The sequence below is a fragment of the Homalodisca vitripennis genome, chromosome 5 (genome assembly GCF_021130785.1).
Source record: "Homalodisca vitripennis isolate AUS2020 chromosome 5, UT_GWSS_2.1, whole genome shotgun sequence".
Lineage (NCBI taxonomy): Eukaryota > Metazoa > Arthropoda > Insecta > Hemiptera > Cicadellidae > Homalodisca > Homalodisca vitripennis.
Window position 1 is genome coordinate 18,961,347 of NC_060211.1, and position 72,089 is coordinate 19,033,435.

The window sequence follows — 72,089 nt, forward strand, 5'->3', positions numbered from 1 at the left end:
CATCAAATATCTTAAAGCGGATATTTAGCCTGCAAAGGCCTTCAATGGATACTAAGCAATATTTTAGTAACAATAGATGAAGGATTGCTGTAGGCGGTAAGTGCCAACGTTATACTCTAAATTAGCTCAGTTTACTCCGACAAAGACCTAGGGCTGGGTTACAGCCTTTCTTTCTTTTCGTTTAGTTCAAAGTTACTGCAAACGTTGCAATTTAAAGGCGAAATTGTAAGTATAGGTGCTTGAAGTAGTCTGACTTGTAAGAAATCCTTTGGATAAATATTATTGTATCCATCAAGTGCATGATACCCATTAATTTGCTATAATAAGAATGCTCGAGCTAGCTACACTTACCTATTCCTCAATAAGTGGTAAAATTTCGCGCGTTAACCCGTATATTTGAGTATTAACCTGTATTGTTGAGGCCTGTTTGTTTCCAATGGGGATTTCCGCTATGAACTTTATTCGTTACGTTGTGGCTGTTGGTTCTCAGGTTAAGGGCTTCTTAGCCCTAATCTCACCTGGTGAAATAAGACATCTTTCCTTAACTTTGTTTGCAGGTTTTTAGTACCTGTGTTTTTTATGTAAATATCACTAGCTTTCATACTAATACAAGGATTTAATAATTTTCACTCAATTATTTTGAACAGAAATGCAGAAAACATATTTTTTGGAAAACATACCTGTATTTATAATACTTAACAATAACATTATTGACTTAAATGCATAAGTCTACCATGGATTTCTACCTTTATTATAGTACATATATTAAATTTATATGGAGCTAATACTTCGTAAATCAAAACAACTTTTCGGAAATACTTGATTTATTCCGAGATTAAAGTTCACTCAAAATTTGACAAAGTTTACAAACTTTAGATTCCATTTTCTTCAAAACTTCACACAATCGAACAAATCTAATTAAGAGTCTGATCAAAAATGAATTAAAATTAAAATTAAACTAAAAATGTATACTTCTCCAAAAATGGTTTAAATTAACAAAATAAAATAAAAAAGTTCTCTTCTCAAAATACTCAAAAATCAATATAACACAAAACTTGATATTAACTTTACGACCAAAATTTAATTCACAATACTTCCAAAAATTGAATTAAGTTCTCAGACTCTGTAAGATGGGAAACTTTAGAAATTTAATTAGAACAGTATAAAAATAAAAGATATTAACTAAATGCTGGTACGGGACTTACTACTTTGAAGATTACGGAGGCTGATAGGGATTTAATACGCACTGAAGAAAAATTAAATACTTGAATTAAATTTACACGCGATAAAAAGAATTACTCTAGATCCCAAACTATAGGTTTAGAGGAAGAACCACCGCTTCTCTACTCGACGTCTGCACCTTCTCGTTGTGGCTTCAAGACTGGACTCCCTCTCTCCACCCAACAGGTTCGGAACGTATCACTGTAGATAACACGATCAGCTGATTGACCGGTCTCGAACCAACAAACAATGTCCACGCACCGCGTCTAGTTAACAAGAGCCTACTTCCTACCGCGATTCAGCATAAATAATTACGACTATTTTTTTTGAAAACCTAAAAAAATACTGAATAACGTTATGTTTTAAGTTTGAGTTATTTATTATTTTATGAGCAATAATTAGCAAATACTTGTTACACGCAATAAACTATTATCAAATTCTACGCACGAACTTTTTTACACTTATCTTATGGATAAGCAATGACAAAATCCAGAACATATAAATTTACAACCAAACAGAGTAAAACTATATGCAATTTTATTACGTGACATCGCAACAGATTTAGCCTAATAAAATGATTTATAGACTTGAAAATTTGCTAGCAGCCTCATGGAAGCTTGTTTTAGCACATGTGTGGCATACTTCTACCTTGTAACAAGTAAAATTACGTTAAATTGTATCTTAAACGCAGTTAATTAATACGAATTGTAAAATCTGTTTTAAAATTTCAAACATTTCTATCCACTCTTATTAAGAGTACAAAGAAATGTTGTAGTTTACCCAAGCAGCAACCACCCTTGACGTTGCTTGATTTTATTATTTTGCGATAAACTGCATCATAGCTAGTACTTATGTCTATTTAGGATATTTTAGTAATGGGCTGTAAACACTTCAAACGTCCATCATGACTGGGAATTTTTGAACTTGCACTGCTTATATAGCAAAGACAGATATTATACTGTTAATTACCTCCGGCTTCGCACGCAATTTCGTAGGTTTTGAACATGTGCAAGCACTTCTAATTTGAAATAAATTATATTCCGACATTAATGTTGAGTTTGAATTTTTGACATGATGAAGATAATACTTTAAAAGTACATTTATGGCAATTTTAATTTATTTCGTGCTAGTACCGGTATGTTTTTTTCCATAGTTGATTTTGCTTTGCTTCTCGACCAAGAAAACATATATTCATACACATATAAGATAAACCTACCAAAAGACGGCTAAGATGGGGTTTTATATTCGTTTTTAAATGTATAGTAAAAGTTTGATAGTAACTTTGTCTTTTATATCTAATATTTAATTATTAGTACAGTTCAAAGTTTATTAGCAATGTCACTATTTAAGTATTTGGTTTCTTTATAAAAATAAAAAATATTTTAGAACATTTATAGCTGGAATTGTTACATTAGTTATCTATAAAGCACTTCCACGTGAACATTCATAGTTCTTACCGGCGTTTTCAATATGAATCTTTGGAGTTAAATTCTGAGAATCTTATGTTTAGGAAATCTTCTACGGTGAATGAGTACTTACCTAAACACTAAAATCATTGTTACTTCTTAGAGAATTAACACATTATAAATGGAAAGAAACTGAAAATAATAATTAATGTTTACAACCAAAATTGAATTTTAAATGCTTTACTGACCAGTGGGGCGTAGCCCGAAGGGATTTTTGAAATAAGAATTGGCCTATTATTCATCCCAAGGACCCTAAGAATAACCATATAAAATTTAGTGAAATTGGTTGAATAGTTTACGCGTGAACGTAAAAAACCACCAAAGGCACTTTCGCATTTATAATATTATTAAGATAGGATTACGACATTTTTTTAAATATTTTGATATATTTCATGGTACATAACATTACATAAACTATTCAGCATACCGCAGTATTTATAGGTTACAGTCACTACGGATTTTATGTGATCTGTAAATGTAAGTACAAGACAGTAATAATAACATAAGTTTAAACAAACATCAGGAAACAATCTCCATAATCACGGTGGCAAAGATATTGAATTGAAATTTCCTGCAATAGCAAACAAAGCTCCATATTTCATAGGGAAAACGACTGAATGTATTAAACGCACTGTGTTTTTTAAATTTATATTTTAACAACACATACACACATTGTAGCAACGCATACGTTAGTTTTATTTTCTATGGTTACGTACTATCATCTCTCAATGTAAACAATGAATCTACCGTTATACTCAAATATGTATATTTCTGTACTAACTTAACAATGGTATGGTATAAAGCATCCAGTGCTTGTGCACAAATACGTTTCATTCGTGACATTAGTTAACTCTCAGTTATATAACTGCTTGTTTAGCATCGTTATCTCTGTTTTGTAATCACAAAACAAGGATAATGGGGTTGTATCCAGGAACATAAATCAAATATCTAAATTTTAAATTTTCTGTACGTAATTTATTTAATCAATAGGATTTTAAATTATGAAATTGAGAGAAAAGTTGAATAAGTTATCTTATTTTATTCCTAAATGTTTTGTCATATTTACTATATATTTATAGGTTATCGAATTCACCTCGGTGTATAATAACGGTTAAATTTTGACCTCGCCTAGACATCAATAACTGTTTAATAAGACCGCTTGAGGCTATGGTTGAGATTGAAATAAATAACGTTAATAAATGATACCTATCACTATCGATATTTGACGACAAATACTTCAGGAAAGGTTATCCGACTTTACTTTGGTGTGTAATAACGGTTAAACTTTGGCCCCGCCTATCAGCCCAGACATCAATAACTGTGTAATGAGACCGCTCTAGGCTACGGATGAGGTTGCCATAAATAACGTTATTAAAGTGAGACCTATCACTGTCGGTATTTTATGTCAAATAATTCCGGAAGATTTAAGCCGCTTTACTCTTGTGCTATCTGACAGGGTTTGGACTTGATCTATTGAAGTTATCAATTACATTGTTAAAGTTCCCTCCAGAAGTAAAAGTTCGAAATGCTTTTAAATTATGATAGCTTGGAATGGGATTTATAAAACTAGGCAGGTTATGTAACATCTTTGGTACAAAATATAAAATTGAATCTTTTTTCTTACTTGCCGAATTGAATCGTAAAAAGTAAGGACTATGTGGTGTAATGGTAGCACATTCATCCGGCAAGTGAAAGGTCCGGGTTCGAGTCCCAGCGGATCAAGTACTTTTTGTGATTCGATGTTTATTAAAATTAAATTAGGCTACTGCCACTTATGCAAATTTAATGAATAACAGTCGTTTAACAGGTATTTGGTCTTCCGATCATATGTTAGTTTGGTTATTTAAACACATATGTAAAAGAAACGGCCAAATACAAAATATAGAATGGTAAAAAGTAAGGAAGGGCTCTGTGTTGTAATGGTAGCACATTCATCCGGCAAGTGAGATATCCGGGTTCGAGTCCCGGCGGAGCAAGTACTTTTTGTGATTCAATGTTATTGAAATTAAATTAGGCTATTGCCACTTATACAAATTTAATGAATATCTAATATACTATACAGCCGCATGTGTATACACTGATGGATGTATACAAATTCTAACCTACTTCTAGAAGTGCTAGAAACTTGAAATTTGGCACGCAGGTACCTTTTGCCGTATAACCAACAGGAAAAGTCTGAAAACCGGACTTTTTTTACTTTTAAACCCCTCAAAAAAATTCCCGAAAAATCGCGCATTCTTTACTCTTGCAGGCCTTTATTGTAAGCCCGATAGCGGGCGAGCCGTTGGAGCTAGCTTCGATCTGACGAAAAACCGTTAGTCAGGAATGAAGTGAACTACAAAAAAGGCCCAGTGACTTTTTAGTCTATCTTCCATGGTTAAGCGACAAAACGCTCGAACATTTGAAATTCCAGAGATTTTTTTCGATAAAAATAATGTTTCGAGCCCGATAGCGGCCGAACCGTTGGTCGTAGCTCAAATCTGATTGACCCATCAAATTAGAAAATTGCGCGATCTACAGAAAAGGTCCAGTGACCTTTTGCCCTATCTCCATTGTTTTGGCCGAAAAACGTGATTATGTGCAATTTTTTTGTAATATTTACGTGAAAAGTTTGTTTTTGAGGTCGATAGCGGCGAAACCATTGGTCGGAGGTCAAAATAAATCAAAGGTTAGATTTAGGAAATAATGTGATCTACAAAAAAGTTCAAGTGACATTTTACTCTATCTCCATTGGTTTGTCCGCAAAACGCTATTAAGTGAAAATATTTGGAAATTTTCGCCTACAAATTTACATTCCGGGGTTGATAACGGCTAAACGGTTGGTCGTAGCTCAAAACAAATCTTCAACGAGAATTAGGAAATGACGTGATCTACAAAAAAGGGTCAGTAACTCCTCAACGGTTTGGCCGCATAACGCGTTTTAAAGTTTTGATTTTTTGAGTTTTACGTGAGATTTTGTTTTCTGGGCTCTATTTCAGACAAAATCTTAGTTCTAGACCAGATTAAAAATTTTATTTTAATACAAAATAATGCGATATACACAAAAGATCCAGTGAGCTTTTACTCTATCTTCCATGATTTAGCCGTAAAACGTGATTATATTGTAAATTTCACTTAAAAACTTACTTTTCGTGCTCGATAGTGGCCGAACCGTTGGTCCTAGCTTAAATGTAAATCTTTTTGTAAGTAGCTATTCATAGGATCTACAAAAAGGGTCCAGTAGCTTTCTGTCGTTTATCTTTCCGTAAGCCTGATAAATGCTCTAAAAGGCAAATTCTTTGTCGTCATTTTCAGGTGTTTTAAATTTTGCAACTATAATTAGTGCGATTCATGCTGGTTCCATATTGACCTTGTATTACTATATTAACGAGTGACTAAAACCCCCCTCCACATCGGGAGTTGGCTGAGCGTTAGTGAAGCTTCAATAGTAGATAGGGACAGAGTGTTTTTTTATTTTATTTTATGAAGTATTAGTTCATTGTCAAAACTCTGGCGTGGAATGATAATTTCCGAAGTAATTTAAACCCCCTGATCAACGTTTTATTTTGATAAAAATTACTGTACACATGTTCTCGTAGCACAGACGCACATTTCCCAGAAAAGTACCACGCGTTCTTATAACCCCCGATAACATTAACCCCCCCTCACGAGAATTTCCTGGTTGATGAACTCCTGATTAAATTAAACCCCCTGATCAACTTAATAATCTGATAAAGGTAGTTTTACATTTATTTACACTATATCTGTTTACACAACAGCTGACCAGTGCAGACTTTTATCCCAAGCGTTGTTGTACCGACTAAACCAGAGATCGTAGCTCAAATCCGAGGGTAAAATCGGAAGACAAAATTAAATTTCCGACAAGAAAGGTCCAGTCACTTTTTGTCGTATCTCTAACGGTTAAGCCACAAAATGGCCTTAGAGTCAAAACTTTGATTAAAACTGGCAAATGCAATAAAATAGGTCTAATATTATTCCGAATTCCGCTTATCCCCGAATTTGGCCAACACCCCAAAAGGGGGCCTGGGGTGTGTCATTAACCCCCGGTAACATTACCCCCCCGCCGGGATTTCCTGGTATGACCAGATAACCTCCTGAGTACATTAAACCCCCTGATGTGTTAACCCCCCCGGTAACATTATACCCCCCCCGGAATTTCCTGGCATGACCACATGTCCGAATTTTACAAATCACTAAATCTCTTAACCCCCCTTGGGAAGTTCCTGGTATGACAAGATCACCCCCTGATGTCTTAACCCCTGGTAACGCTAACCCCCCCCCTGGGAATTTCCTGGCATTACATAATGTCCGAATTTGACCTATCACCAAATCACTCTTAACCTCGAATTTGGCTAACACCCAAAAGGGGGCCTGGGGGCATAGCCCCCAGCGAGCCGAAGGCGAGTATATATATATATATATATATATATATATATATATATATATACAATTTTCATACAATTTTTAGATGGACTTCTCTAAAGTCAATAATATATCAATATATGATTGTGATTAAGTTTACCACTAACAAAAGTAAATTAATTCCTACAAATCTGTTATATTTTACACAATTTTTGTCATAACATGTTACCTTTTTGAGGCCACTGCAACATTTGCAAATTTGACGCTGAGCAATAGATAAGGTATTTTAGTAGTTTTTTTATAACTCATAAATTTGTGTTGTTAAGATAAACAAATTTAAGCGTATTTATACGTCGTTATTCTGTATATTTTACGGTAACGTGGCTTTACACCGAAACGGATGCAGCTTGGCTCGAGGATAATTCGTTAAGGCTGATAAAGGTTGGCAATTAACCCAATATAGTTGGTAAAAGAAGTGATGATAATGTGTACATAACGCCAACAGATGGTTTGGGAAATTAATGTTGTAAATTGTTTCATACCAAAAAGTAATAATTTATCCAGACTAGGTTAAATAACCTATTGCTTAGAGTTACATCACGTCTATGTAACGTTTTTCGTCGTGCACGTTACGGAATTTGTCTCACAGGGCAAATTTCTAGAAGTTTTAAATCTCAAATTTTGGCTGCTGATGAGGTTTCTATAAAAAAACACGAAATATAGACGACAGGACTAAATAACCTTCATAGCTGCCGTAGTTGCACATCTTCAGGTAACTTTATCCTTATACCCAGTATATTTTTATGTTGAAGGATTCGGTGATTTAAAAGTAGTCTATAAGGTGTGAACTAGTCACTTCTCTATGGTTATTTTCCTCTCCCATACGAGAGATGAATAATTTTATTATAGTTTTTAATTTCAATATTTGCTGAGTCTTTATCTGTGACGAGTCATATAAATTCACGATACCCAAATTTATACAAGGAAGCTAGGTTTTAATACGAAAATAAGATGTTACTAATATATTTGTAAGCGATGCCAGTTTAAGTGTGGTTGCTATGCTGTAACAACCCGTGTAATAACTTCACTTTAGGTCACATACTGTAAATCCATTTTATGTGTTTGCTGGGATAGTGCGGAGGACAGTATATTTTATTACTAATATATGAACATCGTTTAGAGTTAGTAAATCTATGAAGTACTTTCACTTGCCACCAATAAAGATACCTTGTATACATTCAGAGTAATGTATTTTCCATGATAAATGAGAATTTAAATATTCAAATATTCTTTTGACTACCAACCGTTTGTTGAGTAATAATTTTTTGGCTCTTGCACTTTGTATATGTTTATCAGAAGGTCAGGTAGAAGACTATTATAACCAACTAGGTCAGACGCAACCTGACTTCTAGTGTTTGACAATCCTTTAAAATCTAATTTTAAAATTATTTCCCGAATAGTTGCCAGATTACTAAAAATGTAATGCATTCCTTTGTGACTATATCAAGCGGGTTTGTATTAACGTGTGCGGAAGAGGGCCAGGTTTTAGAATTCTGAATTAAATTTCTTTTTTTGATAAAGCTGTTTGCATCACATTAAACGCTGTGCGTCATCATACCACTATTACATTACCTTGCAGACAACAGAGTGCATGCTTGCTCAGCAGACCCGTAGTTTGCAGTATTCAGTATGTACAAGCTTCAGCATTATATTGAGTTTACAGGCATTTCTTTATCAAATACCCTAGTAAATAATTATTGAAATATAAAATTATTATTATCGTGTTTCCCTGCAATAAAATAATTTAAAAACTCATGTTTTAAAATAAATAACTAAACTTAAAGTGTACAGTGGTTAAACGCTTAAAGCGTTGTCAAGTACAGTTGTGGGGCCGAGGTGGAGAGTTTGGTCTCACCTCCTTCATGAGTGTAATGAAAGCATACGAGATATTAAAGTGGAGAGTGGCCAGGGAGGTAAGTGTCCCACATCGCTCTCTGACATTTATCATGTGGTCACCGCTTTATTTTACATGTTTACCTTCAATGTAAAATATTCCTTTGACTTCAAAGTAGTGTTTGTTAGAGACTGCTTACGTGATCAGTTTATGAGTGTTGTATGTCTTTTTTCAGGATTGAACTTTAGGTGATAAGTCCATTACTTATACAGTCTCTGGATGACAATACGTGATGAGAAAAGGAAAAGCATATGGTAATAATTGTATATTGACTTGTTACTTTACTATTGCGAATTACCAACCATATAAAATATGATCTAATAATATTATTGCTTCTTATATTTTGCCTTTCTTTTGTGTGTGTGTGTGTTTTAGAAATACATAAGAACATTCATATGCAAAGCGATATAATATATTCTTTAACAATAACAGGAAGCAGGTCATGGGCGCTTACACAATTAAAAACACACAAAAAATATGCAGATATCGATCAGTTATGCATATAAATTACTCCAATAATTTTTGGAATCCAAAACAGTGACTGAAATGACTGTCCTATAGCAGTACAGTTGATTTACTCGCATACCCACCGATATTCTAATCTCATAAAGTAGTATCACTGTAGTATCGTGTGTTGTATTTTAACGGAAAAACATATTTCAATATAGCTGTTTACGAACTAAAATACTAGTACAGTTTATTTCATTTTTCATTCAAAATTACAATATTTATTTATTAGTATTTCGTGTAGGTGTTTATGTATTAATTTAAATGGTATAATCCTATTTAATTTTCCGATTACAACATATTTACGTAGTTATTTATTCTCATAAAGGATTGTGTTGTACCACATATTTAGTTTCCAGTTTTGCAATGACAGGTTTATGAATTAAGTACCATGAGTAATGCTGGTAATTGAATTCACTAAGTATGATTAACTGATTATTTATATCTATAAGCAAGTTACTTACTTACTCACTCACTTTTACTCCTATAGCCACTGGTTACACAAATTTGACCTCCACCGATCTTCTGCATTTTTCCTCTGACCCTTAAATTGCATATATCGATACATTCTTGACCTTTCCATCTTTTCTTGGGTATCCAGAAAGTCTTCTCCCGTTTCGAGGTTTCTTTCCAAAGGTTAGAGCGTCATCTTCTTTTCTAATTGTGCCTAGCCTATAGCAAACGACATATTACTTTATTTTTGACGATGGAAGGTTTGTGGAGGAAACAGGATTTTCCGGACATTTTCCATCGTTCAGTGACAAAAAAATCACTGATTAAAAAAGTCAAAAAAATTCCTATTTCCTTCATATTACTTCGGCTGCAATGTTTCTCGACGTGCTTTGAAGATATCTCTTTGCTTTTTGTTCTTATTTATAAACCTTTTTGTAATGCACTAAACAGAACACATAGCCTTTATAAGTAGCATTCTATCTGTGTATGATGTCAGTGTCTAAGAATTATTGAATGGAACCGGAACATTATTAGAGAGAAGTGTCGTACCGTACAATAGAGTGGTGTGCTGCTGCAACTGCTTTCTGTTACAAACAAAGTCTGTCCTTTGTGTTGAACAAAGCACGAGGTATCACGATATCCTTCCTTTCACTTTCTGTGGTTGATAACGTTCTATTAGCTTAAGATTTGGTTTCATAGTTGTTTTAAATCTTCTCAGTGGCTTGTTTTCTCTCAAACTATATTATTTATTTTTGCTGAAGCACAGGTTTTTCGTCAATACTAATTGAATAAAATGTATCAATGCCATGTAAAAATTTATACTTTAATCTTAAATTTTTATTATTATTATTATTATTATATTATATGCTTTTAAAACAAGATGTTTTCGTTCTTGCAGCGATTGTAAAAATGGTTATGCATTAAGCTTCTTTGACATCTTTTGCGTTGAGTATGCTTGTATATTTGTTTAATGCAAGCTTTTACTTCGTGTGTTTTATGTTTTATTTGGAACATATTCTGAATGATATATTTTTCAAACTTACAGAGAAGGCATAAAACTATAGTTATGCAATTTTTTATTGGAAAAATTATTTAACCATTGAGGTTTACTTCGTCATGAAATGGAGCACCGTGGTTGCATAAGGGGAGGATATAAGATTCTAACGCTCAGGCAACTTCCATAGAATGTCATGTACCTTCATAAATCTTAAATGAAACTTCATGCACATTTTGAAGTCTATAGGTCAGTTCAGACAGCAATAAAGACAGATAGACGGAAATAAAAGTTTTCCATCTCCCGATGTGATACTCTTTGCTAAATAATTCTGTTGATAATGGTCAACTAACTACACGAGAACTGCTGATTTAAGGATGTACATGTTAATACAAGTTTAGAATTTTATTTTACGACCTTATAGTATAATAAAATACTTGAAAAACATCTTTTACGGCAACAGACACTAACTAGTAAAGATTCACCCCTTATTTTAATTTAAAGGTAACATTACTCAGTAAATACGTAATATTTTGTCTTCTTCTGTGTTATAAAAGCCACTTAGAAAACTCTCTATAGTAAATGAGCAAGTTAAATACAATTTGTGTTTTAATATCTTAATTAAATGATTTGAATTTTGAATAGAACTATTTTACTTTCACTATTCGACAATTTCTCCTATTTTTAATGTACACTACTCAGAAATTGACGAAAATATGTCATTTTAATGTGTAATTTTTAAATTATATTTTGAGTAATCGAAGTTTACGTTGAAACAATATAATTTGGCAAGTCCTAATAATGTCTAATTTAATTTAAATTTACCATATACTGCACACGTACATATGTTAGTTCACAATATAATATAATTTCCTCTAAGGGTTACTAGTGCATGTGATATAATGTGTGAAATTGTAAATCAATACGACAGCTCAGGGTCTTATCTAAGCCGGATTAAGTTGTCACCTCAGCCCCAGATGGCAACGCATCTCTCTGCTAGAGCTTGTCATGCTGTCACCTGTATCCGCTCATTAGGCTTTTTGTGCTCTAGATCAGCATGAAACTGTTAGTAAAATATTACCATTGTGTCGTCCTTAACCTTATATTGAGCATTTAAACAGGAACACAATTTTAAAAGTTTATGCTTACCATCCATTACCTCTGCTGTGAAAATGTATACCAAAAGCATAGATTTTGAAGGAAACGCATAAACTTGAAGAAAAAAAAACGTGAACAAGAAGTAAACTTCAAACAAAGAAGCATAGTTTTCCCAAGGAACTACAGCATGGTACATAGATTACATTAAAACTTATGCTCCTGTTCTATGGATAAAAAAATCCTATGAATAAATATGAGTCAGTAACGTATAATTTTCAGCAATAAAAAAGTATGTTAGTCTAATTATAATTCCTTTACATAGAGATTAAATTAATTAATTTGCACGAGAGAAATAAATCAGGACTTGTTTTTTGTAATTAGTTTAACACAAAGCATGTTTATGACGCTTGATTTTGACATTCTTTAACCTGGTTTTCAATTTGTTATATTTGAGAAGGATCCAATTTTTGGCATTACCAGATGTATAAATAGAAAAATCTTGAATATTGAAAAAGTAAATTATTGATAAGTGCGATGTCTATAATGTGTGGATGGACTGGTGGGCAATACTTGGAAATCTGCAGTTCTGGGGGTTGGGTGATCTGGAAAATTTTGAATAATCCTGAATGTTTTCACCTGATAAATCCCCAACTAGTGTAAAAATAAAGTTTTTAATAATAGATTGAAATCCTGACGTATTTTAACGTGCAGTGTACAAAATTACTGTGAAAATTAAAACTTTTAATGTTTTTTTTAAGTTTAAGCAACGCAAGTTATGCTTTTTGCTAAATACTGTGAAGTTAGATATTTATCATAATTTTAATCCTGTCTGATACTATTTTCTTTAGAACTTTCTAAATGAAATAAAAAAGATAAAATGACTTTAATTTTGTGGAATCAATATGTTGTGACGTATTTCTCAAAAGACTGTTATATTTTGTCGTAAGAGAGATTTGCCACGAACCTCTCAGTCTACTATGGCTGGGTTAATTTCATGGGTCGTAGCAGACTAAAAAAAAAAAAAATAAAAAAGAGATCTAAAACCGTGTTACGACGTTGAGGTGGTAGCATAACGGTGATCGTAGTCACAGCGCTAGCTCGAACTGGGCGGTGTTACAATTACAGCCACCGGAAAAGTGCGCAAGTTTCACCCCATGTCCCACAACTATTCGAGCAGCGAGCAGCGAACTGCACCTAGAGGAATGAGTTTCCACGTGCAATGATAAAAAAATGGATTCGCTAACTAAAAAATACCGCTTATCCGCACAAGAAGCTTGCTTCATCTTTACCAAAATACCTAAGATCAGATTATGCTCTACTCAAACTCCAAAGGCAACTGCGAAACAATGACCGAACTACTCGACCTTACGCGATCCGTCGACCTACGACCACGGCTATAAAAATACTCATATTCTCAGATCGCAAATTGCAGTGTTAGTCTTTGGATATCGTGGCCTGAAATGTCAGGATAGGGCTAAGACGAAGAGTTCGCTGTTGAATAGCATACTACATGGCGAAACAAATCAATTATCACCAAGATCAAAGAAAACTAAAATAAACTACTAAAAACATTCTCTCTACAAATAAAACAGACAAATATTAAAAGCAATCTTGGTTTCAAAATTTAAACTAAAAACTAAAACTAGCTTGACTCTTTGGTTATTGGTTATTAATTATCTAAGAAATGAATTAATATTGAAGCACTTTAAGTTTCAGTTAAAACGGAATTAAAAAGAAAATATCTTAACGGTAATCACCAAATTGAAATTTTGATGCCAAAACCTAATAGTGTGACTAATGTGTGCAATTGTGCCTGGTAAATACTTTCACTGTAGTCTCAGACCATGTCAGTCCGTGTATGTAACATCAGCACTAATCGTCTACGAGACATATTATCCACAGTGTACGAACAATCTTCTAATAGTTACAGCATGAATACAGACAGCTAAGGGCCAATAGAAGGTCGCAAGATGGCGAATATTGTTCAAGAATGATTGGTTGTTCCATCGAAAGGGTGTAATCTGCTGATAGTATTATAAACAGACTAGTGGAGCAATTGTTTCTCCATCGATATTTGCTAACTATGCAAATTACATTACAAACCATTTCGTAGATTGTTTACTTCTAGACTTGATAATGTTTATTTAGTCAATATTTATACATGAACTGAACAGAAAGTTAAGCAATAGAATAAGCTGAATTACTACGCTTATGCATCTATTAAACAAACAATTTAGAGCAGAAAAGCCACCTAAATTGATATAATAATGGACTAAATGCGTGCCATAAAACTAGCTTAAGAAATAGAATTGTTTCTTTCACAGCTACATTACAAAAAGGGATCAGCTTTTACTTCCCCTACTTTGTAGCCCTAGATACAATTTCTTTCTCATATATATTGTCACTATAACTAAACTGTGAAGTGTGGATATTTTTCATTAACTTTCATTAGCAGCTTCAAACATTAAATTTTGTTAATTATATCCAGCAAAAGCTTGAATAATTTTTGTTTTATTTTTTTACAATAATATAAACGTGTTAGTATACATTAAACCGTTATATTCAATTTTTTACCTTTTATAACTACGTGTTGCTACTCACAGTTATGTTTATTCAGAACAGTTTCGAGCTGTACAAAAGCAGGACATAGCATTATTTAGAAGAAAATATTTGAAAGGGTTTTAAACTAAAACTAAACTTAGAACTCACAATGTGTAACATGTATCTCTAGTGCGAACTTAAACGAGTAATTGGTGAAGCTGGAACCGTTCAGTTTGGGCGATGATAAAGTTCAAGTGGCCGGAACCGGAACAAACTCTCCACCGTTACAAACTGGATGTTGTTATTACAACCATTATTGGTCGGCCAGCGGTCGGTTTTGTTGGTTCTAAACTTCGTTACTGAAAAACAAAACTTGAGAATGGCCGGTTTACACAGCCTTTTATAACAAAATTACAATGTTATTCGAAATGTTTAAAATTGCGGAATAAAAATTGAAAAAACGTGAAACATTAGATAGTTTTGTTGTTAATGTATGCATAAGCAGGACACATAAATAACGATTTATAAATTGCAAAATTTCTGAGGTAACTGCTTACTAATGTGACGGTTTTACATACTATAATCAAAAGAGATGTAAAAACCACAATCGAAACACTGTTAGACGCTAAATAAGCGTTTTTATAGTAAACAGTTTGCCTGCTTTTGTAAACCCATTAATCGCTATAAACTAGCGGGGATATTTGTGTTATATTCCAATATTTTAGTAGGATTTCACCCCCACTGTTTTTTAAACTGACAATAAGAAAAAATATTACTACAAACGTCGTTAACAAAATACCATAGACTGTGTGCGAAGACATTTGTGCTATAATGTTACTGTTCTCCATGAAACCCAACCTCTCTCTTTGCTCAATGCTTTCTCTGAAATCCTATATGCTGAAATCCTTGCCTGAAGACCTATCCAAAGAATTTCCAATACAAACTATTGAATTAAAAAAAAAAATCCTGAACCATGAGATTGATCGTATTCATGTTACTTCATAATTTCCACCTACGAACTTCTCGAGTATGAAGAAGATCTCCTGTTTCTAAATTAATCTAGTAATTTAAAATTATTAGCTAATGTCAAATTCGAAAGATACAAATATGAAAATGCTACTAGATCCTCATCATAAGCAACCTCATGGCAGTGGCGTTGAAAATTAGCAAACACATTAGCAAGACATGAAATATCTGCACCTACTCTTTACCTCAAATTATCTAAATGAATAATAGATTAGATAATTTTTTAATTAATGTATCCATATGCAAGATACGGATACATAAATCTATATTGAAAACTTTCTTAGTTGATCGCTTACTAAGGTGACGGTTTTACATACTATCGTCAAAGGAGATGTAAAAACCACAATCTAAGCACTGTCAGACGCTAAATAAGCGTATTTTAGTGAAAATTTTGCCTGATTTCGTAACCCATTAAGCGCGATAACTAGCCGGGATACTTACGTTGAATTCCAATACTTTAGGACTCCACCCCAATGTTTTTTAAACTGACAATAGGAAATATATATATTACCATAAAACTAATGAACCATATAACGTAGACTGTTTGCGAAGACATTAATGCCATACTGTCGCTGTTCTATAAGAAACCCACCTTCTCTCTCTCTCTCTCTCTCTGATAAATGCTTTCTCTGAAATGACCTATCTAAAGAATTAATTAATTATCTCCTACTTTTCTAAATTAATTTAATAATCTAAAATTATTAGCTGATTTCAAATGTCAAAGATACTTATACAAATATGAAAATGCTACTAGATCCCCATCATATTCAACCTCATGGCATAGCATAAAGATTTTTACAACACAATAGCTAGTAATGAAATATCTGCCCCTACTCAACCAATAGCAGTAGAAGTTAGATATAAAAATAAAAATAGGGGTCGAAAAAGATACATTTTACTTCTATTTCAAAGTTTTAACCCATTCAGTCATAAAATTTTTGAAATAGTACCAATTGTCTACTGTATGTCTGTAAAGGTCCAATGTAAATGATTGGCAATCTGAAAGGATTGTGTAAGAAAACACTGTTGTGTTGCAACCAAAGTCGCGCAAAGCCGGAGTTAGAAATGGCTTTATACAGTATACTAGTACCGTATATAAAAGGTCAACTCTTGATTACATGTAATAAATGTAAACTCCTTGAAACCAGTTTTAAACCACCTAGTAATTGGAACCTAGCATTCTGTTCCTTCTTGTGTGATATCAACATGTAATTTCAACTTTCTTTCTAGTCTTTTATTCATTAAGGATAATTAAACGTTTAGATTATGCAGTTGAAAACACCGTGATGGTTATGGAAATATACAAGAAATATACTTGTAATCGTATGTTTGTATTACAAGCTAAAACTGTCTGTTACTTATCAGAGAATTAATTTTAGACTGCATGGTTTATGTAATCGATCGCACAGTCTTTTTTTGATTGTCAGAATGCACTAAATTATATAGACTCTATTACATGTATCACAATAGTATTATTTTTTAGGATTGCCTGTAAATTAAATTTTTTGTTTTTGGGAGATCGTAGGTAGTAGTTTCTCGGATCATTTGTAAATCATTTTTGTTTGGGGTAACCCAAGGATTATTTTGTTTTCAATCTCAACTTATTTATTTAGTTGTTAATCTATTTTTGCTATTGTTAATCCATTTCTACAAGTTATTGACTGAATAATTGATATGTGAATCATTGTATTGATTCACTCAATAAAATGGTAATGCCGTTGGAAAAAAACCAAGAAAATAGAGTGTCAAAAATAGTGAGGCAGAAAATGGTTTAATTTATATATACATATGAACGCGTTACAGATACTAAGGTTTATTAACTTCTTCTAATTGAGCATTCGATCGAGAGAAAAGGTTATGCCCTTACGAAAATTTATGAAAACAGTTCATCCTTTTAATACAAAATTATAGTGTGTTTTTTTGTAGTAACGTACTTGAAAACTATAAAAATGATAATTCATTGTAAAAAATGTTAATAAACAATAATAACATATTTTGTGCTATACGAAGTTTGTCGTATTGTGAAATCAAGGTTGGTGGTGTAATAAGTATTAAACACTGTCTCTATTAAAAAATAAATATACAGAAGTTATGCGAGTATTAAAATACAAATCTACATTAGGAAAGGAGCTTAAGGAAGAGATATGACACTTTAATTTACTTCCTTAAACACGTCAAAACTTTGTTGAGAGTCCCAGTTCGCTTAACTCTCTGTCAGTATTCATAAATAAAGATAAAACCTTTATCGTATCCTTGAATCCGACAAGTAAAATGGAATATGTTACTTGTTTCTTAAAATTTATGTACCTTCACATTATTTTATGTTATTATTTATAGCTGCTATACAGTCTATCATTGCATTCTGAAATTTCACTCTTACATACGATGAAATATATAGAGCCTCCACTTACAATAGTTAAGTATTTATTGGTTGTCTACACTCTATTCCTGCATACTTGATTTGCAGGCTTACATAAAAGGAAAGATAAAAGCTTACACTTACAATAGTTAAGTATTTATTGGTTGTCTACATTCTATCCCTGTAAACTTGATTTGCAGGCTTACATAACAGGAAAGATAAAAGCTTACACTTACAATAGTTAATTATTTATTGGTTGTATACACTCTATCCCTGTAAACTTTATTTGCAGGCTTACATAACAGGAAAGATAAAAGCTTACACTTACAATAGTTAAGTATTTATTGGTTGTCTACACTCTAACCCTGTAAACTTTATTTGCAGGCTTACATAACAGGAAAGATAAAAGCTTACACTTACAATAGTTAAGTATTTATTGGTTGTCTACATTCTATCCCTGTAAACTTGATTTGCAGGCTTACATAACAGGAAAGATAAAAGCTTACACTTACAATAGTTAATTATTTATTGGTTGTATACACTCTATCCCTGTAAACTTTATTTGCAGGCTTACATAACAGGAAAGATAAAAGCTTACACTTACAATAGTTAAGTATTTATTGGTTGTCTACATTCTATCCCTGTAAACTTGATTTGCAGGCTTACATAACAGGAAAGATAAAAGCTTACACTTACAATAGTTAAGTATTTATTGGTTGTCTACACTCTATCCCTGTAAACTTTATTTGCAGGCTTACATAACAGGAAAGATAAAAGCTTACACTTACAATAGTTAATTATTTTATTGGTTGTATACACTCTATCCCTGTAAACTTTATTTGCAGGCTTACATAACAGGAAAGATAAAAGCTTACACTTACAATAGTTAATTATTTATTGGTTGTCTACATTCTATCCCTGTAAACTTTATTTGCAGGCTTACATAACAGGAAAGATAAAAGCTTACACTTACAATAGTTAATTATTTATTGGTTGTATACACTCTATCCCTGTAAACTTTATTTGCAGGCTTACATAACAGGAAAGATAAAAGCTTACACTTACAATAGTTAATTATTTATTGGTTGTATACACTCTATCCCTGTAAACTTTATTTGCAGGCTTACATAACAGGAAAGATAAAAGCTTACACTTACAATAGTTAATTATTTATTGGTTGTATACACTCTATCCCTGTAAACTTTATTTGCAGGCTTACATAACAGGAAAGATAAAAGCTTACACTTACAATAGTTAATTATTTATTGGTTGTCTACATTCTATCCCTGTAAACTTGATTAGCAGGCTTACATAACAGGAAAGATAAAAGCTTACACTTACAATAGTTAATTATTTATTGGTTGTCTACATTCTATCCCTGTAAACTTGATTAGCAGGCTTACATAACAGGAAAGATAAAAGCTTACACTTACAATAGTTAATTATTTATTGGTTGTATACACTCTATCCCTGTAAACTTTATTTGCAGGCTTACATAACAGGAAAGATAAAAGCTTACACTTACAATAGTTAATTATTTATTGGTTGTCTACACTCTATCCCTGTAAACTTGATTAGCAGGCTTACATAAAAGGAAAAATAAAAGCTTACACTTACAATAGTTAATTATTTATTGGTTGTCTACACTCTATCCCTGTAAACTTGATTTGCAGGCTTACATAACAGGAAAGATAAAAGCTTACACTTACAATAGTTAATTATTTATTGGTTGTCTACATTCTATCCCTGTAAACTTGATTTGCTGGATTACATAACAGGAAAGATAAAAGCATACACTTACAATAGTTAATTATTTATTGGTTGTCTACATTCTATCCCTGTAAACTTGATTAGCAGGCTTACATAAAAGGAAAAATAAAAGCTTACACTTACAATAGTTAATTATTTATTGGTTGTCTACACTCTATCCCTGTAAACTTGATTTGCAGGCTTACATAACAGGAAAGATAAAAGCTTACACTTACAATAGTTAAGTATTTATTGGTTGTCTACATTCTATCCCTGTAAACTTGATTTGCAGGATTACATAACTGGAAAGATAAAAGCATACACTTACAATAGTTAATTATTTATTGGTTGTCTACATTCTATCCCTGTAAACTTGATTTGCAGGATTACATAACTGGAAAGATAAAAGCATACACTTACAATAGTTAATTATTTATTGGTTGTCTACATTCTATCCCTGTAAACTTGATTTGCAGGCTTACATAACAGGAAATATAAAAGCTTACACTTACAATAGTTAAGTATTTATTGGTTGTCTACACTCTATCCCTGCATACTTGATTTGCAGGCTTACATAAAAGGAAAGATACAATTCAAAAGTTAAAGATATAAGTTACAATAGTTAAATATTTATTGGTTCTCTACAGTCTATCCTTTCATCCTAAAGTGTCAAACTTACAGACGATGAAATATACAATCATCCACATACGTGCAGTATTTAAAATGTTCTATTAAATAAAATCTAAGATACCTAGTTACTTTATTTAATATATCTCTGATTATTATTTGTATTAAAACAATCACGCATCTCTTGCAATCGCAACTTTTATCTTGTAGTGTTCAATACTACTGTGGTTACATCACTTACTTACATTAGCGAGCATCAAAATGTAGAAAGCACAGAATACAAAATTATTTCTTGTGCTTTCAGTAGAATACATTCTAAATAACTGAAAAAAAAACTTTATATCTCGTATATAAAGCTTTGAAGTGGACTTTCTTAACTTAAGAGTTTTCAGTTTAGTTGACATTGTCTCGAGGCTCGTTGTTTAGAAACTTACCTTGATACCATTGTGGTGCAAACTAGGGACAGTACTTTTCTAATGAAAGTAACTTTAATGCTCAAGTATTTCTTGCTTTATAATTTTCACGATCAAGGTGATGAATTCTCGTAATAAATCTATCCGCCTCAGTTAATTAATGATTTATACAAGCAATAATCCAGCAATGTTTTGCTAAGGTTTGAATTATAACATGTACTCGTATTAAGCGCGTATGGCTGTAAAGACAATTTAAAGAAATTAAGTGTTTTGAATAGTTTACTGTTTGGAGTTACATATTTTTCTTATCTTGGCTCATTTGTATGCTGTAATGATGTCAGTTCTATATAGTAGTATTTGGAAATCTTCAAAACTGTTTTAACTCTATTTACTTAACAGGTTTTGATTTCATTTTTTTATTTCATACGAATTGTATTACTGTTACGTAACAAAAGCAGCCATCATTAATCCACCTCAGCATGTATTCGACCGCAAGCAGTTTTTTAATAATTTATATTTAAATAAAACTGTTGCTTAATTTTATACTAACTGGATACTCAAGTTTCATGCTCTTTGATAATACGGTGTTAGCTCTTTTAAAAATTGATAAAGGGACATTGTTTCTAGATTAGGATGATTACTTTATTTTCCCATATAATTTGAGGAACTCAGTATTTTCTCTAAACAGTGTCCACGTTAAAACCTTTTAGAAGATTCGGTTTTAAACAGGTTTTTACGGTGAAACATCAACCTAAACCAACACAGCGAAGAAGTTTTACAAAGTAACATCGATTTTATCAGGTCTGTAGCATTTAAAAAGATTCTCATACCTATCTTAAACAGTTAAATCTATTTTGAATTTTGCAGGAAAAGACGTTTTTAAAGTAGTACCAATTAGAAGTGTTTGGAATTCTGCAGTAGTTTAAACTCATGGGTACAGATTTAATTGTTAATCAGTAAAACAAGTTGAGATTTTAGACTTATTTTTAGGGAGCTACCTCAGGCTCAATCTAATACACTAAGTTCGTATATTTTACGTTTCAAGTATCAATTAAAAAGTTTTAATTCGCTAAATATATTGAATGGAAGGAGTTCTTCTTTCAGTTCATCTCTGATACTGTTAATGGTGATAACAATGAAATACTTAAGTAATTGGATTAAGCAGAAATCTATTCTACGAAGTTAGTAACATTAAAGAAAATTTCAAGAAAGGTGGGATGAAATATTTATTTATAAAAACTTAATTTCCATATTTTATTACATTGCCATGTTTATTTTAATTTACATAATTATGGTCGAACATTAAAATTAATCCGAAAGTTTCTAACATAAAGTCACTCATTATGGCTTTCCTTTTGGTTCAAGAAGCGCCATTAAAAACAAATAATGAAGTAAAGAAGTAACATTTCCATTGGTTCCATTAATTACTTAAAATAAACTTTATGTATAACAAGGAATACTATCACATATAATTATTTTCAACTAACCGATGTATAAAATCTTACTTTCAAATTGATATCAAGACCTCTCGTGAGAGTGAATCACGTGATGTTACTAACTCTGTAACGTTAATAAGAACACTTAATTGATGTTATTGCGTACTTAATGTTCGCTATACATGTTAATGTTAAGAGATGCTGTCTTATTTAAAAGTACAGATTAAAATATCTTCTCAATACATCTAAAACATAATTTTTAGTTCGTTATGAATCCTTGTAGATTTGTATCAAGTTTAGAGACATAATTCATGGAACAAAATACCTAACGACAGTACGGTTGTAACCCAGAGCTAATGACTGGGGTGACTAATGACGTAGTTATCGCCTTCTTGAGTTTAGCGGCTGTTTGCCATACAAATACAGTCCTTAGCTACTGAAATATTAAACCCAATTATATACCAGCTCTTCTACAGTTTATCGTCTTGTGGACATGGCCAAATCCGTTTTATTACAATGAATGATAGGTAAATATACTAAACATTCTTTGAAACATTTGAGGAATTATCATTATCGATTACCATTCATTGTTTACGCAGACAAGTAGATAATAATATGGGGTTCCTGGCGCACTTTCGGAGCCGACCGAAAAGCAATGTAAAATACTGTTCAATGTACCATAAAGGAAGCTGAGAAATAACACAGCAAATCTCAATGAAAAATTAACCGAATCTACAGTCGTTCGTCTCCAAAAGCGATCGGTACATTACTATCTACTCTGTGGAATGAAAAATTAACCAAATCTACAGCTGTTTGCTTCTACTTTCTTAAGCTGTGCTTTGTAAAATGTTGTCAAATCTGCTACGAATAAAGGAAAAATCTTCAATGACAGTCGAGGTGTGCTACTACAGACCGACCATCACGATAATCGCTTCGCCTGCGTCATATCCGTAGTGATATCACGCCGTGAGAGGCGCAATCGTTGGTTTACAAAGCACCATTTAGTTAAATAAATTTTTCTATCTAAATGGAGCGCGAAAAAATATCATGTCCGTTCTGCAAAAAAGAAATTTTAAGAAAAAACTATGATCGCCATTATAATTCTAAAAGTCACGAAAAAAACAAGCAAATTTACGATAATGAACTAAATTATTTAAGACAATGGGCTAGAGAAAATAAAATTGCCGATCACGAAAACATGTTTAATATTGAGAAATTACGTGAATTAAAGAGAAATTTCAAAGTTGAAAAGAAAAATCTCGACCTATTTAATGATGAAAAACTTCATTCAATAGCTGAAAAGTTGGCTATCGGTACTAACGATAAAACCAAGTCTGAAATGATCGAAGAAATTGATAAAACTCTTAAAGTAAAATCCGAAAATATCATTGATGTAGAAGTTTTATCCTCAATACACGGTCTTTTCAAGCAATACATTTTAACAAACTTGAACGACAATTCCATGTCAATTTACAAATATCTTTCAATTATGCGGTCAGAAATTAAAAGTTTAATCGAGAAATTTCAAGAAAATGTTAAAAATATGAAGGGCTATCTCTCTTTGGAATGTGAATACGAACGAACTTTAGTGAATGGTGAACCGCAAACATGTCTAATGTATTTTACTATCAAAGCAGACGAAATATTTGACGTAAACGACTTTATTACTAAGCAATTTAATAAATTAACACATCGAGAACAAACGAATAATCCAAATAAAGGTTCCGGATGGACATTTAAAAGTTGTAAACAACTAGTTTTGAGCCTTAACAAACACGAAATGATGAATGCAGGATCATACATCGATTTACCAAAGAATATCAAAGATAAAAAAGCTTGTATAAATATAAAAAATAGAGATGATTTTTGCTTTATTTACTCAATAAGATGTGCTATTGAAAAACCAGAAAGAGACTGTGAACGTGTAAAGCAATACGAAAAATTTGTGAATGACGAAATATTTTCAGGTTTTGAGTATCCAATGTCTCTGAAAGATATACAAATATTTGAAAAACGAAGCTACAATTCCAAGTATAAGTATCCAACAATGTCTATCAATGTCTACAGTTTTGATGAAAATATTAACATTGTTCCGTTACAAATTTCTGAAAAATATGACGCTGAAAACAAACATTGATTTATTGTATGTTAAACAAGATGATAAATCTCATTATGTTTTGATAACCGATTTAAATAAGCTTGTTTTCTTTCTTCGCAGTTGTCTAAACATAAAGAAAGAAAATTTTTGTGTAGAAGATGTTTAAGCCATTTTTACAAATCTGGAGATTTAACAGATCACTTAGAAATTTGTAAAAATCATGAAGTTTGTAAGCCAATTATGCCATTTCCAGGTCAAACAACTAAATTTACTAATTATCAAAAGAAATTTAACCATCCGTACGTAATTTATATGGACTTTGAGAGCATATTAGAAAAAAATTCCGACATGCAAGAACAATCCACAAAGATCGACTACAACCAAGATTCAGAGGCACATTCCTTATGGTTTTACTCTATATTTAGTGTCGAATGTGACCAATCGCATGTACAAACCGATATGTTATCGTGCCAAAAATGAAGAAGATTTGAAAAACGTCCCGGCAAAATTGTTTGAAGAACTCAATAAATTATCGAAATACATAGCGAAAAAATATAATTCTAAGAACATGAAACCTATGAAATTGACAGAAGAAAAAGAAATTTCTTATCAAAATTCAAACGTTTGTCATATCTGTGAATGGTCTGCTTATGATGTTGGGTCAATTCAGTATGGTTTTTACTCCTGATAGTTGGAAAGATAAGAGTTATAATAAAGTGAGAGATCATTGTCATTTAACCGGCAAGTTTCGAGGCGCAGCTCATGCATGTTGCAATCTAAATTTGAAATTTCCTCAGAATATTCCCGTTTTCTGCCACAATATGTCAAATTACGATACTCATTTGTACATAAAAGAATTGGCTAAACAATATGGAAATGTTGATTTGATTGCAAACACCGATGAAAAATATATAAATTATTCTGTAAATTCTGGATATGGCTATGAATTCGAAGGTGATAAGCCAAGAAAATTCATCAAGTTTTCGTTTGTAGACACGTTCAGATTCATGGCCTCGTCTATAGAAAAGTTAGCTAAAAATCTAAAGAGAGAAGACTTCAAACATACAAATCATTTTATACAAGATGGAAGAATATTGAATGAGATAATAGAAAGACAGCCAAATGACGACGACGAGATTTTTAAAATTCTATCTGGAAAAGGAATATTTCCCTATGAATTTATCGACAGTATTGAAAAACTTGATTACACAGAAGAATTGAGAATTCAAGATTTCTATTCACTTTTGACAGATGAGAGCATATCTGAGAAAGATTTTCAACACTACTTAAATGTTTGGAACAAATTAAAAGAGAAAAATCTTGGAAATTACTCTGATTTGTACAATATCCAAGATGTTTTATTGCTTGCTGATATATTCGAAAATTTCAGAAACATTTGCCTTAATTGTTATAAACTCGATCCGGCACACTATCTAACAGCTCCCAGTCTCGCATGGGACGCAATGTTAAAATTAACGAAAATTGAGCTTCAGCTAATTAACGATTATAATATGTATTTGATGATTGAAAAAGGCATTCGCGGGGGCATTTCTCAGTGTATTAAACGATATGTGAAAGCAAATAACAAATATTTAAAAGATTTTGATAAGACAAAGCCCGAAAACTATTTACTCTATCTCGATGCAAACAACCTTTATGGGTATGGTCTTATGCAAAAACTGCCGTTTAGTGATATCAAGTGGATGGATCCTAAAACGTATACAAAAGAAGAGTGGCAAGAAACAATTTTAGAACTCACTGGCGACGAAGATTATGGCTATATTCTCGAAGTCGATCTTGGATATCCAACAAATTTACACGAACATCACAAGGATTTACCTCTTGCTCCAGAACATTTTAAAAACAAACTTTGCACAACTCTACTGGATAAAACTGAATACGTTGTTCATTCGAGAAATTTGAAGTTCTATTTGGAACAAGGTATGATTTTGAAACATGTGAATAGAGTTATTGCATTCGATCAGAAGCCTTTTATGAAAGAGTACATTGATTTTAATACTAATATGAGGACCAAAGCTACAAGTGACTTTGAGAAGGATTTTTATAAGCTGATGAACAACTCAGTTTTTGGAAAAAGTATGGAAAATGTGCGAAATAGATGCGATATTAGACTAGGAAATGAAGAATTTTCAATGAAACAGGCCAAGAAAAACGAACTTCAAAAGCTTCACTATCTTTGACGACAACTGTATAGCGAGTCACATGTATAAACAAAAGGTTAAATTTAACAAACCGATCTACATAGGATTTTCAGTTCTTGACCTATCAAAATTGCTAATGTACGAGTTTTATTACGATAAATTAAAGAGGTTTGATCCAGATTTGAATCTGTGTTACATGGATACAGACAGTTATTTTCTAGAATTGAAACGAGATCCTTTTAAAATTATTAAAGAAAATATAGATGACTTTGATACAAGTGATTATCCAAAAGATCATGAATGTTTCACTACTAAAAATAAGAAGGTAATAGGGAAATTCAAAGATGAGTTAAATAGCGAAGTTTTAGAAGAATTTTGTGGTTTAAGGTCTAAGATGTACTCGTACAAATATCTAGATAAAAACCCAGTTAGGTGTAAAGGAATTAAGAGAAGCGTTGTAAATAAAAACAATAAATATCGAAAACTTGAAGAGATGTTTGTTCGAAGATAAAGAAGAATTTAGGGAGATGACAGTCATCAAAAGTTATAAACATGAGTTGTGTACACTGTTACCATAAACAAGCTGGCACTGAACGCTAAAGATGATAAGAGAATTGTCCTAGAAAATAAGATCGATACAGTACCGTATGGCTATAAAAATGAAGCAAAATCTGATATATTAGACGAATTAAATAAACTTGGAAACTTTGATATGTAAAATGGAAGATGATTTAATTCACTGTCACAAGTGTAAAAAGAAAACGAAAAATATAGATTCAAAAATCGTTCAAACTCAAAATGGATTGTATAGAATTGCTGCAAAATGTTCAAAATGTAAGACAAACAAGAGTAAGTTTATAAAGAATCCAAATCCAAAACCTGTTAAGCAAGAATTGAAGACTAAAGATGAGATAGAGATTGAAGCTCGAGAAATTCATGCACCAGTACGAAAAAAGTTTAAAAAGAGAAAAATTATAACATTAGGAATTGACGATTTATGGGCAGCAGATTTAGTTATAATGTCTAACTATTCAGATCAAAATGATGGATTTAAGTATATGTTAAATGTTATTGATACTTTCTCAAAATATGCTTGGTCAAGAGCTATCAAAAGAAAAAACGGCAAGGATATTTCAAAAGCTTTCGAAGATATAGTAAAAGATGCCATAAGGATCAATCACAAACCTCCTAACCTACTTCATACAGATAAGGGTTTAGAGTTTAAAAATAAAGAATTTAACGATGTTTTGAGGAAATACAACATTAAGATTTATCATACTGAAAACGAAGAGAAATCAAGTATTGTAGAGAGATATAACAGAACTCAAAATGAGAGAATGAAAGTAATTTTTGAGATTAATAAAAACTTTAAATGGATCGATATTCTTCAAAAAATCGTAAACAATTATAACGATACAGTTCACAGCACAATCAAAATGAAACCGAAAGACGTAGATAAGGATGCAGAAAAGGAGTTATTAGAGACCGTTTTCAAGTATGTTCCACCTGAAATTCACACGAAAACTAAATTTAAAAGTCAATGATCATGTAAGAATTGTTAGTAAAAAACAAACATTTTCGAACAAATATAAGAACAATTGGTCAAGAGAAATCTTTGTGATTTATCAAATTAATAACACAGATCCTGTAACTTATAGTATAAAAGATTTAAATAATGAAGAAATAACCGGAAAGTTTTATGAATATGAATTGAAGAAGTCAAAACTGTAATATAAATTTTCTATATATAAATGGCGCATCAAAAGAAATGTACAAAGTGCAAAGAATTTAAAGATTTAAATGAATTTTATAAAGATAAAAATAGGAAAGATGGAATGCATTATAATTGCAAAGATTGTGAAAGGGAATTTCATAAAGAATTATATGATAAAATAGAAAAATTAACTTTGGAAGATAAAGAATGTCTTAAATGTAAAGAAACTAAAAAAAAATTTCAGAGTTTAATAGTGATCACTATAGTAGAGATAAGAAAGACTCATATTGTAAAGATTGTGTAAAGAAGAATCACCATAGATTATATTATGAAGATACTCAATGTGAATGTGGAAGAACTATAAAATGGTTAAATAATTATCAAAAACATTTACAAACAAAATATCATAATTCAAGAGTTTAACATTTTCATCGTGTAATAATTTTTTTCTATATAAATGGAGTCTCAAAAGAAATGTACAAAGTGTCAAGAAGAGAATAGAAAAGACTGTTATTGTAAGGAATTATACGTTAAAATGGACAAATTAACTTTAGAAGAAAAAAATTGTTACTTTTGTAAAGAAATTAAAAATATTTCTGAATTTAATAACTGGCAGTATAGTAAAGATAGAAAAGATGCTTTTTGCAAAGATTGTGCTAAAAAAATTTTCAGCGAAAGTTATAAAAACGAAATGCCTTGTGAATATGAAAAAAAGATTTTTACAATGGTTACCTAGTTATGCTAAACATTTACAAACAAAATATAATAAATCGAGAGTTTTTAGTAAAATTTAGAAACATTTTCATCGTGTAATTTAGATATTCTATAAATCAGTCGAGATTCTGCCATATTTGTAGTAAAATGATTTCCGTTGTATAAAATATTCAAAGATTCTTTCATTTGGTTGTAGAGATTTATACTATTTGGATCTCCTTGTCTTAATAAAATTTTCCATTTCTGGGTAATCAATTTCAAGTTCTTTCAATCTTTTCGGTATTTCTCTCTTTTGAGCTCTGATAAACGTAATAAGGATATTCCCCACATGTGATTCTTCTTAATTAATACAAAAACATGGTGTTTTTTCTTAGCAAAACCTTTACAAACAAGGTCTGGTTTCATTAAGTCAATTTTTACACTTTGTTTTGCGATTATTTCCGTTTTTTATTTCATCTTTAATTTGCAAGTGTTTAACTTCGTCCTCTAAATATTTAATCTTGTTTTCAAGTTTGTACTCACCAAATTTACGAATACTTGGCAAAACTTCTTTTGTAACCCACTTTTTGAAAGGTTTTTGCTTCTAATTTATTAGATCTTAGTATTAAAGAATAAAATCCAGATTCATTAATGAAAATAGTGTCAGGATGAAGATTTTGAAAGGGTCTATGGCATAGACTCTTGTAATTTATATATTTAAAGGCTATTTTCTCGTCATTATCAATATTATTTATGATAGCTTGTCTAGTATTTTCATATTGTAAAATTTCTGCAACATCTTTAGCCTTAAACCAAATTTCATTATTTTCGTCAACAATCGTGCAAATGTCTTTATTATTGAATGTAAGTTGATTATTCAGTAGGTCTACAACTGACTCCATTTAGATAGAAAAGAAATTTAACTAGTAATTTTTATTTCAGTATAAAGTCCAGATTCATTGATAAAAACAGGGTCAGGATGAAGATTGTTAAGGGGTCTATGGGATAGACTCCTGTAATTTATACATTCAAAAGTTGTTTTCTTGAAAATTTGAAGGTAAGAACGATTCGTTCCCCCCTTGATTCATCATTCTTTCGACAATCTTAAATATATTGTTGTTTTTACTCTCATTATTTAATAAATTTCCCTCAGAGTCTTGAACAGTTAAGACGATTTTTTGAATTCTTTTCATATTTTTTCTAATTGGAATATAATCGATTTTCATTCGGTTTTTCACTGATTTTTGATCCATAAGCAACATTTGGGAAAAATGTGTACAAAATTTCAGATTCTTTGTGTAAGTGTTCGGTATGATTTTCAAAACTAGGTTCAACGAGATTACAATGTACTTCAATTACATCAAACGGTCTAAATTTTGGCGTTTTTATTTCCTAAATATACCTGATTTGGCTCAATAGTTTCTTGAACAAACCCTAATAAATCTACAATAATTGCTGAAAACATTATTCTTACTGGTGATTTTATTTGAATTTTATTAGAGAGATAATTTTTTTGCATTTCAAACTTGTTTTCGTCAAAGTTTAAAGATTTATCTGATTGTTTGAATGTTTTCAGATAATTTTTAAGGGAATTTTTTATTTGATCGAAAGTATAATATCCTTTGTTTAAACCATAATATTTTGTTACGTTCTTCTCACTAAATCCTATACAATAAGGAGAACTTTCACTAATATTTATTACAAAATTATCAGAATAAAAGCCGCTTAAACCGATAAAATAATTTGATTCTTCCTCTAAGTGTATAGGATGTTCCAAGTTTAAAACTAATTTAGAGCTTTCTGAAGTCAACTTGAACAGCTTCATTTTCGCAAGCGTTGCTTCAAGATGAAAATCTTCTATTTAAATGGAGAAATTTTTAAAGCAAAAAGATCAGATAAAACTTCAAACGTTTGAAGAAAATAAGAAAGATCAACCAATCAGATTGTTAATTGTTAAATCAGGACGTTATTAAGGAATATTTCGTAATGTCTCGTCACAAAAACATATCTTGTATCTATCTTTCCCAATGCTTTTCAAAGGTTGATAAACAAGTTATAAGAAATAACCTGAATATGTTGTGTATTTTTAAGCAAGATGATCACTATTCGAGAAAGATTTATAACAATTATGTGGGATCTGATATGAGTTTTAACCACTTTATTGAGTTATGTGATAAAATTTGGAAGGAAGACTACGGATTTTTAACTATTAATCTAACTTTGAAGCCTAAAAGTGGTAAATATTTGAATAAATTTTCCAATATAAACGTGTGATAATCTAGTTGTTTTCATGTTTTTACGTTCACGTTTACGTTTCGTGTTCTCGTCGTTTTTACGTTCCACGTTCACGTTTTACGTTTCACGTTCACGTTTTTACGTTCCACGTTTCGTGTTCTCGTTTCGTGTTCACGTTTCCACGTTCACGTTTTTACGTTCCGTGTTCACGTTTCGTGTTCTCGTTTTCACGTTTCGTGTTCACGTTTCCACGTTCCACGTTTACGTTTCAAAATTTTCCTAAATAAATGGCGAACGTAACTTCAGAAGAAGCAAAAAAACTTGATCAAATAGAAAAGAAATTAATCAAAGAATTTAAAGAACAGATTCGAATTGATGAAAAAGAACAAGAATTTATTCAAAAAATCAATCAACCTGTAACTTCTGCAATAAAAAACGTTGAGGGCAAAATTGAAAATGTTTTAAGCGATAATCAAAATTTAATGAATTTGGTTCCAGTTGTACGACAATTTGCCGATATTTCAATTCCAGAATCTGAAGAGTTTGAATTGCCAAAATTACCATCTTCAACACCATTTAGACCTCGAATCATTGAAGACTCTACCATAGTTGAACCAATAAGTCCTGGAACAACGGATATAATAATTGGTGAAATTGGTAAAAAATTCCTTCCTAGAGTAAAAGATGATAAATTTGGTTTGTATTGGGATAAAAAAAAGAAAAGTTTTATGATTGGAAATTTGCCCGTGAATTTTGAACATAATGATATCATTATTAAAGATAAAACATATAAAGGAACTCAAGGTTTATGGAGATTATTAACAGGCACTGATGTTCCAAAAGATAATTTATATTCTGAAGAAGATTTGAAAAAGTATACAGAAATTTTATGGGAATCTGACTCAATTTACAAAAATAATGATCCATCAACTAAGAAACCAAAGTCAAGTAAAGGTAAAAAATATCTCAATTTGATTAAACCAATTTGGGAAAAACGAATCGAAGGATCAGGTGTAAGAAAATACAATGATAATAAGATTGAGTACAGATATATCGACGATTTGACAAAACTCGATGGAATTATTAATTATATTTATGCTCAAGAGAAGGCTGGAAACAACAATTTTTTGAACGAAAAGAAAGCGATTAAAGATTTTATTTCGAACAAACTTGATGAAATGATTGAAAAACCTGATGGAATTAAATATTTAAAACGAGTTTTGCCGGCAATAAGTTCATCTATGATTGAGGGTAGTGGACTTTTGAATGATTTTATCAACAATTTACCTTTTGAATTACACGTACCAACTTATCAGTATCTGGGGCCTGGCACAAAACTCGAAAAAAAAGACTAAAAAGAGGAGATACTGGTATAAAATAAATTAGATCAAGCTGCTATGGAACACGATATTTTTTATGCAAAACATAGAGAGAACACAAATTCCAGACATATCGCAGATAAAGTTTTGCAAGATAAGGCAATGGATAGATTTTTATCAAAAGATGCTAGTTTAGGTGAAAGATTTGTTGCGCTTCCAACAGCTGGAGCAATGTTTTTTGAAGAGAAAACTAGGAATGGGAATCGAAGAGAACTTGAAATTTTAACTATATAAATGGAGGTGAACGTAAACTTCAGCAAAAATCAGAAAGAAAAAATAAAATCCGCTTTTAAGAAGAAAATACCCGTTAGTATTCAATTTAAAATAGATCAACTAAAAAATGGCGAAGATAAGATATTTTTAACAAATAGACAATACAATAAACTCGAAAAACATAAGAAAAACAATAAAGGAACCAGAATAGAATTTTCTTATAATCAGTTGAAAGAACTCAAAAATGGTGGACTTTTGAAAGATTTATTAGATTTTGGAGAAAATATTCCAGTTGTTAAAAATGTTGTTCCTTATGTTCGTAAAGCTGCTCCAATCGTTAAAAAGGATGTTATTCCTATTGTTCGAAACATTTTAAATTGGTTAGATAAAGAGTTTGGAAGATGTTACAGGATCTGGATTAGATGAAAAAACTTTGAATTACGTGAAATCAAACATTGAAAAAAAATTTAAACCTTTAACATTCGGGGAATTGGAAGAAATCTGCAAAAATATTAAACATTTTAGAGGAATCTTCATGAGAGATACATTACCTGAAAAAGTTAAGAAATTTGAATGTGGAATTGTGAATTTAGACTCGATTATGGGAAGTGGAACGCATTGGATTTGTTATTATAAAAATGATAAGAATGCATGTTATTTTGATTCGTATGGAAGAATTGAGGACAAACCACCTATAGAATTGATTAAATATTTGAAAAAATCAAGCGTCTACTACAATGATTCTCAGATTCAAGACTATAAAGATCCCCCAATTTGTGGTCATTTATGTGTTTTTGTTTTGAATGAACTGAGTACTGGTAAAGATTTTAAAGAAGTTGTTAACAAATTATTACTTAATAAATATGGATTCACAAAATATTTTTGACGTATTTGGAACACAAATTATTCAAAATGTAGATAATAGTTTGAATTTTGATAGTTTGAGAAATGAGTTTGATAACAAGTTAGAAAATGTATTACAAAACCTTCCAGATTCAGATATGTTTGCTGTCGAGATTGAAGATTTTAAAGCAGAATATGATAACAAACTTGCAAATTTCATGAGTTCAAATGAAGTTGCTGATAAAATAAAAACATTGGAAAAAGAAGTTGATGATGGTGTAAAAAAATTATTTACCAATTTAATGTCTCATATCGAAAAAGCTGATAAAATTACTGAAGCGATCAAAGTTGAAAAGAATTATGTTAGTTTTAGCTAATAAAAAAAGAATTGTCGGTGTTTCGACCTGGTATTGACAAACATGATGTTGTTGTTAAAGAACAAATTTTAAAACCTCTAAAATTATCAGAAAACATCGATATTGTTGATTTACATGATCCGAATGTTAAAAATGCCTTAGATTTTAAAGGAAAAAGAATTAGCGGTGTTAGTAAAGGAATTAATCCATTTGATGTTGTTGTAATGATTCAATTAGAAGATCCTATTAAAATGTTTAATGAACTAAAACAAAATTATGAGAATCATAAACAGCATGTTAAAGATTTTACAACAGAAGTCTATGACAAGTTAGAAGCCAGAAATAGAAGATCAGTAGACGAAGTTGGTGAATTACTTGATAAAGTAAATAAACTAGAAGAAAACTTTAATACATATAAAAATGATGTTAATGTATTAGTTGGTGAAGTAATTAACAAAATTCTGGAAGATTTTGATACACATTTCAATGAGAAAGTAAACTTTTTTGAAAATTTTGGTACACACGTTTCAATGAGAAAGTAACACATAATAATGAATTACTTAAAAGAATAGATGATCGATACTCTTTATATCTCGATAAAGTAAATAAACTAGAAGAAAACTTTAATAAATTTAAAGAAGATGTTAATAAATCTTTTGAAAACATTGATAACAGATTTAATGGATTAGGCGGCTATGATGACTAATTTTCCTTATATAAATGGCGCTCATATATTGTGTGAGATGTAAAGAAAAAACTGCAACAAATGATATAAAATACTATGCAAACATCAATGGAGTTAAGAGAATTTCTGGAAAATGTGCTGAATGTAACGCAAAAAAGAGCCAATTTATAAAAACTTGATTTTGAAATTTTTTCCTAATAAATAGAGATGGCGGGACATTACAGTGCTTTCGATCTTTTTATCATGCAACACGAAAGAGATTTGAAAAAAGAACATTGGGATGACATTTCTCAAAAATATGAATTATCCGAAGATATGATGAGATTATACGTAAACAAATTGAATTGGTATAACATTGCTAAATATCAAACTTTATCATCAGAGTTCATTCAAGAAAATATACATTATCAATTAAAAGATCATATGTCTGTTCTTTGTCTCTATCAACACTTGAGTATAAAGTTTTTGGATGAAAATAAAGATACAGTTGATTGGAAACAATATTATAGATAGCGGTTACTATCCTGTGCAGATTTTATTGAAATATGTGACCGAGATCGCAAAATTTAAGGAAGAGAATCCTGAATATGACGAAGTAGATCATTAAAAATGACTCTAATCTTTTTAATTATTTTACTAAAATTTATATCTTTTCTTATAAAAACGTACATTAGATCGATGAAAAAATGATACACGATGTTTAAAATTTCTAAATTTTCTCTTATTAAATGGCGGACTACAGAAAATATGCTAGTGATATTGAAAGGGCGGAGTTTAAAAATTTCTATCCAATTAGTAAACAACATTTGAATGAACCGAATAAAAGAACTGAGTTTAATATTGATTTTGGAGATAACTTTTGCTCGTCTAACTTCCAGTTTTATATTTCTGGAACTTTAACAAAACAAGATGGTCAAGCATATCTTGGAACTGATAATGTTAGATTAATCGATAATTTTATACCGTTTTTATTTTCTAAGATTGAAGTAAGAAAACACAATAAATTGATAGAAGAAGTCGAAAACTGTGGCCAATTAAGCACGATTAAAGGAACTATTTCGTATTCAAAAAGTGATGTTATTTCTCAAACTTCTAATGGCTTTGAATCAGATTTTAAATTTGGTGTTTTTGAAGCAGCTGGAAATTTATCTCATTTTGGATTAGGATTTTTTGAAAATGTTACTATTCCGATCTATAAAGGAGGATTTTATCTAAGTTTTATAAGAGCAGAAGACGATGATGTGATTCTGAAGACTGCAACTGGAAATGTTATGCCTGTTGATGGAAAAATAACAATTACAGATTTTTTTATTAGAGTTCCAATGATTGATTATAAAACCACGAGTAAAATTAGGTTGATTGATGAAATTACAAAAAGTCAAAACATTATGTTTAATTTTCTAGATTGGCAATGCATTGAACAAAAAGGTATTTCCGGAACAACTTATTCGTTCGATATCACAAATATTTATAGAAATATCTTCAATCCCAAGTTCGTTATCATCGGTTTTCAAACAGATAGACAGAATAATCAAGAAAAAAATCCTTCAAAGTTTGATAGTTTGGATGTAAAAAATATCAGAGTAAAATTGAACGGTTCTTATTATCCAGATGAATTACAAAATTTAAACATTTCCGGAGGTCTTTTCAGAATCATGTATCAGATGTATCAAGATTTTAAGAAAGTTTACTGTAATAATAAGGAAATGTATTACAATCCTAAAGAATTTTTAGCGAATAGACCTATTTATGTCATTGATACAACAAAGAGTTTGACAAATATTTCTGGTTCAAAGAACGATATAATTATCAATATGGATTTTCAAAAAGCTGTTACAAACGCGATTTGTTATGTGGTTGTGGTTTCTGAGAAATTTTTAGCCTATGATGTGATTAAGAACGATATTAGAGAAATTCAGTAAAAATCACGTTATTTTCACTATTATTCATCGGATAATTTTAAAACTTTACAGAATTGTTAAAGACATTGATATAAGTATTCATTTTTAATTTCAAAAGAATATCTTAAAAAATGGGGATGATATTAACAAAAAACTATTCCAAGGTCATCTTAAGGGTTGGACCGGAAGTTATGATTTTAAAAAATACTTTAATATTTACTGATCCTATATACCAAATTTCAGCAAAAAAACTCCAATAGTTCTCGAGATATAAGAGTTTTTAAGATAAGGGATGATTAGGGTAGTTTTTGAAAATTTTGTTATTTTCATGAAATTTTAAGTTGAACTCGCTTGTTTTTGAAGTTTCAGATTTTTCTGATAATTTTTTTTATTTTTTTATGAATATTAAGAAATAGGGGATGATTTCACCCTTATGGATAAGTTAAGTCGAAAGAGTTAAGTATTTACTATATGTGTACCAAATTTCATTAAAATCGGTTGAGTGGTTTTTGAAATATAAAATTATTAATAAATTTGTAAACTAGCACTCCTAATTGAACAACTTATATAGCAGAGATATAGCTTATAACTTTCGAGACTCTCCGTAGCTCAGTTGGTAAGACGCTTGCCTTCAAAGCCTGAGGTTCTGGGTTCAAATCCCAGAGCTTCAGGCGCGCTTTTTATTGAGGAAGACATGGTTGTCGTTCAGTGGTTGGAGACAAGTCTTTACACGAGTGGCCATAGTGTAATGACTATAGAACAAGCCGAGTAATGACAACTGTGGTTGGCGCGCCATTTGCTTCCTCACCTTTCCACTTCATTCCTTAATTCCTTCTCTTCCTTAATTCGTTCATTACATTCATCATTCACATCGTTCATTAATACAACATTACACTTACAAAACACCCGACACAAATTCCCTAATTGAATCTCTCCATCAACTTCTACACAGTAGTTACCAAAGAAAAAATGAGACTTGGGAACAAAAAAATTCCAGAGTCTAAGACCCGAATTACAGCTCCTAGCCATTAACTTGGTTGGACAGTAGCAGTGCAGGGCCAAGTCTCTAAACAATAGACACCGTAGAAGTTGAATGTGATGTGATTCCCCATAGCGCAAACACGCACACTAACAACACTACACCAAAGACACAATCATTCATTTTGTCTTTTACAATAATTGATGATGTTCATATTATTCTCTTTCATTCCTTCTAAAACTTCAAAAATATACTCTTTCGTTGATGAAAAATCTCGATTTCTTCCGGAATAATCTTTGTAATCATAGACAAAATATCCTAAATAGTTGTACAATAGAATGAAATTATTTCTATTTATCTCTGTTGTAGAAATGTAAACACAAACATTTGCGCTGAAAAAATTTATATCTCGGCAGAGTTAGTTCCATAATCTCCATTTATAAAAAAATCTTTTTGTTTAAATGGAAGAGTATAATGCCAACTGTTACAAGTGTTATAATAGAGGAGAAATTATTGATAAAAAATATTTAGTTTGTAGAGATTGTAATTTAATTTTGTACGAAAGACCTAAACCTAGGAAATTTCGAAATAAACTAACACATTTGAATAATCTGCTTACAAAATTACAATACGGAGGTGAAAAACAAACAAAATTTGTTACAGAATTTAGAAAACAGAATAAAAATTTTTACTTATCTCTTGGAACCATTGACAAAATTATTTTCCTTTTCAAAGAATACATTAGGTTTGTAGGTATCGATACACACGTTTATTATGAAAAGATATTACCTGTATTTTTTCATTATCTGGATGTTGAATTTGTCTACGATTTTAAGCCAGAAATCCTCGATGATTTTATAGTACATTTGGAGAAAGTAAATGAAGAACCTCGTCAAACAATGAAGATGTTGGCAATTCCCTCGACTTCTCGAGTGATTGTTAGCAAATTTCATTTTTTCCGTCTTTAAATTTTTTCTATTTAAATGGAGTTCTTGAAAGAGTTAAATGATATTGGAGAATGTAAGTTTAAAGAGTATAAGAAGTTAAATGAATTGGAAGAAAGGAAGAAACATAGAATCTTGAATTTGGAGAAAATGAAAGATAAATTCGGGTTTACAATAATTGCCGAGTTGGAAGATTGTAAAGTACACTTGCCGAACAGATTTTTGACTGTTTTGGATGAAAAAAAGATTAAAGAATTAAACAAAAATGAAAAATTACACTTGATTGTTACTGGAAAGAAGACTATAAAAGATAAAGAAATTATAACAATTAACTTTGTAGAATAAAGTCTTTTCAGTTGTGCTCTAAAACTTGCAGTCCCTCCCCCACGTCATAGTACTGTTTTTGATAACCATAGTTGGTGTCTTTCTTCATAGGAATCACATGGAATATTATCTACAGTAATACCTTTTGTTTCACACAAAATGTGGCTATATTCTATAAGAAAAATTCTATAATGCTCTTTAATGAATTGTGTTGATAAATCTTGATACTCACAAAAATTCCTAAGAAATTCATCAATTAAGTCTTGATTATCTTGAAAGAACGTATAATATGGGAAAAAATGTCATAAAAAAACGATGAAAACTCTCTGTTTGTTTATTTTTTACTTTCTTTTCAATATCTTTCGTAATTATATTAAATATGTAATCCCTTACTTTTTTAGTTTTTTGCCGATAGTAAAACACTCCATTAGAACGTTTTTTCTGCAAAAGACTTTACAAGTTCTTTGAATTCTGTATCATTTAAGGAAAGTATCGAAGACGGTATCAACTGTTGTTGAACATAAACCGGCAATTCACTGAATTCATCTTTGTTGCACTGTTTTAAATGCTAGAAATTGTAGAGACTTTGGTGAGTTCATGTTGTTTATTTAGTAGAAAAGTTTTTTTATTAAAGTACAGTATGTTTTTAGTAAAAATGTTTTAAATTGATTAAATTTTATTAAGATTTCGAAGATTTTTCCTTTATTCGTAGCAGATTTGACAACATTTTACAAAGCACAGCTTAAGAAAGTAGAAGCAAAACAGCTGTAGATTTGGTTAATTTTTCATTCCACAGAGTAGATAGTAATGTACCGATCGCTTTTGGAGACGAACGACTGTAGATTCGGTTAATTTTTCATTGAGATTTGCTGTGTTATTTCTCAGCTTCCTTTATGGTACATTGAACAGTATTTTACATTGCTTTTCGGTTGGCTCCGAAAGTGCGCCAGGAACCCCATATTATTATCTACTATATTATTATTATATCTACTATATACTATATTATATTATTATCTACTCAGACATTTTAAGCAGTTTATTTCAAGGCCTTTGAATTTTTTAATATCAGGAACAGCTGGTAGTGTGTATCTTTAAATTTCTAACTTCATACTAGTTTATAAATAGTATTTATCGAACTAATTGTTCACAACAAAGTTTAAAACACTGAAAACATTAAAAAAAAGCTCAATAATTTAAGCAATTTAAATTTTTACTGTTTCTGTCAAGGACTGTATAAGAAATAAGGCTAAGCAGCTCCGCAGCTCCACAATAATAAAAGCCGGTCAATTATTGCTTTTATTACAACTCCAATTTTGTTTTATTAAAAGCTCAACTTTCGATTTACTTTAACACTGGCGTTGTGGACAAATGTTAATGTAATGAAAAATTAATAACTATCATTATGGCTCACCGTTTGGAGCAAAAGCGATCTTGAACTCAAATTTGTAAGCAAATCAGCAATATTTCTGTGGTTTTTTTCTATAAAAATACTATTTTTATAGAAATTTCTAAGATATTTTTAGACATAAAGCTGTTATGGTAAGAAGGGCCGATTCGATGTAGCTGCTATGTGTGTAGAAGGCTCGGTGGCTCCACCGTGCTTTGGGATCGTGTCAGTCAACATTGTAGTGCACTCAATTGTGCACCAGATGAGACAATACATATTCACCTGGATTTTTCTAGTCTCGGTGTCTCTGGTGAAGAATAAATGCGGGGGGGGGGGGGGGTTAGTTTGTATGTCTGCGTTATTCGTCACTGACTATTTTTGGATCCCTTCAGATGAACATGGCTCCAGATTTCAGGAGTCAAGTCTACGACAGCATCAGATATCAGATGCTGCACGTAAGATGAAGCCAAACTGGAGCTAAATTCAACATTCACACCTTTTTAGAGTTACATTTCATCCTTTAGAATGTACAAAACTCACATATATTTGTTGTATATTTAACAGTACATACATTTTTCTTTACTCAAAATATGAGCCTTATGTCTTTTAGTTTTAAACAGGCTGATACGTAAAATAAAATAAAAGGTACTTACAAAATAAACTATACACAAAGGTATGATCTCAAGAAAAAGACCATTGGCTTATTATCCTTTGTTTGAACTGTTTCATGTCATTATAAATGCGCTCTTAGCTAATTTATTCGCTGTAAATATAATGTTTCAAAAAGATTACGAAAATAAAAGTATGTAAAGAATGGTGAAGTTAATTTGAAGTAGTGAAATATTGGAAACCTCACGGGTTCGAATTGGACAAAAATATAATGTAAAACAAGATGTAGTTAGAGTGCACACTGTTACAAAATTAAATTCCATATGACTAAACATTACTGGGTCACAAATAATAAATAATAATGCAGAAACGTTTCCTTAGTTCTCAAGTATTCACGAAGAATAGATTCCCCTACAAACTGTAAACCTTGAGCTTTAGAAAATAAATATTTTGAAGATGATGAAGCAATACAAGGTTAAGTGAAACCCCTATGATAATTAAATTACCCGCAAAACTAGATGTTGCTTTGTATATAAAGAAAAAAGTTTTTATTAAAAACAATAATTTTAAATATGAATTTCAATTTTCAGTGTGTTAAGTATATTTTAAAAAGATACTTAGTTATTTCTACATTGTCGAATCAAATACACATTGACTAAAACAACAGAGCCGTCTCTGCTTCACTTTCTCTACAACGTTAAGGGGCTAAACGTATAATGGAGAGCTTCAGAAGAAAGAAAGAGCTTTAACGTGAAACTTAAGAACTAGCTTATTAGGCTAATCGCATTTCTCCCTGCAATGATTTGAATTCCTCCTTTATTCAACTTTACTAATGAAAACAAGCGTGTAGTAAAAGTAAATATTTATCAAGATGATTGCTACATAACTGTTTCTTTTATATACATGTCTTACTGTACAGTTTATTTTTCACACTATATGGAAGCTTAGTATAATCACAAGTAGTTATGTTTTAATAACATTTAAATTGAGTGATAGCGTAATGTTTAAGTAATGTATAAATGTCACAGTACTTAATACATTTAAACACTTTCAATTAAATAATTATTTAAATAAATATTCAAATATTTATACATTTATTTAGATTTTATACGCCAGTTGCGTAAGTGAAATTCTCAACAAGGAAATATCAAAATGTTTATTTCGAATTTTTATTTCCTTATGAAATGAGATTGACAGCTCTGGTTTTCACCATTTGAAAGCTCTTTTTGTTTTCAAACAGTAATATACCAAAATATATAATTTAAAAAAACCTTTTTTAAAAGCCTCCAAAATGTATACTTTCATAGCCTTTAATATATGGTGTAGTTAATCTTAATGGTTCGAGAGGTTAAAAATATATGAGTGAGCTTGCAAACTTTAGCCTAGCCCTGTACATATATTCGGTAGGATATTTAAAAAAGGGGGTTAGGCAGATATACTGTGATGTCAGACTGAAGGTATCACAGTATAAATCTGACCTAAAGGATTAAATATATTAAACAACACAATACAGCAGTGGGCTGAGCGCGGTTCACGGAAACATTGAATACCGCCGTAAGCTTCCAACAGTTGTGGTGTTATTCACCTCTTTGTTAATGAACAACAGAATCCTGCACTGAATCTCACTAACTCTTTCCGGTACTCGCATTTGAATTGTATTCTGTGTTGCTTTAATGACCTGATTATTGGCTGAGCTTTAGCGAAGCCTATAACTCTTGAGGATGGAAAAGTGACATTTCTGTCTGTCTGTCCACACAATATCTCGAAAAACAAACTGATCTATAAACATAAAATTTGCATGAAGGTTTATATATGAGGGACACTAAAAAAATGCTGCTAAATGTCACTCTATAGGATTTCCCTGAGCGTTACCGAAAATGTTTATATTGGTATTATGGGTAACCGTAATGGTAACGAGAAAAATAGCAGAATAAATAAATGAACAAATAAACAAAATATACCCTTATTAAAACACGTAATATATTAACACACAGGCTAATTCCCCTACATATATATCATAATTTTATAGTTACTTGGTGTGCAAACGTTTATTATTTAAATACTAATATGAAACCAAATTTATTGAACGAAAATTTATTAAATGTATTATTAATATATATATATATATATATATATATATATATATATATTTAAATATGTCGAGAATAATATCATATGTAGACTTTAAATTTTGCATGTAGTTTTATTTCTAAAAGAATAAGTTCTATCATCCGTAATTTTCGTATCGAATTCTTGTCTGTCTGTCTATCTGTGTGCAGGACATCTCGAGATTGAAATTTTCCATGGAATATCAAAAATGCCTGTTATCACAGGTGTGTGCACTTCTATCTTGTTGTGTTTACACTCTACGTAATGATGCGTTACCCGTAGTTTATGCAATAGCCCTTTTAAAAAAGAGCGTTGTCGGCCTATAATATCTAAAAGCGTACACCAAGCGTAAAAATGGTTTATTTTATTAAAGAACGTTTTAAAATATCTCCAGCAAGAACTTAAAAAGGCCAAACTTAACAAGAATAATATTTTTAAGAATATTCAACATTATTCAGTAGTTTATCAAAACATAAAGAATTACGTGTAAAAATGGGCCAGTATACCACATTTCATTTTGGTATAGGTATTCCGCAGATGTAGGAAGAAACTGAATCCTTTGTGGGAAAGAATGTTGTTTGATGAAAAAGCTTGGATAAAAAATAAAGTGTGAAGTGATGGAGAAACAAACAAATGTTTCCATAAAACATTTCTTGAAAACTGAAATTAGTCTTAAAATGCTAGTTTTATTTATTTACCGGTACTAAGTTAATAGCATATTAGGGTAAAACATATAACTATTTTCACTAAAATGCCTGCACTTTCAGACAGTTAAAAATACAAAATTGGCACTATTCTAACTTAATTATTTGTTTTGTATTGCATATTAAATGGTTGTTTGATAATGTAACACTGCTTTAATACCCAAGGCGTTGTGATTATTAAAGCTAAATTACTAAAGACAGCCATGTATAGCTTAGAGCAAAGACTTGAAAGGAATTGTGAATGTTTAATGACGCAATGAGCCAGAGTAAACAGCTTTCAGGCTGCTAAAGGTGACGACAATGAGCTAAACCTCAACACTTCTTATGTTTAAAGGCATCTATCAAAGAGGAAACCTGATGTTAATAGAGAAAATATATCTTCCTCTGCGGTGTCGAGAACGTTTAAAGTTTTATTAATAGTACTATTCTAACTCTAATCCCAACTATTATTTCAAACATCTACCCAAATAGTAGTCAATTTACGTACGTTCGCCAAATAAAGGTTAAAAGTTTAATTCGGTGTCACTTGATTTTAATCAAACACACTATGTTAAATTGAATTGTGTTTTTTTTGTTCATAGTAAAATAAAAACATTAATTTTTACAATTTTAATGATCAATACATACGGTTTACCTCAGATATTTTACCAAATTAATAAAAGTGGAATAAAAGTTAAAAGTTTTAATGACCATTGGAACGATATAAAATAGATGCATTACCAATTCAAATAAACTAACGTGCGTAATATACAGTTATTTTTGTGTTTTTATAAAAGCAAAATTATACCCAGTTCAGACAAGAAGAAAATAATTAGACAATAGATGTAAATTCAAAGTGTATCTAAATACGACGTTTTTATTTTATATATTCGCTCATTCATATAAAAAAAAATAACTCATTAAATTTTACGTTTTGAATAGGTATTTAAAACTTTCAATACAAGTTGCCTTAGCCTAATAATAGCCTTTGTATATGTCCATGAGAACCCTGATTTGTGGGAAGTAAATAAATTTTGGCTTAGTTTTATTATTTTTGGTATATTCACAGTGCTGGTAACGATAGTGCAGATGAGTTACATAGCAGTGATTAGCTGGGCTACTGTTGTGGTGGCAAACCTATATTAGGTCCGCCCATCTACAACTACAGATTACTGCAGACTACTTGCCCGAGGTATTAGTTTGGGGAGCAAGTCCCATTGCTCTATATACTAGATTGTGGTGTCCAAGTTCAACAAGACAAATACTCTTTATTCACTGGATAACGCTAGGGTTTGTTGCCTGTTTGATCAAATATCCAAAACCAACTCCCAAAATATTTTCTGAATATTTGATATTTTAAGATACATGAAAACCTGTATTATATGAAGCATTGTATCGCACACATTTAATTTATATATATATAAACATGAATGTTTGTCTGTATGTCATTTATAGACTCAGAAAATATTTGACCGATCATTATGAAAATTTGGATGTATATGTATTTTTCCACGTAGCAGGTTTATATGCTATGCCCATTGATGTAACTCACCACCAGGCAGCGCTGCAAAATAAAAAAATTATCAAAGCGCCTGCACATTATAAACTGAAATTACGAGATAATTACGTATATTAAATATCCAAACACTATTTGAAGGCGCTAAGTTTTGATGTATATTTGTCTTTAAAATAAATTACCGGTTGAACTTAAACCTTGAGTAAAGAACATGTACATGTACAGTTTTTCTTGATATTGACATAAAGGTAACTCTACATCGGTGTTGGAAATATAATTCACTTACACCAGAAGTGCTCATACACGGAAAAAACTTACGAAAAGCGTTCGAAGCCGCGGGAAGCATCTAGTCTTCTATAAACTATTCACTAGATAACGCTAGAACATTTTTCCCATCAATCAAAGTACCAAAACCAACTCCATAAATATTTACTGAATATTTTACATTTTAAGTTATAAGAACACTTATACTAAATAAAAAAAACGAATCCCACACCTTCACTCATTCTCAAAGCTATAAATCAGTGTGAAACCTTGATAATGAATTGAGCTGTAAAACTTTAAATGTTTGTATAATTTGCTTAGCTATAACTAAGGACCTGGAAAAGGTCCCTTTCTGTCCGTCTGTTCTGATGATGAATTTCGGTAAAAGCTATCCTTAAATATCTCGAGAAAGGTTTCATTTGAATCTTTAATGAAATTTAATTTTTATATAGAAATAATTAGTTTGACGAGGGTGCATGTGCAAATCTATCCATGGGTTTTGACTTGGCCTGATTGAATTCTATTACTCAGTAGGGTGGCAGATTTTATCATTTGTATAGTTATACAAATAGCTACCACAGACAATCACATGTATTGGATGTAGTTGGGTACTGTAAAAATGTTATTTTCTACCTGATTGCTAGGACATTAGAGTATAAAATAATATACAGACCCGAGTGTAGTGTCCGACATTTATTGTGTCGTACTCTTACTCTGTTTCAGAACATTAAATTGTATACATTCTAATAATGTCTGTAGATTAAATTCCCTTTTATTAAAAAAAACTTAAATTTAAATAGTTTTTTTGCGTCTAAATAGAGCAAATTATAAGCTTAGATAAATAGTTTCTAAGTCTTAATATTTTATTCCGTTACGAATAGAGTTGTTTTAACTAATTAAAACCACCCCTTTTTAATGGTGGTTACCATTTGAATTTTTTAAATGCTGTCAGATATGTTTACTCTGCAAAGTAATCGTGAGTACTAAGATGCTCAAATGTAGTATAAATAAAGTTTAGCTATATTTATATAACTTTAAATGCATACATTTCTTTTACGTATAAAAATATAGCTTCAATATAAAACAATTATAAAAGCCTCTAATGTAAACCAGTTCAGCATTATTGTTCCGAATTAATTCAGAGTAAAATCATGGGTTTGGTGTTTGTGTAATGGATGCAAGTACAACGGCGATGTACATGTGTTGAAGGGACAGAGGCGTTTATCCTTGAAAACAGTGTTACATTGTTTAGTTAGTTACATTTTATAAATAATCATAACCTAAATTCTTTTGTTATTAATCGATAATATAATAATTTTTAAGATGTAAAACCATCAGAACGATTCTGTTCTATAAAATATCTATTACGTAACTTAGTCCGACATTTTATTTTCAGTGTTTCTAGCTAGCCATGAATATTGCTTATTCAATATTCACGAATGTAGGTGATTCGATAATAATGAACATCGATGGTTTTATAATCATGATTCGATTTTGGTGGTGGCCATTTATTATACTGCAGTCTGAAACGAGTTATGTATTAAAAGTTACTGAACGAGGTATATGTCTTTAATTTCCTGTTAATATTCATGTGATAAAGATAGTAGGTAACAGTTCTTATTCGTAACCATATAACCTAATAGCTATCAGAATGTTAATAGCACCCTCTCTTCTGGTTAGTGAACTATACTGCATAACGTTTTGTTGGTGGAAGGGTGTGATCACAGTAAAAAGAGATCAAGCCTTAAACTTAGAAAATTGTAATTCACGAATCTTGTACTTATTTATCATAAGTATGGAGATAATTAAAATATAAATATTAAATTTATATTTTGTATTCTTCAATTTCAACACGTCAAAAAACATTGTAACTGTAGCAAATTATAAACCAAACCAGACTTCTGAAGATTCGTGTTTCAGTGATGAAATTTAATATCAACAAACCGATCGCTGGCCGTCCAATAATGATTGTAATAACAACATCCGGTTTGTGACGGTAGAGAGTTTGTTCCGGCCACTTTGACTGTATCACCGCCTAAACTGAACGGGTTCCAGCTTTACACATTACTGATTTCCGTCTTTGCTCGTGATAAAATATTTTACATTATGAGTTATAAATTGAAATTAGGCTAAAAAACCTGTCATTTCTTCTTCTATGATTACTGCTGTGAACTGCTATACTGTACATCTATAAACTTTTTAGACTAACGTAACTAAAGATACTTAGTTCTAAAAAGAAAATTTGGACATAATCGTTGTATGTAAAAGAGTCTGTTACATTTAATACACTGTTCGGTGTAAATATAGTTTTGTGACGGTACAATCATACGTCTTTCTAGATCGAAAAAATACTTTAAGTGCATAATTAAAATAATAAAGACCTCACTTCAATATCAAAATGCAGACCTCACATAAAGAGTGAACCTGGTGACATTGCTAACTGCATAACGTTGGTGAGAACACGTAATGGAAGTTATTAGGTACTTAATGTTCACTATTTAGGTTAAAGATGCTGTCCCATTACAAAGTACAAAGTAAAATATCTTCTCAATACTACCAAAACATAATTTTAGTTCGTTATAAATCTTTATAGAATTTTTTTCAAGTTTAGAGACATAATTCACGTACAAAAATATCTAACGACAGTGCTGGTGCTGCCAGAGCTAATGACTGGGGTGACTAATGACGTAGTTACCGCCTTCTTGCGTTTAGCGGCTGTTTGTCATACAAATACAGTCCTTAGCTGCTGCAATATTAAACCCAATTATATGCCAGCTCTTCTACAGTTTATCGTCTTGTAGACATGGTCATATAAGTTGTATAAATTACAGGCAAATATACTAAACATTCTTTTAAAACCTCTAGTATGGCGTAGAATTACAAGGTATACCTGTAATGCTATCTTTAAATATCTGTAGCACTGTTTACACAGACATTTATTTTAAGACGAATTCGGTAGCAATGTGCGCAGCTATTTATTCTCCACCCTTCATAGTTTATAAAGAATATTACTAATGAAAGAGCTAACTGTTCAAAACTTGGCGTGGAAAAACTCATAAACTTAAATTAAAAGATAATTTAAAAGCTCAGTAACAAAACTAAATGTAAACTTGACAAATAGGCAACAGTAATAATGCAACAATGGCTGTATAAAAGTAATGCTCGCAGCTCCATATAATAAAACCAAGCGAATCATTGGGTTTCTTAAATCACAAATTTTGTTTTATTATTGATTAACCTTTTTATTAATTTAACCGTCGTATTTGGCAACAAAATATTGCTGTGTTTGGGGTATTTATAAACTTCTATTGTGGCTCAGGATTTGGGAAAACATATAATCTTGAAGTCAATCAATCAGTGAGCAAAACAAAAAGTCTACATGAAACGATAATTCTCAAGTAAAAGGGCCACTGGATTATTACCTCCTTTATGAACTGTTTCATTTCACTGTACATAATCCATTAGATAATTTATTCGTTGTACATATACATTTTTAAAAGAAAGACTAAATAAACATGACTGTGTTATTATAACACAAACAAATTCCTTTAAACTCCCAAGGATTCATGAAAAATAAAAGATTGTAAATTCTAGACTGCAAGTATTTAAAAAGTAGCAGTGCTGCACATTTATACATACATGACGTACAGTACAAGTACACTATAATGGATGCAATTTGTATGAGACTAAAGTTAACATTTCAATAAAATGAAAAATAAGCCCTACAAAATATAATTTCCAACTAAATGCAACAAAAATTTGTCGGAAACTTATACTTTATGAAGTGACTGCTAATGCTAATTACCAAAATAATTGAACTTATCACCGATTAACCACGTAATTCCCTTTTAAAATAACTTATTGTTATGCAAAAGTGACCATAAAAATATAACTAATGTCAATTAATAAAAGAATGTTGACTATGCAAGAATTTTAAGATAAATTTTCGTAAAAATAATATATAGCATCCAATGAAATAAATTTAATTTTCAAAAGTCATTAATAAAGCCCAAAACCTTATGTATAACATAAGCATTTTAATTGTAATTTCACGTAAAAACTTTAAATAAGTTTTTAAATAGCTATGAGTAACCTATGTAATAAAAATATTTAAAAAATGTCAGGTGGACGAAAAATTCCCTTTATAAGAGGAAAGATATAAAATTATGGCACTCGAATGTGTAAATAATTAAACGTTAGATGAAATACATCATCCCTAAAAATTTACCTTTCTTACCTATCTCTAACCTTTTGTAATGTTCAATCAAACCTCTAATAAATATTTCAAAAATCTTTATCATCACTATGATAATTAATTTAACTATGAAATAAATAATAAAAACATCTCCCTAAAACTAAAAAAAAACATAACTTTTTGAGTCAGAATAAAATACATAGCTTACTGTTTTATTTTTATAATCTAATCGTAACATCATTTATGTAACCCAAACATGTCCTCTTAAATCTAATACAATAACCTTGTAAAGATGGGTTAATATTTCAAACTTTAGAACTCAAGCGTCAGAATATAGATGCTTTACAGACCAAAAAACAGAAAATAACAAAAATAAATCTGAAGTGAAATTCTTATGACCAAATTTCCACAATACCAACTGTTGCTTTATAAATAAATGAACGAAAACAAGGAATTTAAATAAAATAATAATGGTGAATAAGAGTTTTTTATGGTCCGCTCTCTTACTTAGTTCGACAGTAGACTGTCGAATCAAATACGAGAATTTAATTCAACACATTGACAAAAACAAAAAAGCTGTCTTTGCCTCTGCTTCACCTTATCTAAAACGCTAATTGGCATGGGGCTGGACGTATAATGGAAGAGCTTAAGACGAGCTTTAATGTGAAACTTAAGAACTAGCTTGTGAGGATAATCTTTCTTTTCTCAATGATTTTAATTCCTCCTATCACCTTAATTTGTTGACAAAAAGCGTTTAGTACATAAGTAAACATTTATTAAGATAATTTGTATAGGTGTATTAACTCATGTCTGTACTCTGTAACTTATCTATCGCAGTATAAGACAGCTTTGTATAACTGTGGAGAATTAACTCTATCCAATTAAATTTCCTAAAATATTTATAAGTGCTAGCATAATGTTTAAATATGGTGTAAATCTCCTTGATTATAACCTACTAAAAATTCTTGATTAAAAATGTTAATACTAATCAAATTACTTAAACTTTCCATATTAGTGGCATAAATGAAGCTTTCCATAAGTTGTACCGAATGACGATAACACATGGGGGTGGTGACTTCTGAGGTCGTAGTAATAAATACTCGAATTGCAAAGTTTACTTATAAGTTGAGTTTAATTATGAAAACTTACAAGCACCACTTTTAGATGGTAAATTAAATGTATGCCTTGCCACGTTGCTGCCAATTAGAGTATAAGAACTAAAAATGTATATCTGATAGGTGGGCCTAAAATATCCAATGTTCTATGGAATGATGCCTACGATATTTTACTTTATAAAACTTTAAGATTTTACTTCCCTTCGCAATGTGTAGACTCATAACCCGGGCGTCGGCGTCTTGGCTCGAGACATTGAAGCTGTAGTCTAAGAAGGGTTATTTCTAGTCGGTACTTACTAGAAGAGGAGTAGAAGTTGTGAAAGTGGTAGCCATCTACTCAATTAATACGTGAGATACGTGAGCTCGCATAAAACAAATTCGCGACGGTATTAGCCATTTAATGAGACAAAAAACTTATTACAACAACGTGCTCGTCTGAAGGACGACGCCACAACTTGTATCTATTTCAATCAAGCAAATAAAAGACCTTCAAGGGTATGTTACTTTACTATTTACAACTTTACTTTACGTTACATTCATTTTTATATGTTTGGCATCAAAGGGGTAATTTAATAATACGAAAAGATAAATTTTACTTACGGACAAGGCGCGCGAGGTCTAATCGGTCACGTAGTTGGGCGGCTACAAAGGGTTAGAATAAAATATTCATACGCGTGCCAATTAGGTAGTTATTCCGCCGATAATTTAGTTCCGGAACATTGGATAAACAAAATTATCTTAAATTGTACTGGCTGACTAGGTTGTGAAATTTACTTTATATAAAATCTAACTAACTAACGGTACAAAGTAAAGGGCACCTACTTAAATTGATTTGAAATGATTTATTAAAAATTATTTAGAATTAGAATATTTTTTTTATTATGAAATTAAATGAAACTTGCAGCTTTGAAACTACTAGTTTTCACTTGCATACTGTTATGAGATGAGGTATTACTTAATGTGGTATTCTATGAGATATATTATGGTAATCCCAAATCTACATTTTAAAAACAAAGGTATAACTGCAAAAACCAATAAGAAGTATACGTTAATATCCTGTTAAAATGTACTGAGTTTATATTTACTAGTTAAAACTGTTTAATTCGAAAACTTTAGCCTAGCCTTACAGATATATTCGGTATGATCACAAGTGATCTATTCCAGAAGGGGGTTAACCAGACATACTGGGATGTCCGACTGGAGGTGTCACAATATAAATGTGACCTAAAGGATTAATATAAACAACACAATACAGCAGTGGGCTAAGCGCGGTTTACATAAACATTGAATACCGCCGTAAGCCCTCAAGGGCGGTGTTATTCACCTCTTTGTTTATGAACAACAGAATCCTCTGCTAAATCTCAATAACATTTTCCAGTATTCTCGTTTGAAGTGTATGCTTTGTTGTTTTATTGATCAGATTATGTAGGGATACACAAAATATATACATTAATAACTTATGAATTTGTGGAATAGCTTTTTCAAGAGATATACCTACACTATACAGTATTTCTTGAGAGAGAACAACGAACGCAAGGGTTTATTTGCGCTTTATAAAGATGTTTTTCGAACACCTTTAGTCCAAATTAAAGGGCAATCAGAAGAGCAAATTAAAGAGAATTAAAACTACATGTCCATATGTGGACCTGGTTTTGTAAATTATCATGGCATTGGATTTTGGGTAATGTCTGCTCTGTATACTTTGGGAAAAAACTGGAAAAATATGCTTTTGAAAAAATAAAATTTGGAAGTTATGAAATGACTTTAATAAGTATCTTTTAACGTTTTGCTACAACTACACAGTCCAGGAGCCGAAATCCAATATACATTTTATAAGCTCAAACGATAATTTTACTTGAATCTATCCAGAAATGTTCACCAAGAAAGATCTCGATCTTCAATTGCCCTAGCTTTTGTGCTGTAAAAATGGTAGGGTATCAACATTTTTATATATACGAAGGGACACTTTTTTCCAGATAATAGTATTTTTCTAAACTTGAAGCACTTCAAAACCAACGATCAGAAACGTTAAGAACTTTTTGATTAACGTCAGATTTCTATATGCAGACCGTTAAAGTGGTGATTTTTAGTCTTTTTAACTAATTATATAACAGTTATATAACTATAAGTTTGATTTGAATGATAGAAGGATTGTTTTCGGACATTTGTTATCATTCAGTGATACAAATAATCATTAACATATCATTCTGTTTCTCACGGTCAGTATTAAGTGTTATCAAGCTAAGAGATATATAACCGAGTAAAATTATTATTGTTTTACATATTAAACCATGTTGAGACCCTCATTTCACCCTGCACATAAAGTTAGTGCAGTTTACGATAGATTTCTTCCTCAGAATAAAACTATTGCAAGCTCAATTTCCAGATTTCGGCAGGGTGTGTTTTGAGTGACGAATGATGGAATATTAACAAATTATGAGTATATGACTGTGAGGTTATACAATGTAATTATATTAATTAAGTCAACTGTATTTCAATATCACATACCACGTAAAGAACTGTGCTGCACCTGCATACAAATCTTTAAGCTTATATAAAGGTCATATCGTTTAAACACGGTCTTGCGGAAAGACAGAGGAATGTTGGATGTTTAATGACGCAATGAGACAGAGTAAAAAACTTTCAGGATGCTAAAGATGTCGACAATGAGCTAAGACCTCAACACCTCTTATAATATTAAAGTCATCCATCAAAGGTAGGTTCATGTTTATGGGGAGAATAAATATTCTTTTCATTCGGGGACCTGGATAAGTTTAAAGTTAAACAATTCATTAGTTCCACTTTAATGGAAAGTTTCTTATATCTAAAGAAAATCCCACTGCTATCTCAAAAACTCAGTTCGAGAATGCAGGCTGTTTCCTAATTAGTGCAAAATGCTGAAGTTACGTGCGTTTTGCAAAAAAAGTTTAATTTAACTTTTTTCATAACAAAAACGCAATATACTAGGAATAATGAAGTTAAAGTACAATAGATTGTTTGTTTACTAAACAATGTTCAAAAACTTGTTTTTGTTATAAGATTAATTTTATATTTACTTAAAGAAACAACATTCTGACGATTATTACTTATAAATAAGACATCTTGTTAAATCTCAGATTTTAAACAAAAGTAATACAAGTACTTCAAAGAAACAGTCAGTATTTCCCTTGAGCAAATAATATCAAACCGATCCTTAATCAGTTGAAATCAAGTTTATTTCTATTATTTGTATGAAATATTTTTGTATAATTAAATCATACCCAGTCTGGTGAATGTATTTCAATGAAATGAAAGCACTCTTCCAGCGTGCATATCAGGAAAGAAAATTGATAGAATTTAAACCAATTCAAGCAGAGATGGATATACAATGTATTTGTTGTATCTTTTTTAAATCATTATCCAGTTTTACGTTTTTAATACGTAGTTAAATGCTGCAATACATGTTTTTCCTAAAGCTTTATATAAGAAACCTTTATTAAATTGAACAGAATACATTCTGCGTGAGCTTAATTATTCTTTATTATATAGCAGTGAGTCAAAACATCCAGAAGATAGTATAGTACAATAGTACTATGGTATAGTAGAATAGTACAGAAGATAGAGTATAACGATATTGCAGATGAGTTACATAGCAGTGATTAGCTGGGCTGCTGTTGTGGTTACAAAATTGCATTAGGTCCGCCCATCTACAACTACAGATTAATGCAGACTACTTGCCCGTGGTATTAGTTTGGGGAGCAAGTCCCATTGCTCTATATATTAGATTATGGTGACCCATTTCAGCAAGCAAAGGCATAAAGTATTTATTAACTGGGTACCTTTAGACTATTTTTGTACCAAGAAAAATATAACTGCCTAACTATTCTTTGAATATATAAACTTGAAAGTTTATATATTTTCCTTATGATCCTTGCAAAATATATCGTATGTCTGTCTACTTGCTTGTATTTTTTTCCGTTGGATTTTCCAAGAGGGAATGAAACTATTAGCTTGAAATTTCTACAGAATGCCAACATCAGGTGACTGAGCCTGTTCGTAGTCTACCTATCCTCAGAATATGTACAGAAATACTTCCTTGTAGACTTTAAATGTTGCATGGAACTTTATACAATAATTAACTAAGCGTTAGCAAGGCATATTCACTCGAAAGTCTAGAGAATTTTTAATTTTACTCTGTCTATCCGCACGATATCTTGAGAACGGACTAACTGACTCACTTTATACAAGCAATATCAATTTTGAAGATGGTGCACGTCAATGCAAAGAATTTAGCTAGACAACATTTTTACATTGGTCTTATGGGTAACCATGGTGGCAACGATAAAAATTCGTACCTATACAATGTGTAAAATACAATATGTATACATGTGTAAAATCATACGACACAGTAACTCAAGTAATATAGTAAAAAGGCTAGAAATTTTGCATGCAGCCTCAGGGAAGCCTGTTTTGCGACATGTGGTGTGGCGTTTGTAAGAGTTTTTATTTTTGGTTTTTTACCATTACAATTATTTTCTTAAGGCAAGAAGCTTGTAAATTGCACCTAGTCCAATAATGATCTCTGCACTGTTTCCGGATTGACAGGATATTTAGGATGGGTAAGGTTGAGGTAGGGGCTGCCTCCTATCGAGATCCATGAGGAAGAAATTAGGGCTCTAATCAAGTCACGTCCCCTCGAAAGAAGAGCAGTCCATCTATGAACCAGCCTCTCCAGTCAAAGCAGGCAGGAGGTGGTATACCCTTATTTTGAGGCTAGGAAGAATCTTATACTCTTAGGGAACGAACTCCACCAACTCCAACAGTCATCGACCAGACCTATCGAATTACCCTTGCATGCCGAAATCTCTACATTTTTGGTTAGTGAAGTGCATATGCGCTTTATCTGCACATAAGGTTGCCCAGACTTAATGACACATCGGTTTTTTCTGTGCCCAGTGGTAGGTTCAGCCTGAAGGTATAAACCATCCAAGTGATTCCTAATGACCAAGTGATTCCTGCTGACTTTACCATTATAGTAACTATAATTCTTTAAACATAAATGCCACTTTTCAATAACGGTACATCAACACCGATTTAATACAATCATTAATAAGGTTTAAATATAAACACATAGACGCTATAATCCTATCTAAAAGTAATCTTAAATTAGGTTTACTATAAAGTCCACAACTTTGCAAGGTATAGACTTGTCTCGCTTAAAACATCCATCGCATAACCAGTTGAATACCTTTTATATTAATATTTCATCGCCACACGTAGTCTGCGATACACATAGGCATTGTAATAAATATTGTGTAAGCAATAATATGAGGAAACAGCTGTTGGTGTAAAAAGACAGGTTGTTACAAGGTAGTTTTTATACTTAATATGCACATGTAGTTTTCAGAGAAACGTGAGCGTAATTAATATGGATACGCATAGGAATGATATCCGAAGACTAACTCTTTGGTCTGTACATAGACAAAGATTATTTTCCAATAAGGACATGAAAATAAAATAAAACAGTAAACTGAAGTTATTCGCTAAAATGAAGTCTCGCATTTTGGAAGATATAAATTTGTGTAAGTCATGGATTAGATGATCAAATTGCTTTTAAACCCTCCATATATTAGTATAAAACGCGCTGAATTAAATTAAAACTTTCAATAATTCTATTAATAAGTCAAATATACCTCAGTTCACTGATTTCTCTCTATAGTTAGTTAAAAGCACTGACGTCATCATAAGGGCTATTTCGGCTAAGTTCAGTACAAACCGTACCCCTACTTCCTACCTTGCATTCTTACTAGAAATATAAAGTTTAAGTCTGTAAATACAACCTATCTGTTTTCATAGCGATTACTCCTATAAAAATACAGTGCGCAATCTTCATGCTATGAAACAGTTTAAACAATTCATGGGTTATAAATAGAGCAAAGTGGCCGTCAGGTTGTGTTTAAAATGTAAATACACAGCCAGATTATACAGCCACGTAAACTCTCTCAGTCCAGGAGCACATAACTGCTGTAAACTCTTTCAATATATATGTAAATATTCTCTACAGGTCATATCTGATATGTTCAACCCCTAGCTACTTTTAAGTTCGGCATCTTTTTTTTTTTTTTTTTTTTTTTTTTACTTTATTGTATGTCTACTTAATATTGTGATATGGTGAAAATGACATTTTACGATGATTAATATATTGAAAGTTTTATTGGACTTCGCGATACTCATAACTCAATCATATAATGATTTGTGAAAGATTTCATAACATTGCTACATTGCTTGATACCACTTCAAAGTTCAATTTCCATTGAAATTTTGCATTTTGTTGTGTTTCTAAATATAAATTTTATTTTTAGTAATGTAAAATCTCTTATTACTATGCCTAATAACAATGTGCATAATAAATGTAATTTAGTCTGGGTACAATTTGAACTTAAGTTCTTATTCATTCTCTCGTATTTGTCATAACATAAATGACTACTGAGTGACTTGTATTTATAAATATTATGATTTAGTTTTGTAAGTTTTAGAAAAGAATACTCACATTATATCACTTACATCACGTTGAATTTGGCTTCCACCATTTCTTGCATTAATTGTAATTATATTATTAATTGTTACTTTAAATTCAAATTAGATTTAAGGAAAGCAAGAAGAGACAAAAGGATCGCTTGAACCTCAAACAAGGCACAAAGAGATGTAGTAAGGGAGATAAGCTTTGTAGTTATCGTTGAAGCAAACCATATACACGCTCTTTCTGCAATTAAATGAACCCTTAGTACGATATTCCTTGAGGTTAACCGTTGTTTTTTATTATAACAGCACTTTATTCCTTTTTGCTTCAAGTCAATCGTTCTCAGAAATCCAATTACGGCAACTAAATATACATAGGTTGTGGCAAGTGGTATTAACAAACAACACTTTATAGTACTAATGATTGTAGTACTATGACTAGTACCTTGTAGTACTATGACTAGTACCTTGTAGCACTATGACTAGTACCTTGTAGTACTATGACTAGTACCTTGTAGCACTATGACTAGTACCTTGTAGCACTATGACTAGTACCTTTTGGTACTATGACTAGTAATTTGTGGTACTATGACTAGTACCTTGTAGCACTATGGCTAGTATCTTGTAGCAGTATGACTAGTACCTTGTAGTACTATGACGAGTACCTTGTAGTACTATTCAAAATTATTATAGTACGAGACATATCTTTGCAAGCCTTATTTACGACAAATAAATTAAAACTTTGTTTCTTGTAATACAACTGGTATTAAACTTATTAATTGAGATCTCTACATTATTAATAAATAATAAAGTCAATTTTCCAGGCTTAGAATTTTGTATCTCTTACTATTACTTATTCAAACGGAATAGTTATGTAATTTATTAACGTGTCAACAAAGCAGACTCCATTATTTCGTACGAACTGTAATTTAATCTACCAAGAAATACTTCTTCATACGCTAAACTTAAAAAATAAGATCTTGAAAGACAATTTTGGTTAGCATATGAACCTCTTAACAATGAACACATCAATAATACGTATCATGAGCATGTCATTCAAAATATTTAAGACTGTCTTTAGAGTTATTCTATTTTAAAACGTTTATGAAATTGCGGGAATTAAGTTTATTTATTTTAATAAGAAATAAAACTATATATTCTTCCAAAATTTATTGTAGTAAAGAAATAAGTATTGATTCTATGAAAACTGAATTCGTGTTAAAGCGCGTATTCTACTCAAATTTATATAAGTATGAGCGAACTCCTGATAGTTTTTCAATATCATGAGAGTTTCTACGATTGTTAAAAATACGTTCAATTGCTGATAAACTAAATTTACTTGACACTAAATAAGTCAATAAAAAATTGTATTGTTAAGATATTCATAAATATGTAATGTATTTTTTAAAGTAGTAATTCATTAAATCGTTGATAAACAATAAGACGTAATTCCGATTAAAAAACAAGAAGAAAGCGGATAATGAAAAAGCTAGAGGATAATAATACTACAGTCACAACAAGCAATGCCACATTTCCTTGTTTACTTTGCCTTTGCCAGTTCGCTGCACTGCTAAGTTAAACAAGACACGTACACACTTTATTAGGTCCCCTTCCATGTGATAGTCTACAAAATTACCGGTGCAATCTGACACTTCACAGTTGTATTAAAATGCAAATGTATCCATCTTGTAGGCAATAGGCTGTAAACTATGATCACATAAATATAAATAAGATGTCATTGATTACTTCTTTCTCCCTACTTAATAATTACAATATTACTATATTAAATTTTCAATAAAATTTTACTGTGCCTTTTAAAGGTTAAAATATGAAAATCTATTAGATCATTAAAAACTACTTTATGTGGTAATAGTTGATCGCCTTAACAAAATTGGCGTCCGTTGGCATAAAATTTGAGACAATAATTATTCTGCTTATTCCTTTCCAAAGCGAAATAATACTTCACTTGGATTGGTCATAAATAATGAATAATATACTAGAAATATTAACTTTAAGCCTCAAAAAAGATTATTCTAAATTGATTAAATTTTTGTATTTGACCTTCTTTTATATGGTGAACTAATTTTTACTATCACCAATTTTTACTAGCCCTGTTTTACTTAATTAAAATATGAATAAATTGATTGGATGTAAAGGTCATTTGAAGAAAATGCATGCATCAAATTGCATAGTTCTATATTTCAACACATTGCTAAAGTGCATTTCGAAATATATCTGTTATTAATATATATATATATATATATATATATATATATATATATATATATACATTCATTACATTTGTATACTGTAAGTGGCAACAGCCTAATTTAATTTCAATAAATATTGAATCGCAAAAAGTACTTGTTCCGCCGGGATCTCTCACTTGCAGGGTGAATGTGCTACCATTACATTAATTTTATATATATATATATATATATATATATACATTAAATTGTATAAATGGCAATTGCCTTATTTAATTTCAATAAACATTGAATCGCAAAAAGTACTTGCTCCGCCGGGAGTCGAACCCGGATCTCTCACTTGCCGGGTGAATGTGCTACCATTACACCACAGAGCGCTCACTTTTTCCGATTCAATTATTTTGTATTTGGCCGTATCTGTCACATATGCGTTTAAATAAGCAAACTAACATATGATCGGAAGACCAAATACCTGTCAAACGACTTTTATTTACATTAAATTGTATAAATGGCAATTGCCTTATTTAATTTCAATAAGCATTGAATCGCAAAAAGTACTTGCTCCGCCGGGAGTCGAACCCGGATCTCTCACTTGCCGGGTGAACGTGCTACCATTACACCACAGAGCGCTCACTTTTTCCGATTCAGTTATTTTGTATTTGGCCGTATCTGTCACATATGCGTTTAAATAAGCAAACTAACATATGATCGGAAGACCAAATACCTGTCAAACGACTTTTATTTACATTAAATTGTATAAATGGCAATTGCCTTATTTAATTTCAATAAACATTGAATCGCAAAAAGTACTTGCTCCGCCGGGAGTCGAACCCGGATCTCTCACTTGCCGGGTAAGCAAGTACTTTTTGCGATTCAATGTTTATTGAAATTATATATATATATATATATATATATATATATATATATATATATATAATTAAACGCAACTACATCAGTACTAACGGTTTTTTTGCTAGGCTTCATTAGCTTTCAAACATGTTTAATGTAAACTATTTCCGTGAGTCAAAAAGCTTATCGACTACACCTCACTAACAGGACACATACGATATAAATCCAAACATATAATTATTAACACTCAACCATTATTATTGAACATAAATTTTTAAGGTATTTAATAGAGAGTGTATAATTTTTGACTGTACTAAAGCCTGAATATAAAAATATGTTTAGGATAAGACTGATTTTTAAATAATGAACAAACTATAATCAGTAACTATGTTTGACAGTTCTTTTCGGGGAAATGAATCAAAATAACTACATAATACGATACAAAATAATATTGTACATTAAAAAAAGTAATTCCGAATAAGAGTATGGTATAATGAAAGGGATGGTATACCTGACTAATAATGCCCAACTTATTCTATTTTTTTATAATTCTATTAAGGTAACTTTATGCAACGATAAGAGTTTCAAATGTTTTATTTAGCTTGAAAAAGTCCTTACTGGATATGAACAGAACAAGCAATTTTTCAGTAACAATGGATGAAGGATGGCTGTAGGTGGTAAGTGCCAGCGTTACACTCTAATTAGCTCAATTTCCTCCTAAGCTGGTTTGCAATTCTTTCTTTCTTCAGTTAATGCAACTTTGCAAATTATAGCTGCAACTGGAAGAATAGTTACTTGTAGTTGCCTAATTTGTAAAGGATCGTTACCCTCAGGAAACACAATTTTCTAAATTTAAACAATTAAGCTTGAGAGCATTTCACCCTCTGAATTAAATAATCATCTCAGTTTAATATAGCATATTTTATATTAAAAAGTCTTATAGCACATAAATTAGGCGGCACCAAAAGCCTTCAAGTTTGAATATTGATTCAAATCTTTGAGCAAACTGTTATTATTATCGATCCTGTGATATAGGATACTTACTGAATATTTTAGAATTAATTTAAATATTGATTGATTCTTCTAAAACAATTAATAGCTCCCTTTTCAATCATATTCCACCTTTGAATAGCATTCTATGAATCGCAGGAGATTTGATTTGGTTTACAAACCTAAAACCTAGAAATTATTGAATTAAGCTTTTCCTCCGTTAACTAAAAAAAATGTTAGTATTTATACACATCTCTATGTACTGTGGTATTAAATTTATTAAAATTGCATTGATGTTGTACAATTATCACTTCATTTGATGTTAATTACATTTATGTTTCAATTAGCTCACTATCAGATAGAATTTCTATTAAACTCTTACCATAGAAGTAGATTCCAGGCTTAGTTATTGGAAGAATTAACTAAATGTCAATATACTACTAATTTATGAGTAGAAAAAAAAGATTATAAAAAATCTGTTATAGTGTAAAGTTGAATACTATTTGGCTGCAGTACACCAGTACCACCTGGATGTATTTAAGTTATTAATGCATGCTTTACTAACCTTGATAAATACGACTTATTATAATATCGTGAAATAAATCAATATTAAACTGATTTGAACTATTATCCAATTCATGTAATGATATATACTATTTTACTCTAATAGAGTATTATATTGATATAAAATGTAAAAGATTTACAATAAAAATATTTTTTAAACTTAAAACGTAAAAGAAATTTTAAAAATATTACTGTTCATAATTTTTTTTACAATTTTATGCAATAGCAGGCAAAATAAAAACACTCCAGTATAAACTTAAATACCATTTAGGTTATATGTTGAAGCTAAATGTTTACCACTTTACTTTGGTGTGTAATATCGCTTACAACTTTGACCCCGCCTATCAGCCCAGACATCAATAACCGTGTAATGAGACCGCTTGAGGCTACGGTTGAGGTTTGGGATAAATAGCGTTATTAGTTTGAGACCTATCACTGTTGATAGTTTACGTCAAATACGTAAGGAAGAAGTTTGCCGCTTTACGTCAATATCCGTTTTATACCTCAATATCCGGATATTTTTAATATCCGCTACAATTTTGCTCTAGGTTAGAATATTTTTATAATAATGTAATAAAGTATCTTACTTCTATTATTGCTGGTAAACATTTTTTTATTGGAGCGATGCTCGCTTATGACAGTAGTATTAAGTGAAATAAAATTGAGACATTTATTGTCCATGAACTTTATAGGAACGGTCAGTTAACTTGTTATAAATATAAATATACAGCAATAGAAGGCAACGAAATAACATAAATATTGTTACTACATTAAATGCGAACTGAAGTATTTTACATTATTGTGATCTATTAATATACTAAAGTACTCACATACATCATAAACAATTTATAAATATATGTTACTGAAAAAGAAAATGTTAAATAAGTAATGTAACCCATGTATGTAAAACCTTTATTGTTTTTACTGGTACTATGTACGTTTTAAATTCAGAGAATTCTTCAATATTCAGGTAGTAGGTAAATAAAATAGAAATAAAACAAATAATTGAACTATAAATCGTGGCTAAATGTAGATTTTTTTAACTTTGCATATTTCAAAAGGTTTTAAAGTAGACAGACAGTATGTGAATCTTTCATTGATGTATATATATATATATATATATATAATTTTATGAGTAATTAATCGAAAGCATCAAATTACTTGTTCCATATTTTTGTTTGTGAATTTTTATTAATTCATGTGTTTCTCGTATTCTGTTGATATATTATTATATAATTTTTCTGATTTTTTTCTATTGTTTGACAACTAAAACAGATATAATTTTATTTATTTACAAGTAAACTAATAATGTAATTAATGTTTCACTATTCAGTGTTAATTCACCATCAGACTACACAATGTTAGGTAACTTCAATTCTTCTTTTATCTTACGTTGTAGGATTGGGTGAATGAAAAGTGATTAATACCGTGTGAACTCCCTAATTACTCCCTCTGCTACGCCGGGAATATGTAAACATCTTTAAAATTTTTACACAGAAAATCGTACTTCATAATATATCATGTACGTTGAAAAGCAGCTTCAAAACTGATAAGATGATTTTAAAATTTCAAAATGTATTACATTCACAACCGTAGACGCTATGCATCATCACTATTACCTTGCCTTGCAGACAGCAGAGTGCATAGTGGCTCAACAGTCCCGCAGTTTGCACTATTCAGTCTGTACAAGCTTCAACATTACTGAGTTTACACGTATTTTTTTTATCAAATACTGTAGTAAATAATCTTCTAAACATATAAATAATATTATCGGCTTTTTTCTGTAACAAATGTATTTAAAACAGATATTTTAAAATCAATAACTATACTTTACGTGTACAGAGATTAAAAGCTTCAAGCGGTGTCAAAGAAGGTTGTAGGACCGAGGTGGGAGAGTTTGGCCTCACCGCCATCATGAGTGTAACGAAAACATACGAGATATTAAAGTGGAGAGTGGCCAGGGAGGTAAGTGTCCCACATCGCTCTCTGGCCTCTCTGACCTTTATCATGTGGTAACCTTTTTATTTTACACGTTTACCTTTAATGTAAAATATTCCTTTAACTCCAAAGTAGTTTTGAATAAAGGCTGCTTTACGTGATAGGTTAATCAGTGTTATGTGTTTGTTTTCAGGATTGATCTTTAGTTGTTAGAAAGTTCATTACTTATCCAGTATCTGGATAACAATACGTGATGATATAAAGTAGATGACAGTAATTATATCATGACTTGTCACTTTAGTCATTGTCTAGAATATATACTTGCTTAAAAATCTTTCTGATTTATAATAATAAAATAAGAAATCCCCATAGCGAGTTACTAACAGGGTGAAACATGTGTAACATAATTTTATGCGTTATCGACTTCGGGTATATAGATGGACTAAGGTACTATCTCTCTTACCACAAATAATTGTGGATGAATATTTGTATAAAAATAAAAGGAACTTGTGAAATCTAAAACTTTTAGTGCAGTGACTGTTCTATAACGGTGATCTGTGGATTTTTTACTCTCATAAGAATCGCTACTATAATATCGTAATAATTACTATCAGTGTATCATCTGTGGTTCATATTTAATTTAATTTTTCTTGTCATAATACACTTAGTAACGGTATTCCATTACATTCATCATTTCAAGTAGCAAACAAAATAATGTCTTACTCGACCATTCAAAAGATAATAATACGTTTCAATATACATGGTTATAAATTAAAACACTTTTAACACAATTTTAATTTAAATTTGTAATACATTTACTATTTACTTCTATAGTGTTTACATTCGAATTTCAGTGCTAAACTACTATTATTAAATTATAATAATACTACTATTATTTAATCGTAATATGTTAAGATACTCATATAATAAAACATTGTACCATATATATCAGGTATTTACAAATGTGGTACTATGTCAGATGAATTCACTTACGATGGTGACCGGAGAATACATAATTAAAAGTAAGGCTTACTTTACTTACATACTTACTCTTACCTCCATACCCACTGGCACGCTAGATGGTCTCACCAACGACCTGTCTCCACCTTTTTCAATCTTCCACGTATTCTTCATTGATTTTCATCTTGCTCATGTCGTTAAGCACTTGATCTTTCCATCATTACTTTGGAAATCTAGGTCTTCTACCGTTAGAGATTTCTTTCTAAATTTGCGTGCTTTAGGGCGTCCTTTCTTATTGTTCCCGGTCCACCACAAACGTCGAAATTTGGTTTCAGATACAATGTCTCGTGCTTTGAAGAGATCTATAATTTCTTCATTTCTTTTTTCTTACAAATTAAAAATTATATAAACTAGACAGTACATGTTACCCTTATTACCAGCATTTAATTTGTGCATGATGTCAGTTTATGTCAGAGCACTATTGAATGAAAGTTTAAATTATGAATGAAGTATGTCATAGGAAATAGTTATATAGAGTTGGTCTGCTGCTGCAACTCAATGCATTCAATCATATACAGAGTTCGCCCTTTGTACGAACAAAGCATGGGGCATACCATTACATTATCATTTCATTCACTGCTTCTATTTACTAAAGCTGAAATTGCTTTAGATTTGTTTTGGTCTTGTTAAAATCCCTCTAGAGGCTTCTTTTATTTAATTTTTAATTCTAAAACTATAATATTTGTTTTATTTGCAGTAGTTTATACTAAATTCATCAGCTTCAATGTAATAAAACTTGTTATTGACGTGTAAATATCTATGATTTAATCCTACCATAATTATATTAAAAATTTATCCTTCATATTGAACAATTCATTCAAATCTATTGTACATAAAATCATTTATCAAAATATACCCATATTTGAGTATTAAGAGAAACTTACAAGCTTTGAAAACTAACAACATGTCTACATAAAACCAAATTTTGCTGAAATTCTTTTAGAAACTGACCATAATTACACAAGTGTTGTGTAAAAAAATGAAAATTCTAGATATCGAAAGAAAAGGAGAAAAATTAAACACGAAAGAAGAATTACACATCTAACTAAATTGTAATAAAGATCCTCATAACATTTTAAATAACAAAAAATTTTAAAAGTAAGACAAATAAAATTTATTAAAAAATTATAATATTAAATACAGAATACTAATAAAAATTACAACTGTTTGATATAAATTTAACATCTGATCGAATGGTCCACGTGTGTATATTTAATTTATTATTATTTATTTAGAGGTTAATGTACACTGATATGGTTGAATACCGAGACACGTGAATGGCAATGAAATAATTAAAAAAAGGATTTTAGTTTACTATAAATTATACTAAATAAAAACAATACTATAAATTATAATAAATAAAAACAACTCTATAATGAGGGAATAACATAAGAGAAACAAATAAATATATTCTTTTTATAACTTTGTTGTCGTACAGTATTATTACGTAACTTTTTAAATAGTGTTATAAATCTAATATATAAGGGTCATGCCTTAGTTTATATGAATGTTTATTTATCCTATAAATGCGCAATACTTTATCTTCTTCTGTATTAAATATAAAAGCCACTTTAGAAAATCAATTCGTAAACAAAATGAGCAAATGAAGTATAGCTTTGATTTGCTTCATCTTAATTGAAGAATTTAAATCCATTTGAATTTTTATTAAAGATATTTAACAGTTTACTCTGCGTTTAGTGTTGGCAAGATTTTATTTAGTCAATTTTCCGAATCCTGATTTGCAGATGAGTAATAATTGTATTTGTTTAGCCCTACTGCTTAGTTAAATATTGTAATCCACTATACAGTAAACTTTCTGGTACACGTAGCAGAACGTATAGCAGTATGTGAAATTGTAAATCGATACAGCAGCTCAGCATTTTGTCTAAGCCGGATTAAGTTGACACCTCAGCCCCAGGTGGTAACACACCTCTTACTGCCATCTGTATCCGTTCGTTAGTCTTGGAGTTCTGTAGATATGTATGGCACCGGTAGTAAAACATCACGAATAGTACCTACTTTACCTGATGTTGAATGTGAAAACGTATTCACTCGTATTTGAAAAGCTGAGATACTTATTTCTGTCAACCCTTTCGTATAACAGGCAAAAACTCATACATTGACTTTCCCAAGCAGCTGATTAGTGGAGTACCTAGGTTACGAGTCTAACATATACTCATGTTCCATGATACAAGCAGTTGTAGAAGTAAGTAGGCTATAGTTTAGTAACATATTACTTATGGCAAGTATTAGTAAGTTCATTAAATTAGTATAGTGAATTAAATTTGACCCCTTTAACATTTTGGATTGTACTCGTAATAATGATTTAATCGTTCTAAACCAATATTTTTGGTGCTTGCCTTGACCACCATTTAACATGGTTCTCGATTTGGTTACTTTATCAATTATTACGTTTTTGGCATTACCAGATGTTTAAATGAGAACAGCTGGAACATTTATAATAATAGATAATGAAATTATTGACAAGTATGGTGTTTAGAATAACTCAGCAGGGATCACTTCTGTCTGGTTTATACCTTCCAATTGAACCTACCACTGGGCACAGCAAAAACTGATGTGTCACTTAAATCTGGGCAACCGTATGGATGTCCAGGACCGGCACATCACTAACCGCAAATGTCGAGATCCTGAAGTGTAAGGGCAATTCGATACGTCTAGTCTACTGTTGATGAAGACTGTTGAGTTTGGTCGGGGTTCGTTCCCTATCAGATGTTCTTGCCAACCTCAACAAGGGTGTGCCACCCCCTACCTGCTTTGACTGGAGAGGCTGGCTCAGGGCTGGCCTCCCCTTCTTTCGGGGGAACATGACTTTGAGATTAGTGCCCTAATACTAATCCTCATTCCTATCCTCATGGATAGGAAGCGGCCCCTACTCCTTACCTTACCCATCCTGAATATCCAGTCACTCCGGAAGCAGCTCTAAGGTTCTTACAGGACTAAGTGCAATTTATAAGCTTCTTGCCCTAAGAAAAAAAATTGGTGTCTAGAATGAGTATATTAAACTGCTTTACAAACTTTTAAAGATTTTTTATGTTCACTTTGTTATACCTAGAAAGATTATTAATTTGATTGCCAATTTTTTATTTTTTTATGGTCCTCTAACCATGTAGGATAATGTACTTGACTCAGTTTAATGATCAATCGTACTAAAGGTATTTGACATGGACACTCTCCATCTCTTTAAAAATAGATTGCTTACAAATAATGTTGAAATACTGATATAGGTTTTAAAATGCCACACGAAAAATTAAATTTTAGTAAAAAATTAAATTATATAATATTTTTACTTAAATTTGTTTTAATAAATAAAATTGATATGGATATTTACCCGTAGAATTTTATCTCAACCTTGATGTTATTTCATTTGTAACTGGACCTTGTAGTCTTGACTGAACAATATCAAACAATTCAATCGGATTGAATTTCACTAAAGTATTATCAGAATTAGAGGCAAGGTACACCAAGAATTAATCATAGTACACTCGATCATATTCTAATTTTGTTCTCTATTTATATTTTCCATTCTATATACTATATAGTTTCACACTACCAGATGTTCACCTAAATACATGAAAGAAAATTACACTTGATACTGAGAGAACGATCCCCTTAAAATACTGTTGTAATGAAACCATAATGAGATTCAATTCCTGTACGACCCCATAACAACCAATAGTGTTGAATTTTACACATATAACGGCGAATAATTAAAATATATAGATTTCAAAATATGTTTTAAGGTAATGAATACAAATTATTAACACAACACGACAATTTTGATCGATTACACGTGCTAAATCCGGGCATGTTAACCGTGTGTAATGTCAGCACCAATCATCCAACAGACCCATTATCCTCAGTGGATGAACAATCATCCAGTAGTTACAGCATGAATACAGCTAAGCCTGCTAAGGGCCAATAGTAGGTCACAAGATCGACTATTGTTCAAGATTGATTGGCTATTCCATCACATGGGTGTAATGTGGTGATAGTGTAGTAAACAGACTAGAAGTCCCAGGGCAATGTTTTAGGAATGGAGACACCGGTTTCCGAAAATTATACAATTTGTTTGAAAGGACAGTCAAAAGTAATTTAACGTTAACTACACACTAAAGGCTATCGTATTTATTTTGTCACTATTTATTCGTGTACTAAATTTAAATGAAAATGTGTAAATATTTTCACCAAACTATGGAGAAGCAGTTAAAGTGACATGAATAAATGGCTTAAAGCACTAAATGTGTGCATAAAACTAGATTTGGTGCTCGAATTGTTTGTTTTACTACCAACCGAGAGCAGATTATTTATGTCCTTTACTTTCTCTACTTGAAGTTTATATATATATATATATATATATGGAAATTTTTATTTAATTTGATACATAAAATCCTGGAAAACAATAAGGAAGCACCTACAATTGTACACATAATTCAAACACCATTACTAAAATAACTCTTTATATCTATTTCAGTGTAACATTCATAAACATCCATTTGACAAAGAATAAGTTTGGGTAAGTTTAAATACTATCAAATTAACCCCTTATCTTATCAGGAACAAAGTCTGTTTGGGAATTTAGAGACATGCTCATACGCTCCGTTGTGCTGAATCCACCTCATTATTTACATCTGTCAGAACGATCCTATTGTTTTAGAGTCTACAGTTATATGTTTCCTTGTGTTGAGAGATCATTCAATGATATGCCTCGAAATCTGACACTCAGAGAAACCGCTAGAGTAAGATTGTTAGTGCAGCAAGAGTGATCATACCGAAAAGTCACTACTTTGTACGGAGCTCACAACACAACTATCATGAGAGTTGCTCAGAGGTTTCAGAAGACCAGAAGCGACAACACAAGGCATGTCAGTGTCGGCCTCGGGGTGCAAGTGAAAAAGTTCACCGAATTTTCAGACTAAACGAATTAAAAAGAAGGAATTTTAAAGGTACAGATCTGCAGTGATTGTTAAGAAAAGTTCGTAAAGATGTAAGCAGAACAATTCCTAGGCAAATTTTTTTCCTGATGAACATCAGAAGTCCTACTAGAGGTCCTTATCTCACCAGAAGGCATTGAGTAATAAGATTGAGGTTTCCTCAAACGCTCATCGATTGAGCAACGGAAAGAAGTACTCTTCGTTGATGAGACAAGGTCTCCAGATGAACGTCAACAAGTGTGGAGAAGGCAAAGAGAACTTTGCCCTGTATCTCATTACAGGTGCTCTTTAGTGGAGGATCAATAATTTTTTGGGAAGGAATAAATTATGAGACATGCACCGAGAAGGTGATTTTTGTTAGCTCTAAATGCTCTTTGACATATATAAACTATTCAACAAAACTATGTTTTCTCTTTTGTTGCATCGTTGGCTCTCAGATTTGTGCTGATACGCGATAACGTCCGACCGTACAATACGGCAGCAGTATCCAATTACTTAAGGAAGACTTCTAGAGATAGCCACTAAAAAGTCTGGACCTTAACCCAATAGAAAATGTGTGTGATACTAAGAAGATTCATGACAGGGTCATATCCAGACAACCTTGAGCTGTGAAAGAGGAATGGGAGAGAATGCCTATTGAAGCCATCCAACACGTCATAGATGGAATTCCTAGAAGACTCCAGGAAAGGGGGTAACAACCGTTACCAACCATATTCGAAGCGAAATCATATTTGTGTTAATGATTTTTTACGTAAAACAAATTTTAAAATAAATATTTCAGACGGTTCTTTTCTCCGTTTTATTTTAAATTAATCCAATAGTGTGTGATCCAATCTGCAGTAAGTACAGAAAAATAAATTAAGAGGTACTTAATTGTAAATTAACTTTATAACTCATAATATGTTCAATAATAGTAATATTTATCCCTGGCGAAACCACAAATTAGTAATTTGTAAAGCTGGATCCTGTTTAGTTTAGGCGGTGATACAGTTAAAGTGGCCGGAACAAACTCTCTCTACCGTCACAAACCTGATGTTGTTATTAACAACCATTATTGCATGGCCAGCGATCAGCTTGATGAAACTAATCTTCATTACTTAAAAACGAAACTTTAGAACGCTGGTTCGGTTTTATTCTTCTACTACTTTGATGAGTAAAATTATATAAACTCGAAATACTGTTTGTATTTCGAAATACAAATGTATGGTAAAACTTTAAAAATTACACATTTTTATTCTAAATGTATCGACGTGCATGATACCTAAGTAGAACATGTATGAATTACTAACTTGTGCGTTAGAACCAAGACGATATTTCTTCATATTATAACCAAACGATGGACTTTGCGCAAAACCCGCAACACTGCAGAACTATTAGACGCTAAATATATGTTTTTGTGGTGACAGGACGATAGTTGGGATGCTTTTTTTATCCAATTTTGATAATTTTTGGGGAATTTATTTGTCATATTTCGGTACTTAAGACTCCACCCCGATTTTTTTAATACTATCTCAAACTACTCAACTATAAAATAGAATGTTCGCGTAAAAATTGAAGCTACACAGAAATACAAAAAATCTCTTTCTCTCTCTCTCAGATCAAGGCCTCATCTGCAATAACTTATGCAAGTATATTTTAAGTTCAGATTTAATATTATAACGAAATTGAAATTCTTGACCCATGAAATTTGTCTTATTTGTATTACCCTACAATTCCCACATATAAGCTGCTCACGTATGAAGAAGATCTCCTACTTCGTTACTCCTGAAGCTATTGTTTAATATTATGTGAAATGTCAAAAATATGAACAAAAATATGAAAAAGTTGCACAGATCCTCATCAGCTGTGACCTCAAGGCATTGGCGTTACAATTTTTTAAATCAATAGCAAATACTGAAGTTTTTGTGCCTATCAACTAATAGAATAACAATTTATGTAGAATTTGTAATGTTATTTGTGTCAATTCGTAGGAGTTCAACAAGAAAGATATTATTCCTGTTTTAAGGCCCCCCATTCAGTCATTCAAATTTGGCAATAGTTCAGATTTTTTATGCCAATAATTTAAATGATTGTGCGAGTAAAGGGACTGTGGAAGAAACACTTTGCGTGAAAGGTCACGTAGTTTTCCTTAAAACATGTTTAAGTTTGTTAATAATATAGGTGTTATAATGCACTTGTACTAATGTAATATGAATATTATAATATTTAAGGAAAGACTTCTGCTGTGAAACAATATTTTCATCACATTCAGTAAGTACGAAATAAATATTAGATGAGGAATGTCTTTGAGAGTTGTATGACTTTTTGCAAGAAGAAATAAATCGTATTCCAAAGCATGATATGCGATGATGTTTATACATCCTATCCCAGAACTCTACTATTTTCAGGCATTATTGGCGAATGAAAGGAAAACTTAAATATCATATTCAAACTTTAAAACCTCAAGAATTACTCAAAAAGC